Below are 72,089 nucleotides of genomic sequence, written 5' to 3'. Positions count from 1 at the left end.
GGAATGTCATCCCTAGCATGACAAGGAAGGCTCTGGAGTGTGCAGGACTGCAGTCTGGAGCTCCTGAGCCCATTCCCTGTGTCTTTCCCCCCCACTGGCCAGTTGAGTGGTGGTGGAGGGTAGAAGCTGAGCGCGGGGGATTCCCCACCCCCATGGGGGACTGGTAGCCCTTCTTGTGAAATCCTTGGTGATATGGCGGTGGAATCTGGGGAAGGTGGGGTTTGGAGATGGGAGTGACCGCTGCAGGGTATAATGCCATACAGTCCAGTCTCCAAAGCAGCCATTTTCTCCAGGGGAAATGATCTCTGGAAGTAATTCCAGGAGATATCCAGGCCACATCTAGAACTTTTTCATATATGAGTATAAAATGTATGTACATTATGGTCTTAATAATGAAGTTGATTATATACCCTTTATTTAAAGGGTTTTATGGCTTTAAGGCTGGTGTAGTAACAAGTGTAAGTGATTTGAATGAGGATTTAACCATGACAATAAAAGTAAGGAGATGCAGATTTCTAGCATTATCAACTGAGCCAACCACAAGATTGAGTGCTCCCAGCCTCTGACAAACAAAAGGAAACAAAAGGACGTTGTGTCAAGTATTCTTATTGAGACTTTACCTGTAATTGGACTTTGAGTGAGATTGTACATAATTTCTGAATTGTTGACACATCAATTGTTGAATTTGATTATTGTTTTGCTAATTGCACTGTGCACTTTAAGGAAAAGGTCTTAAAGGTGAGTCTATGGCTCTTTAATTAAAGTAGGATATTTTTGTATAGACAATCTGGCAGGGTGTATTTTGACTTTGTAACTTTTTGCTTGTTTTCTGCGGTTTGTTCCTATCTGGAATAATTTACAAGCAGGCTAAGAAGTTGGAGGTTTGCCGTGTGCAGGGTGAGTCACCGTAAAAAATATGATTTTTGTATATATGTATGTAAAGATCATTATTCTAGATTATGTTGTTATTTGTTACACAGCAACTTGTGAAATGTGACTCTGATGAAGGGATTGAAATGCATGGCAGTATGTGCATAGGTCATGTTTTAATCCACAGAAGGAGTGAAGGTTGTGTCAGGTTCCTAGCATCACCTGTCATACACAACAAGACCCTGTGCAATGTTTATGCTCTAATGCTAGGGGGGGTATAACTAAAGGCTGAAGCTGTTTCTTGACTGTGATGTGACAGTATGCAAGGGTGGGGCTGTCTCTACTGTTATCTGGATGTTCTCCTAAACTCCTCTATCCTTAGCCTGGGAAGAGATGCTTGCATGGACACTCACGACCTTGAGACTTCTCATACATTCGCTCTGCTTTTTCCTGCCTAGTTGCTTCCGCTTGAACTTAGCTGACGGTTACCTTAAGGGGGTGGGGATTTGGGAATTCACCCGCGCTTAGAATCCTATATCTGTCTCGTGCTTGTAGAGAAACGTCATTCCTGGCAAGGATGGAGTAAGATCCTGGCACTGGTCACTTTAACTCATGCAGGGGACATAGTCCTCACTGCTAAGTTATTTAACTCACGCAGTGAAGTCTTTTTGAGAGTTACCTGGCAGAGCCTTACCGATTGCTATTGTGGAGAGAATATCTTCTGTATGTTTTGTATTATTTTGTTTGTGGTCATATATCTGCCTGTACATCTACATTTATGTATTAGACATTTAAGCACTGTTACAAGTAAGCTTTGTTATGTGTTTCATAAATTCATTATTTTGTACTCCCATCTAGAGCTTGGCAACCCTTCTCATAATTAACTTATGAAATGATGGAACTTAGGGAATTCTTTGATTGGAATTAATGTGAAACCATATTATTAAATCATAACGAACATATGGCATTTACTATGACAAGATCAGAGGCATGGTGCCGAGCAGGGCCTTTGCGTGGCTGGCCCCACCTACCATATTGTACCACTGCTTGCTGACTGTCCTTCCTTCCTTCCCACCCACCCCCCCCTCTGTTGGGAGCAAAGGCCAGAAATTGAAAAGATTTACTTTGAAAAGTAAAAACAGGTCCTTGCCATCAGAAAGTCCACACCGTGTTTCTGTATGAGTTCTGGGCATGCCTCCTGATCCAGTGACTGAAGGGCCCAGTCATACCCAAATGTGGACAAATGACTCCCCCCTGCTCTGGCAACAGGAGAAAACACACGGGGGATATCATGCAGCGATATCTCTTCTGGTCACTCTCTCTGTTACATGAGGAATTTCCCCCAATCCTTTGTTAAAAATCATAGAGTTTTGGAGAATTCCTAGAGCATTACACAGTGATATCACTTCCAGGCCTTCTCAGATATAACATCACTGCACCACGCGATACGCCCTCTCTCCCTGCTCTGCCACCAAATTATCCCAGGATTGCCAGGCACAGGTCAGCCAACCTTCATTACGAGAAAATAGTGAGTAAAATTCAAACCAGCCTTCAGTCTTCCCTGCTGACTAAAACCCGTCTGAGGATCCACTTCAGCAGCTACCATTGGCAGTTTTGATGCGCCTGATCATTTCTACAGATTTCTTAAAATTTCATTTCATTTCATTTGGACGTTTATTTGCTTACTTCATTAATACCCTGGCTGTCTCCCCGGTGAGGACCCAAAGCAGCTTACGTTGTTCCCCTGTCTTCCATTTTGTCTTCACAACAACCCTGAGAGGTAGGTTAGGCTGAACATAGTTCAAGAGCACCAAACACGCTTCCGTGGCAGAGTGGAGATTTGAACCTGGGACTCCCAAATCCTGGTCTAATACTCTAACCACCACGTCACACCAGACATGTAGCGTGTATGAACCAAACAACAGGTCCTTGTACCTTTAGGAATTTCCAACACTCCTGAGGCAAAGCAATGCAAATTTTAAGGTTTCTTGTCCTTTTGTCCCCATTAAAGCAGTTTTGCCTCCAGAAAGAAAGAGTGTGCTCCACATTTCTCATGACAGTGTACTGCATTTGTGTATTTTTGAATGATCTCTGGGTAACAATTGCAGCCTAGAGATTGTTTTCACAGTTGGTGCCTTTTCTCTGCCTTCCAAATTAGCTACATACGAACCAGATGGCAACTGATTTGACATTTCGGTTTGATTTGTACCAATCCGAACAGACATGCCTTGGTTAGTAAACAGACCCCAATTGAGCAACAGAATTTGTTTCATTTAATTTTAAGTGGATTGCCTGAAAATTGCTGCAAAAATCTATTAACTGCTCTCAAAATCAGCAAGCTTCATTAGCAGTGCCTGTTGTAAAAGAGATCTACTTGAGAGATCTACTTGAGAGCAGAATTGTTTTACCCTTTTAAAACTGTAATTTTGGGGGGGGGGTATTTCCCACAACACTTATTTATTTACTTCATTTATATCCTAACTTTCTCCGCAATGGGGAACCAAAACACCTTACATCATTCTCTGCTTCTGCATTTTATCCTCGCAACAACCCTGTGAGGTAGGTTAGGCTGAGAGCATGTGACTGGCCCAAGCCCACCCAGCAAGCATCTCTGGCAGAGTGGGGGATTCTAACCTCCTAAATCCCTAGTCTGACACTCTAACCACTACAACACAATGGCAGCATCTTTTGGCTCTTGGGTGGATAAATGCAGAATGATGGCTTGCTTACACTCTGCCAAGATGGTTGATGGGATGGGTGGGAGCCAGTGACTGTTTGTTTCAGTGACTGGGGACAGCAGAATCCCAGTTCACACAAAGGAAACTTTACGTGATGCAGAGCCTCCGGCTGACTGTGCAGGCCAGCGGACCACGTGACCAATGTGTCAGTCATTAGCTGTTAACTGGCGTCCTTGTTTTTTGGGCTGGTGTCCTTGTTATTTCCTCCTTTGGCCAGAGTGGGATGGTGGGATTTAGGATCCGTGTGTGGATAAGTGTTCTGGCGAGCTCACAACGTCTTGTCCTAGACACTATAATTTTAAAAGCCGAACCATAGCCAGAAGCCTTTGTTGTACGTTTTTATTGGGGCATGAGATGAAGGGCAACAGCCAAAGGGTTTTTTGCCCTTTGGCACTACGGCTGTGTCTTTGGTCATGCCAGTCAAAGAACCCAAGATTAGCATATTTATTTGTTTGCCGTTTATTGGTTTGTTTGAATGAATGAAATCATGCCCTCAAGCCATAGCTAACTTATGGCAACCCCTGATGGGGTTTTCATGGCAAGAGACTAAGGGCCAAGCTACAAGTGACGAATGACACAGGTTGGACACTTGTCAGCTTCCCTCAAGTTCTGATGGGAAATGTAGGCATCCTGGTCTTGCAGCTCGGCTCTCCGACTGCTGTCCAATGGACTTTTCAACTGTCACTTGCCCAACATTCCGCCAAGCTGCCTACATTTCCCGCCAAAACTTGAGGGAAGCTGACAAGTGTCCAACCTGTGTCATTCGTCACATGTAGTTTGGCCCTAAGAGAAGTGTTTTGCCATTGCCTGCCTCTGCAACCTTGGTCTTCGTTAAAGGTCCATCCAGTTACTAACCAAGGCCGACCTTGCTTAGTTTCTGAGATCTGACAAGATCAGGCTGTCCTGGGCCATCCAGGCCAGGGCATTGGTTTGTTTACACAGGTTTTTTTCTGTAATAAGCCACTTTGGAGAAAACTGCAAATAAATAAACACATTTATTTCCGTTCTTGTGAAGGACAGAACTAGACGGAAGTGGCTTCGTACATCAATATTTTATTTTGGCCTTTATATACATGATCTTTAAAAATAATCCTGGTATATTCAGCCTGGCGAGAGAGCTGTGAATAAGGTAGACACTGTCATATTACATTTTGAACACTTTTTTTGACCTTAACAAAAATAATATTTCTGCACCTATGTCACGTTGTGTTGGGCCAACCAAGCAACTTGATCTTCAGGAGCTTTGAAAATAGGATTAATAATTCTGGGTTGGAAAATTCTTGGAGATTTGAGGGCAGAGAGTTTGCAGAGATACGATCCCACACAGTACACCCTACAAAACAGCCGATGGGAACCGATCTCTGTGGTCTGGAGATCAGTTGTAATTCTGGGAGATCTCTGGGCCACACCTGAAGGTTGGCAACTGTATTTGAAGATCTCTTCTTACAGTCATACAGGATGTCTGTTCTGTTTCTCATGTGAGATATTGTGTTACTGACTCCTAGAATATTCACTGCAGCCTCATCTGAGTGTTAGATTTGTGAAAGATGGAACACCCTTATATTAATGTTGGCATTTGCAGTGAAACTGCATTTGCAATAAATTAGTACAAATTAGTATCCAAGGGGGAAAACTAAAGAAAGCCAACACCATAGCAGGGAAATAATGTCAAGGAATAGAGCATAGTTCTAACTAAGTTTGGCAGATGTTTTAGGAATAATCTTACTATATAAAAGGCTAACTGTGTTCCAGACAACTCACTTCCTACCCTGGTGAACCTCCAGAGGGCACTGCCATGGAAGGAAGCCCAGAAGGGGCAATGTCCATCTCCTGCCTTTACCCAGCTAGGATCAGGCATGGAGCAAGTGGCAATGCATGCCCCCACCTTCGCCCAGCTGGGATCTGGCACAGAGCAGGCGGCAATGCCCACCCCCGCCTTCACCCAGCTGGGATCTGGCACAGAGCAGGCGGCAATGCCCACCCCCGCCTTCACCCAGCTGGGATCAGGTGCGGAATAGGCAGCAATGCCCACCCCCCTTCATCCAGCCCGAATCAGACTCAGAGCAGGAGGCAATGCCTGCCTCCCGATTTCACCCAGCTGGTATCAAGAGTGGAGCAGGTGGCAATGCATGCCTGCTGCCTTCATCCAGCTGCGATCAGGAGTGAAGCAGATGGCAATGTCCAACCCCTCTTCACCCGGCCGGGATGAGGTGTGGAGCAGTTGGCAATGCCCTCCCTCCCTTCATCTGCCCTGGATCAGGAGCAGAACAGGTGGCAATACCTGCCCCCCTTCATCCTGATGGAATCTGGTGTGGAGCAGGTTAATGCCTGCCCCACCTTTACCTAGCTGGAATCAGTACTGGAGCAGGTGGAAATGCCTGCCCCCCTTCACCTGGCCGGGATCAGGAGTGGAACAGGTGGCAATGTCTGCCCCCCAACTTCACCCAGCCATGATCAGTCATGGAGGAGGAGGCAATGCCCGCCTGCCCACTCCTTTCTAGAGCACATTCTATTTTTTCCCACAACGGGGTTTGTTACCAGTGTTAGTATATTTCTGTTTCACCTTTTTTCATTTTCTTGTGTGCAATCTTGCTGACATCTCAGCAAAAACAGCTATGTCTATTTTTCTTTCTTTCTGTCCTGCTTTTACTCCCCCGCCCCTGTACATCTCTAAAGTTTGGATAGTTTCACAAACAATTATTTTTACAGAGATCATCTGCTGAAAAGGACACAATAGTTCTTAGGCAGTTGGTGGATGCTAAGATTTTCTCCAGAAAAATATCATTCTAGTGTGAACATTTTCTTCTTCTTATTGTCTTGCCTTTGCAGTATCTTTTAACATAATAAGAATTGGCATTTTTGCATCATTCTGAGTGTTCATGTACATCATCTCATTATCTTGTACATCTTAAAACAACCACCCTGCAAAGGAGGTCATCATGCAAGCCAATGTGGTATAGAGGGTGTTGGACTAGGAGCTGGAAGACTTGAATTCAAATCCAAGCAATGCTGCAAAGCTTGCTGAGTATACTGCTGCTATTGCCTTTAAAAACATCTGAGAAGATCCCTTCCTGGAATCACTGATGGTGGTCCCTTAGTATCAATTGTTATACCACCTGCTTGAGTCCCAAGAGAATGGGGTCCTTTGGACATACACTATGATGTTCTTTTCAAAAAAGACCTCTGAAAATCTCAGAGAAGATTAGGAGGATTACTTCTAGGAGGATGACTCCTCCTAGAAGAGGAGTAAGTGACAGGTATCCACTCACACTGTTTCAAAGAGTCTTTTTATTAACATGTGTTTCTGTGTTCTTGCAACACAGGCAGGGTATAAATGTTTTGAATAAGTAAATAAATAACAGACTCAAGGTCATGTGAAGTCTTTGCAAGACTGGGCAGGAATTTATACTGTCTCTCTTTCCTCCCTGCAGTTTCTGAGGGTTCATACTAGACATGGACATGAACCAAAAAAATTTAACAAACCAGCGGTTTGCGGTTTGGTGCCGATGACGATCCTGAGATCGCGAACCGCAACGAACATTTTCCATTACCGAACTGATTCGTGGTTCGTTGGGTGCAGAATGGCCCCCGTGGCACTTAGAGAGCCCATATTCCCGGGGAGTGTTTTGCAAGCTCTCCTACAGCCATCACCCAAGTTTGGACAAGATTGCAAAAGGGATCTTGGAGTTATACCCTCTCCAATCCAAGGCCCCCAGGAAACTCCCACAAAAATCCAAGCTCAATTATACTTTCAGTCTCTCTCCCCAAAGGCTAGCAATGTTTTAGTTTCCACCCCTAATTGCCTATTCTCTCTCCTCCCCTTCTTTCCCTCCTCTTCTGTATTTGACCAGTCTCTGTATCATGCATCTGACGAAGAGAACTTGATTCTCGAAAGCTTATGCTACAATAAAATTGGTTAGTCTTAAAGGTGCTACTGGACTCTTTTTGATTTTGCTACCACAGACTAACACGGCTAACTCCTCTGCATCTATCTCTAGTTCAGACTCTCCCAGGAATAAAATGGGGGAGGGGGCTCAGTGAGCTGCAGACGGAAAGGAAGGCAGCACCACGCTGCAAAATCCATGGCTGGCTGGATACATGCCATTTATGTCACCAACTTCAGTTCTCCTATAATAGGCAATTATAAATGTGTGTCTTTGAGCCAGTGCAGTGTAGCAGGTAGCAAGATGGACTGCGGAGACCTGGATTCAATTGTCTACTCAGGCATAAAAATCACTGGTTAGTCATGGACCACTCACCCTCTCAGCTTACCTTACCTCTAGGGTTGCAGCTCTGGGTTGGGAATTTCCTGGAGATTTGTGGGTGGAGCCTAGAAAGGGCAGGGGTTGGGAAGGGGTTGAACCTCAGCAAGGAATAGAGTCCACCTACCAAAGCAGCCATTTTCTCCAGAAGAACTGATCTCTGTCATCTGGAGATCAGTAGTAATTCCAGGAGATCCCCAGCCACCTCTTGTTGGTTGGCAGCGCTACTGCCAGCCAATTTGGTGTAGTGGTTAAGAGCGGTGGGATTCTAATCTGGAGAATTGTGTTTTGATTCCCCACTCCTCCACTTGAAGCCAGCTACGTGACCTTGGGTCAGTCACAGCTCTCTCAGAGCTCTCTCAGCCCCACCCACCCCACAGGGCGATTATTGTGGGGATAATAATAGACTTTGTAAATCACTTTGAGTGGGCGTTAAGTTGTCCTAAAGAGCGGTATATAAATCAAATGTTGTTGTTGTTATTATTATTACCACCTCATTGGATTGTTGTGAGGATAGAATAATGGAGAGGAAAACGATACAAACTGCCCCATGAAACTTGGAGGAAGTGTGAGAGAATAATGTGATATTTTATCACAATAATCATGTTTCCTTTAGGGGCATCATTGAGATTGGGTAGGTGTCCTCCTCCCCAACTATACATCTGAAACCATGGGATTAATTTTTTAGAGCACCCATACTCCTGGCAACTCTTTGGTTCTACATAGTGAACTCTTACAAACAGTGAAGTGCATAGAAATACTCCCTTTTGGCTGGCACGGACCCTGTTTTTTGGTTGTCTATGGTCAATCCTTTTCTCTGTCTCATCCATATTTTGCTTGGCGATGGGGGGGGGAGATTTGAGGAGACTTCTTTTTTGAAATCTCAGCTCTGTTAAGGGGGCCGGGGCAAGCCGCTCTCTTTTGCTAGCTCTGTTAAGGGGGCCACTCTCTTTTGCTAGCGAGGACCGACTGGCATGAGATTTGATGTTTTTTAGGGCTCCAATCCTTAAGTGAACTCTGTAAGTAAGGATGTGTCTGAATGTCCAAGAGGGTTAAGAATCACTCTAGAAATAAATGAGAAGTCAGTGGGTTTGGGGGAAAGGAACAAAGTTCTCACAAACTCTCTCCTTCCCTTCTAAGGCTAGAGAAAGATGATGGATGTCTCCTTTAGCTTTCTAGGAAATAAATAGGTGCAAGCATTGGTTCAAAAATCTTGTGTTCTCCCAACAGGTGCATTAATGCACATGGAGAATGCACATGAAATGTAGACTTTGCATCTAATTCCACATTCACCATACACGTGGTTCCTGTCAACTCCTGTCTCTTTTATGGAGGTGGAGAGGAAGTCACGCCGTCCTTGCATAAAGAAGGGAAACTATTCTCTCTGTTGTTTCCCCTGATTGACAAGGAAATCACTTGCCAACTGGAGCCAAAAGAGTAATATATCAAAATAAAAATACATTTGTTTTGCATTTTTTAGCATCAAATGCAGAGAGACAGAGATCACATACAGATGTGTAATTTTCTACAAATTTATAATTTATAAAGTGCTATCCTTTTTACAGAAGATGAAGTTTTGATTCTCAAAAATAATTCATCTGGCAGAAGAAGCAACAAGTTCTCTAAATGTTTCTAATTACCATATGAAGAAATAATGGCACCATCAACTGGTTAATACTCATTTTTAAAAAGTCCAGTGTCATCCAGTGTCATCCTAAAGACTTAATGTTTATTTCAAGGGACCACTGGAGTTTTGTTTTATTTTGCTGTAACAAATTTACCCTTTTTCATTTAACATTCTGTTGCAGACAGATTCAGGGATTTACTTCTGAGTTGAGCTGCGCAAGATTGTCCCCTAAGTGTAGTGCTGCTGCTTATCTCCTAATAACCCTCCTTCTTAGGGCCAAGCTACAAGTGACGAATTACACTTGCATGGCAAGTGAACAGATTCACGTCTATTCCTCCCTGTTCACTTGCGCTCCACTTGCACTCCACTATACCACGTAGTGATCGAGTGGAGTGCAAGTGAACAGGGAGGAATACATGTGAGTCTGTTCACTTGCCATGCAAGTGTAATTCGTCACTTGTAGCTTGGCCTTTAGAGTCTCTGTACATGAGACTTCTTACACGAGGACACTCAAGTGAAAGGAGATGCAATGTTAGCCGGGAAGCGTGGTTTAAAAAGACAGAGCCAAAGTTTCACCTCTCTACAGAGCTGGCAAAGATAGCTACTCAGAGTGTTTGTTAATTTCTTCTTTGCCTCTTCGAAGGCTCAGACTTGTATACCACAATTCTTCCAAGGCACTCAGGGTGGCTTACAGGAGTTTCTGCTCTCTCTTTTACCCTCACAACAATCCTGTGTGATAGGTTGGCTTCTGAGTGTTGAGAGCCATAGGGTTCCAGCTGAGGGGATATTTGGACCTAGATTTTTCTCAGCCATAATCCAGCATTCTCCCCATTCCTCTCTGCTTATATCCCAACCCTAATCCCCAGTCATTGGTGCATCTCCATTGCTGGATTTGTTGGCCTGTATTTTATGCTCTTCTCAAAATATGCACAAAGGCACACCGCCCCCCATCTCCAAGGAGCTAAAAACATAGCAGTTGTACTGGAATCCATAGCAATGTGCCATCTGGCCACCAATTACAGAGCAGCATGCCAGTGACATATCCCTATGGCAGCTATAGCCAACCAATGCATGCTGACATGCCCCCTGATATTGCCTTGCTCGCACCACCTGCAGAACACACCAGCCTCTCAGACCTTGAGTGGATTTGTCATTGACCAATAGCACTTCAATCTGGTACAGACTGAACTTTAATGCATTGGACATCATCCGTCATTGGCCTTTACTTTCTCTAAGTATTTGTTCAGGACCCATCCAACTTAGCATCTAGGGAGAAGTAGAGCTTGGTGTCATCTGCACATTGGGGGCTCCTCACTGGGAATCCCTGGTCAGACTCCCCCCATGATTTCATGTAGATGTTAAAAAGCAGGAAGGACAAGATGGATTGAAGAGACAAGAAATAAACATCCTTTACAAGGAGGATTTGATTTGCATATAAATTGGTTGTTGTGGGGATGTTCTCATTCTGTTTTTCAATTTCTTAATATTGCAAAAGAAAGAGGGGCTTAGAAACGTTTCGGCAGAGCAACGGCTGCTGTTTATTCATAGGTGCACAGTGGAAAATATTTTTGAAATTGTCTGGGACTATTTGAATGTGCAACTATTTTGTGTCAATTTATCATGGTAAGTAATGAGAACTGGTCCCAACAATATTGGCTGATTCAGATGTGAGCAGGAGATTGGAGTGGCATTCAGGGTCTCAGCAGGCTTTCTATGATGAGTCAGAGTCCGAGGAGGGTGGAATCGGATAGAATATGGCCATTTTCACACTGCTTACCAGCCACGGAACATTGCTGTCATTGCGAAATGACAGCGTCTTCCTGGCACAATTTTGCACACGAACCCTGAGATGCCTTTGACAACAAATTAGCAGGCAGGAGAACCTTGACATTTCGTTTAACACTGCTCAAAGAAAGTAAACAATGTCGAAGAGAGACTGATGGCCACTTTAGATGTGCAGGTTAACCCAGACCCAACTCTGGCTTTCTGCAACCATACAGCAGTTGTAAAGTAAGTGGCAGTTAAAAAATAAAGGAGAACCCAAACGGTCTCAGAATGCCTCTGTAGGGGGAGGAGGGGCTCTTCCCTCCCCACTCAAGCCATTTCCCCATGTTACCATGGGGGGAGTTTTTTCTCCCTGTTTTTACTGCTCCACACGCACAGAATAATCCATGTGGAGCAGGAAAAACGGGGGGAAATCTCCCTCCCCTGCTATTGTGACACAGGGGAATGGCCTGAGGGAGAAGAGAAGAGTCCCTCCTCCCCCCGTGGAGGTATTCTGATGCTGTTTGGACTCTCCTTTATATTTAACAGCCATTCCCCAAAAGTGCTGTGCACTTTTGCAGGGAACTCGAATTGGGTCCAGGGAACCCAGATCCACATCTAGCTTAGCCCTGAAATGACTTGCCTACACCATTTTGTTTTGTTTTTTTAGAAAATTTTTATTAGGTGAGAATATTAATATACAACTTTCAAATAGCATCTCATTATCCTTTCCCTCACCCTTTCCCTCCCCCCCTTTTCCGAGACTTCCAACAGCTTTCCAACCCTATAGCCTAATCTTGTCCCAATCTGTCCCCTTTTTCTATAACTCCTTATCTCATGTTTACTTACTCTTTTATTCAAGTAAGCCCTATCTATTAACTTCAAAAATATTGTTATAAACTTAAAATCTATTATCTATTACTTTATATTAGCTCCACATATATTTAAATTTAAACTAACTAACAGTCGGATAAAATATCTACTTTAGTAATTCTAACAATATCTATTAACTCTAAGTCCACTTACATTTGGGCTAACAATTAGCTAATACTTCACTTCATATGGTAAAGACTCTATCTCTTCTAATAACAAATCCATTCTAATAATTTTCAAATTGCCATAATTCCCCCTTTACATCCCACTTCTTTTCTAAATATGTTTTCAATCTTCCCCAGTCCATAAAAAATTCCGCTGGATTCTGATCTCTCAGCTTCCTTGTCATTTTATCCATTTCCGCCATGTACAGCAACTTATGCATTGCCTACACCATTTTGTTAAGTTTCTCAATAAGTTGATAAAAACAAAATGTGAACCAGCTGAGCTTTACAAAGGCTCAGTGTGGTCTCTTCCTCCAGAAAATAAAGAAAACCACTGTTTCAGAAAATAGACCAGAAGATTGTTTTCTAAGTTCCTGATTGGTGCGGTGGAGAGTGCCCTCAAGTCAGAGTTGACTTATGGTGACCCCCCCCCCCCCCCCGCAGTGGGGATTTCATGGCAAGAGACTAACAGAAGTGGTTTGCCATTGCCTGCCTCTGCAACTCTGGGTTTTTTTGGAGGCCTCCCATCCATTTACTAACCAAGGCCGGCCCTGCTTAGCTTCGGAGATCTGACAAGATCAGGCTCCCCTGGACTATCCAGATCAGGGCAAGTTCCTGATTAGACAACTAGAATTATGCTTAGCATTTATATTGCACTTTTGCATATCCCTAGTCCTTTGTTTACATTGTTCCAGAAACAATTCAGAATCCCAATGCTGAGTGCTCCATTCCTGACATACTGTTCTGTCAGTAAACAGTGTGAACGGAGGCCACCATGAAATTGGCAGTGCTCTGCTGAAAGTGGAATGATTGGATGGTTGGCCTATCATACTCTTCTACTTTTAAAAGTCTCCCTCAATGTCTGTTAAAGTTTTTGTCACAAGCAAGATATAGTCTTCGATGAGCAGTTAACACAATAACCATATTTTAGTTCAACCTTGCTTGGCAATGTTGCCAAGAGATTCTGGAGAGAAGCAGTTTTCAAGGTTCAAGAAGGTTATCGATTGAAGAATGTCAAAGCAGGCGTGCTGGATCAGACTGAGGGGTCATCCTGCTCATGTAGTGGCCATCTGGAAGCCCTTAGAAAGCCACCCACTGTAGTTGCTCTCCAGCACTGATATTCTCAGGGTTTCTGCCCATGAACATGGTGTTTCAGTTGAGAATGATGAAGTGGTTTTCCATAAATTTGTTTAACTCCCCATTACAGTCTGTTAAACGATCAGGCATCCCTACATCCTGTGGTGCTGCATTCCCAGTGCTTCTTAAAAAAGAGGTGCCATTACTCATGTTTTCCCCTTTCAGCTCAAGTCCTGAATTCCCAAGAGGTGCTAGAGCTCCATAAAGATGTGCAGGAACTCTGAAAAGAAGAGGTCTAGCATGTCCTCTCCACCAAGCCCTATGTATTCCACATGTTAAGGACTCTTTGGGTCAAGAATAGAGATGGGCACAAACAGTAACATGAACAAAAAAGCCACAAACAGCCCATTCTGCGTTCGTGAACAAGCTGTTCATGAAGCCCCATTCTAAACGAACAGGTGGTCGTTGCAAGCCTCGTTCGTTGCCGTTTGTTGCTGTTCGTCAAGCCAGACAGTCTGGCACCTGCAATCAATTCCCTTGGCAACTTAGGCAGAGATTGTCTGAACTCTGTCTGAACTCCTGCTGTTGCCCTGGAAACCCCAATCTAAGCCCAATTTAGCTTGATAGGCTGGTCTTCCTTTCAAGTGTGGAGCTCCAAATTTGTTACAACAAGGGAGCAAAGAGCAGGGGGGAGGGGGGCTCCAAGCTCTGGTTTTGCAGACAGTGGAGAGGGAGAGACAGCTGCTGTTGGCATTTTGATAGAGAGAGTACATTGGAGCTTGAATTTTCTTTGTGTGTGGTGGAACAGGGATCTACCCCTTCAAGTTCCAGGGCTGCTGCCAGGTTCTGGGGCGAAGCTATTATTTATTATTGGTACCTTTCCTGCTGCCTGCTCAGGTCATGTTTCTTGGAGTGGTGCAGCAGGGCTCTTGACCAAACTTGGATGATGGCTGGAGAAGAGCCTGCTGGCCCCATGAACAGCCAACCACGAACATGTTCATGAACAGGGCCGTATTCGTGGTGGTTTGTGTGTCCCTGTTCGTGGATGGCAATGAACAATGAACATCATGTTCATTTTTTCCCTGTTCATACTCATCTATAATCAAGAAGTGCTTCCTTATGTTTGTCCTGAATCTACCGCCCATCAGGATCACTGGGAGCCCCCAGGTACTAATATAATGGAAGAAGAACAACATTTCTCTCAAGAGCCATTTGCTCCACCCCATGAACTGTCTTATAAACCTCTGCTATGGACCCCTCTTCTTGTGGTCTCTAAACTGAACCCCAAAGTCCTCAGCCTTTTCTCATAGGGATGTTGCTCCAATCTCTTGTTCATTTTCTGTGCCCTTTTCCTGCATCTTCCCTGGTGCTACAATAGCCTTTTTGAGATGCTGCAATCAGAACTGTGTGCCATATTCCAAAATGCAGTTGTGCCACAGATCCATGCGAAGGAAGGAAGGAAGGAAGGAAGGAAGGAAGGAAGGAAGGAAGGAAGGAAGGAAGGAAGGAAGGAAGGAAGGAAGGAAGGAAGGAAGGAAGGAAGGAAGGAAGGAAGGAAGGAAGGAAGGAAGGAAGTTGGGCTGAGAATGGTGACCCTGGGGCAGGCTGATCTGAGGCTCAGCTTGAGTGTCGGTCATGCCATTCAAATGGGGGTATGTTTGTCTGGGGAGCATATTCACACCACCCAGTTCTCAGCAATCCTAATTTGCACTGAGTTCACCCTCAGCTTGACAGTCCTCTCTGAATGAAGTCTAATTTAATCATTTCTGACATCAAAGCATATAAGTTTTTTTTTAGAGAGATAAATGAGCCAGGGCTGAGATTTATGAAACTGCAGCCTCATGCTGGACTTCTAAATCATTTTTTAGATGCCTACATTTGTTGTGCAGCTGTCACAAACGCTAAGCAGTGCTCCATTTATAGAGGCATTGTGGCTTGCTCAGCACTTATAAAAATTAACCTTCTGCCTTCATCCTCATCAAGAAAAATGGGAAGCTTTTAATATCCTAAACAGGGCTTTTTTTCTGGGAAAAGAGGTGGTGGAACTCAGTGGGTTGCCAGTACAGGGGGGAACTCTTGGCAGGAGGTAGTGCCCCTGGTACCACGTGTGCGCGTGCAAAGTGCGTGCACGCTCCCAGGATTGCACAATGATGTCACTTTGGGTCAGCTGGAACAAGGGAGGAGTTTTAAAGTTTAAATTGCCCTAGGTGAAAATGGTCACATGGCTGGTGGCTCCACCCCCTGATCTCCAGACGGAGGGGAGTTTAGATTGCCCTCCGCACCACTTCAGCATGGAGGGCAATCTAAACCCTCCTCTGGAGATCAGGGGGCGGGGCCACCAGCCATGTGACCATTTTCAAGAGGTGCTGGAACTCCATTCCACTGCGTTCCAGCTGAAAAAATGCCTTGATCCTAAATAGCAGAATAACACATAGCAGGGGGTGGACAGAGGCTCACAATGGGAACTACTTTTTCCAATGATGTTGCGGAAGGCTTCGGCTGAGACTGGAAATAAATGTACCTATGTATGCATTCATTTTTAAAAAATAAAGATGATGTTCAAGATAGAATACAATGAGGAAAGTAAAACATAGGCCATTTTCACACTGTTTACCGGCCACCCTAACCCTAACCCTAAATCCCGCTGTCGTTCCCGGAGCTCGGCACGATGTTCCATGGCTGGTAAGCAGTGTGAAAATGGCCATAGTCATTCAAAGCGTAAAGAGTCCAGTAGCACCTTTAAGACTAATCAACTCTTTGTAGCATAAGCTTTTGAGAACTGCAGCTCTCTTCGTCAGATGCAAGCTTTTAGTTTTCTTTACAGAAGAGCTCCACAATCTGCAGGAAAGGAAGAAAGAATATATTCCGCTTTCTTTCAAAAAGTAAAAGTTGTTTACAAAATCCACACAATACCCAGTGAACAGCCTATAAAAATGACATTAATCGATGAGAAAAATAAAACCATCGCCAATAAAGGTCCCAATAAAAAATTGACAAAGAAACATCCACAATTTTTCACTCAAGCAAGCCTTTATTGGCATATATAAAAATATAAGATTTTAAATACAGAAATGAGTCCATACAGAATGAGATTAAAATTACAGATAACAGCAGGGCAGCAGGGCAGCAAAATCAGCATAGAATATTACTTGTCAGGGCGTATAGCCACGGCACGGTAGAGAAACCTTGCTACTATTTCAGTTACGATGGTGTCCTCCTGAGTAGACACACCAGCGTGTCGCTCCTGCTTTTATCCAGCTTTAAGATAAGTGTCTGTGCTGAACTTTGTATTTTGATAAAGCCGCGGTTTGTTTGGATTTTGCACCTTCAAGGACACTTTCCCAGGGAACTTAGTACTATTTCAGTTATTTCCTCATCTGGGGGAAGAAGACAGAAGAACCGCATCATCCGCATATAATAACAAAGGGATAGAAATGGAGCCAAGTCTAGTACTGTGACCATCAACCAGTGACAAAAACGGGGCGAGATCATTTTAAAAAAGATTAAACAAATGGGGGGCTAAAATGCACCCCTGCTTAACCTCCTTCTTAATAAAGATCCTGGGTGAGAGTCTCCCAACGGACGAACGCCTGACCTGGCAAGACGTTGATGAATAAAGTCTTTTGATAAGAGATAATAACCTCCACAATGTTGCCTAATGCCAGTTAAAAGGGATGTTGTACATACCTTACAATGAAAAGCTCAAAGTCTTGAAAGTTTGGACACCTTTTCTGCAATATAGTTTCAGGTGAGTAGCTGCGTTGCTCTGCAGTAGACGCTCCTTCAGGGAGCTTGACCATCAAAAGCCAATGTTCTGGAAATATGACTGGTCTTTAGGGTACTGCAGGGTTCATATCTTGCTCTTCTTCCAGAGGATGGTTGGAAAACTTCTGAGCTTTGGTCACCACCAGTGACACCTGATGGAACTCTTGCACCACCGGCAAAGCTTGAGGTCCAGAGCGTAGCTGGTATCCCAACTAACCAAGGGAAGGATGATCCTTCAATACGTGGGCCTTGTGTCTTGAAAGGATTTCCAGAGCTAAAAGTAGAACCTTGCATGGAGACTTCAGAAGACAGTCAATCTACGCAGCTATGGCCGTTTCCACACTACTCACCTTCATCCGGAACGCTGCGGAATGTTGCGAAAAAAACGCGGAAGAGAGCGTCTTCTCACGTGAGTTTTGTGCGATGTCGCGCAAAACTCGCACGAGAAGACGCTCTCTTCCGCTGGTTTTTCATGACATTCTGCAGCGTTCCGGATAAAGGTGAGTAGTGTGGAAACGGCTTATGTCTTCAGACCTTTTCCAGACATGCTGTTGCTTGGTTTGGCATCGGGTCCAAGTTGCATCCACACACTTTTAAGAACGATGGGTGTTCTGGGGCACTTCTAAGACGCTGTGAGCAAATTTGCATGCAACAGACAGATGACATCAAGAAGTTATGAGGGGTTGGGGGTCGCCCCTCCAGTTTCATGCTGCTCCCTCTTTTGCTGCACGGCCCAGGGACAAATATAAGGAAAGAAAAGGTAGCATTCTTGGGCATATCTACTTCCTTTCAATGGTGGTGATGGATTTGCTCGCAGTAAGGCATCCAGAAAGACCTGTGGATTCTTTCAAACTCCATCACGGCTGCCCTGCATTTGATTGATCTAGGAGCTCATTAATTACCACGATGCTCTTTGCAATTGCCTCCTGCAGAAAATGATGAACAAAGTCATTCTCGAAAGCAATCAATTTGAAATCTAATTTGTTGGCGAAATGAACCATACAAACAAAACGCCGCTTGCTGTTTGACTCAAATGAGATGTGCTTAACGAGGCTATCATTGTCTGCAGTACTCATCATGCCGAGGTCATGGCTACATAAAATGCCGTAAATCCGAACCAACGTTCACCAAGGAGGCGCATAATATTATATTCTGAGTAGGGTAAAGCATAAAGCAGACAGCAACCCTGTGGAAACGTCCTTAAACATGCGATCATTTACTGATTTGGGAGCAGTAGAATGTAGAAAACTGAGTGATTCTGCTGAAACATAGTAAGTGAAAAATGTTCACATCTCTGTTTTGTGGTGTGGTGGTGGTGGAGAGTGCCCTCAAGCCATAGCTGACTTATGGCAATCCTGGTGGGGTTTTCATGGCAAGAGACTAACAGAAGTGGTTTGCCATTGCCTGCGTCCACAGCCCTGGTCTTTTTTGGAGGTTTTCCGTCCAATTACGAACCAAGGCCAACCCTGCTTAGCTTCTGAGATCTGACAAGATCAGGCTCACCTGGGCTATCCAGGCCAGGGTGTTTTGTGGTGTACCTTACATTATAATCAAAGCTGAAACCAACGACCCAGGATGCTATTGTACCAGACCGGACTAGCAGAATCAAGTTATACAAGCCAGAACGGCATGTATCCAAGCTAACTGGCAGCTGAAACTTCTCATTAAAGCACCATTAAAGGATTCATTGGTTTGTGAGGGGGCTGAACATTCTCAGTCAGGACCCCAAGATTTTCATTTCAGACCAGTTGGAACTCAGTCTTAAGTCAAGGCTGGAAGTCTGGCATCAATTCAAGCACAGAGCTAGGAAGTCGCATAAAACTGCCTCATATGGAATGAGATTGCTGGTCTATCAAGGTCAGTCTTGTGTCTACTCTGACGGGCAGAGGTTCTCCAAGGTCTCGGGCAGAGGTCTTTCAGATCATCTATCACCTGACCCTTTCAGCTGGAGATGTTGAGGATTGGACTTGGGACCGTCTGCATGCAAAGCAGAGGCTTTGCCACTGAGCCGCAATTCCTCCCCAATTGATACGGACAATAATGGCCAGCGTCACTCATGAGACAAAGTGGCATACGGAAAAGCCAGGCCAGCGTCGAAGTCTTTGGGGAACGCGGCGGACAAACCACGCATGCTGAAGACTGCTGCAAACTGGGCCTGTGCAGTCAGCACGCAGCCTTTATCTGAGAACTAAGGGATCCCAAGAACCAATTACAACTAAGATCGAGAGTAGACATTATTGGGTTTCAGTTAAAGCACGTTAACAAAACAAACTGCATGCAGAAAGCTCTCGTCCAAGTTAGAGAACCAATAACTGTTTATTCGTCTAAAGAAATATATTTACATACGTTTTGTGGAAAGAACGAGTAACTGATGTAATTAGCTAGGATGACTTTAGATTGAAAGTAGGCCATTTCTCTCAGGAGGAGACACCATGCTGCCTCTCCTGGTGCATGCAGGGAAGAAGAGAGAGAGGAGGAGGAGAGAAGGGAAGGAAGGAAGTTCCCTTGGCAGGAAGGAGACTGATAGCAGCCTATCTATCTAACTGACTCTATGGTTGTTGCTGTCCTTCTTCTCTGCTGGCAGTTCTGAAGGTCTGAGCAAGGGATGTCGCCAGTCCCTTCTTCCAACAGACATCAGGGCACTAAGTAGCAAGTCTCAACTCAAACTCGTGCACTGATTTCCCACCCACCCCATTTTAATATATGCCACTTTAAAAATAGAAGGCCCTGGCAGAAAAGTAATGGGATGGAGTTGGCAAGAAGGATTAATTAGAAGAGCAATCAGTGTACTTAAGCAAATGGACAAGAGCTTGCTGAACAATTGGCTCCCTGTTTGCAACTCACAAGGAGGACCTGAGCCAAATCAGTGGGTGTTTGAGCATGGATACAAATTTATCTCTGATCCGCTGGTGCCAATATGGAGCAGAAATGCAGCCTAGAGGTTCCTTCTAATGAGCACACACTTGTATATAGTAGAAAAGAGCAGAGCTTTTTTTCAGCTGGAACGTGGTGGAAACGGAGTTCCAGAACCTCTTGAAAATGGTCACATGGCTTGTGGCCCCGCCCCCTGATCTCCAGACAGAGGGGAGCTTAGATTGCCCTCCGTGCTGCTCCAGCGGAGCGGAGGGCAATCTAAACTCCCCTCTGTCTGGAGATCAGGGGGTGGGGCCACCAGCCATGTGACCATTTTCTCTGAGGGCAACCCACTGAGCTCCCCCACCTCTTTTCCCAGAAAAAAAGCCCTGGAAAAGAGTAATGGGCCAGTAGCACCTATAAGACTAACAACATTTTTGGTAGGGTATGAGCTTTCATGAGCCAAGGCTTGCTTCTTCAGATATGTTTATGATTGCCAGAATCCTCGTAAAGACCTATGGCTATGACCACATACTCTGTGCATCTTGAAATACTTAGCTAGTGGACTTTCGAAGTTCTTCACTTTAAAATGTGGTTATTTAGTTATAGCAAAGGCATGCAAACAGTAGTCTTACTGTTTTGAAGAAGCAGCATCTTTGGATTATGGTTTGGTAATATTTTTGGGCCCAGTACAAACTTGTTAAACACCCCCCATCAACACCTAAGGATGCCAACTCCAGGTAGGGACATTCCTGGATATTTGGGGATAGAACCTGAGGAGGGCAGGGTTTGAGAAGGGAAGGGACCTCAGTGAGGTATTGACTCTACCCTCTAAAGCAGCCATTTCTTCAGGGAAACTGATTCCTGTCATCTGGGATCACACGTAATTCAAAGAGGTCTCCAGGTCCCACCTGGGGACTGGCAACCCTGTCAACATCATAATCTCTTATACCATACATACAATATTATGAACTATGAAAAAGTTTGTTGTAGTTATGAAATTACTGTTACATATTCTCCATTTCTTTTAAAAAGTCTGGTTTTGCTATCTTTATTTAACAGTAACACCCAGCCTGAGATTCTTGCAGGTTTGCTAAATATTTTGTAACTTTTTTGTCAATAAAAAAGAGTTATCCTATCAATGTCTTTTCTTAAAAATTCCAATGGGCCAACACAACTACAAAGATGAGGACAATTAATTCAAAGCTTTGTTTTCCTGATCTTTTAACAACAACAGCAACATTCAATTTATATAGCGCCCTTCAGGATTCAGAGCAGTTTACACCATATGTTATTATTATCCTCACAACAATCACTTTGTGAGGTGGGTGGGGCTGAGAAAGCTCTGAGAGAGCTGAGACGGCCCCAACATCACAAGCAGGCCTCAAGCGAAGGAATCAAACCCGGTTCTCCAGATTAGAGTCTTACTTCTCTTAACCACTACACCAAACTGACTTTTTCTTAGGAAATCCTGAGTAGAGATGGGCACGAACCCAAATGCGAACCAAAAAAACCCACGAACCAGCTCAGTTTGTGATTCACAAACCAGTGGTTCATGGAAGCTTGTTTCCATTCAAGCTTGTTTCCATGAACTTGTCTACTGGTTCGTTTGGTTCGTATTAAAGGGGCAGTTTAAATGGCCATTCCCCCAGGGAAATGACCATATAAACTTTTCCTGCCACTTGCAAGCAGTAGGTCCCTTTAAACTATCAGCTGACAGGCAGCAGGGGGGATTCAAAGGGACCTGCCCCTTGCAAGGCAGGAAAGGGCCCTTTAAACTGTCAAATGACCCTTTCCCTGCTGCTGCTAAGTGGCCAGAAAGGGGCATTTAAACCCCATGAACCACGAACCACGAACTGGTTCGTGAACTTGCCCCAGTTTGTGCCAGTTCGTGGCTCGTGGTTCGTGAAAACCCACGAGCCACGGATCTCATGGTTTGATTTTTTTTGTGGTTCGTGCCCATCTCTAATCCTGAACTAGCCCCACAAAGTCAGTTTCTCTTGCACGTTCACATGCAGTAGACAAGATGGCAAGGCAACTTAAGCATTCTTGCCCGTTACTTTTTTTTTTTTGAGTGCTTGCTTGCTGCAGATTTTGACGAATGCTCGCTTGCTGAAGCTTCTTCCAGTTTCTGCTGCAGTCACTGGCATTGTGCAAAGAACTTGTAGGGCTATGCACATTTCACTGAAAATTAATTGCCACAGACTTGGTCTCTATATTGAAATCATTTTCATCTTGATTTTGTATTTCTGCTTCTCTAGTTATGGTTTTTTGTCTGAACGCAGAAAAGCCTTGTCTGATTTGAAAAACTGGACAATAGATTAGTGGGTATATCCTTTAGCTTCTTTTTATTCCCTTTCTCTTTCCTCATTATATTTTTGGCTGCCTGATTTGTGTTTATAGCCACCATCAGCAGGGAGTGTGTATGTTTGTGACCATGAGTGAATTCATATAGTCTGGGCCTGCCTTCTTGTGCAAAGGAACACTGGAGTTGGTAATTCTTGATTTGATAGATCGGGGAAGTCCAGCAATTCAAATTGTTGCTTGAGACTGCTGCTGTACTACTGCTCCTAACCATTATTGGCATAGTGGTTAAAGAGCAGCAGGACTCTAATCTGGAGAGCCAGGTTTGATTCCCCACTCCTCCGCTTGAAGCCAGCTGGGTGATCTTGGGTCAGTCGCAACTCTCTCAGAGCTCTCTCAGTCCTACGCACCTCACAGGGTGATTGTCATGAGGATAATAATAACACACTTTGTAAACTGCTCTGAGTGGGTGTTAAGTTGTCCTGAAGGATGGTATATAAATTGAATGCTGTTGTTGTTGCTGCTGTTGCTGTTGTTACTGTTATTATTATAAATTTCACAAGATCTGGACAAATGGTACATAGATACTGGGAAATAAGTTTCTATAAATATCCTTAGGCATGATCTACAGTTTATTGTAATTTTTTTTCTCATGGTAATGGGAATTGCAGCCTAGGTTGGGGCCCCCCAGACCTCTGGGCCCCAGCAAAGTTCCCCTTAATCCCCATGTGGGGGCCCTGCCCTGGTGAGCTGCTGCCACCACTCTGAATATCTATTTGTTTATTTATTTATAGTCCATCTTTCTCACTGAGACTCAAGATGGATTACACAGACTACATGGGCAATGGCTGGGACATTCAATAAATAATACAATGGGAATTTGAAACAAGCAGAAATCTGATATAAAGCTGAAACAAAACATAAGCAAATTGACACGGCCTTTTAAATGATTTGGAGAAACTATCCAACAGGAGCATAATTACAGCAAAAGGCAGTACCCAGTAGTAGAGCCAACAGTATACACCATAGTGACCTTGATGGACCAAGGGTCTGATCCATTACAAGGCAGCTCCATGTGTCATGTGTGTCAAATCTATTTTCTCCTGCAAATATGGCTACTTATTTTGGTGAAGAGTTGCAGGGAACACTTTGATCAGCAATGTCCCATGGGCTTATCATTTCTGCCACATTCCAGCAGCTGCACAGCTATCTTTAACACAATGACAAACCCAATGTCTCCTATGCACGAGCTAGAAAAAGCGGCACTTATGTATGAAGTTAATGTGGTGGGAGCTTAAGGAATCCTGCAAATGGTTCCACATGATTACTCGGAAGTGATGAGTTAGAATGATAGGAAGGTGTTAGTAAGAATGATGACAATTGTGAGCACAGGAAAAGGCACTTCAGGGGCCAAGGGAGTGCGGCGACTGATAGCAGACAGCCCAGTCTTAATCTCTCCCATCTCCCATCCTTAGATCACCAGACAGCTCGTCTCCTGGCCTCTGACTCGTGATGACCTTGTCATTCTTCCCACCTCGCTTGGCAAAACAGGCTAAAACAAGAAATCTCCGTTTTTTGGCTTTCTCAACGGACAGAAAGCTCTTGATATTTCTGAATTCAGTTCTTTGCAAAGAATTGCAGGTGAATCCCACAGAGACATTTATATTTCCCACCATTCTCCCCCTCCCCAATTTTCTACATTAAGATCTTTTCCCTTGTATGTAATGATTGCAAAATTGTGTCTGCTGTAGGTGAGGAAAAAAACCTATAACTTCTGAGTAGGACACTGTAATTTACAGTCATCGAGTTTCATCTGATGGATCTCTTTCACTGCGGGTGGTGCTGTTAGGAGATCAGAGCTGTTGAATCAAATAATACTGCAACCAAACCACTGAGGGACAGCTTACAGAATGAGGATGTTCACAGCTGTAACATTGTTCACTATCTGCATCCAGAGGAGTTAGCCGTGTTAGTCTGTAGTTGCAAAATAGTTTCACTATCTATATAGTTGCAAAGTAGTTTCACTATCTATATAGCAATTTTGAAGTGTTGCAAGTAGTGGTGTGCATAATGGAAAAAAATGAGCCAAAATTACACACAGAACTTGCTGCTTTGGCTCATTAAAGCAGCTTCTGGAATGTTGAACCAAGTCTGGGAAAAGAGGATGTAATGACTCCCCACTGCCGAAAAGTTTGTGTGTTTTGTTTCGGTACTTACCATGCAGAGACTGCGCAGGCAAGCCAGGCAGTTGGGGGCTGTCTGCGAGCATCTTGTTTTCTTTAATGGCAAGTCCGTCTGCACGTGTGACCAATTGGCTCCAAGGGGGAGAGACCGAGCCCTTAGTGTTGACTCTTTTGGCAGGAAGGGGATGTGCGTGGAGCGCATGAGAGCATTTTTTTCCAGCACTTCTTGGGCAATCAGGTTATGGCATTGGCATTGGGTGGCTTGTAGGGATCAAAGGTTTGCTTTGCACGGAGGAGGAAAGCAGCAGACAGCATGGTGCCATCAGTGCCAACTTGATCTGTGATCTGTGAGCTTTGAGACTAAACATCTAGAGATGCAATTGTATCTCCTGTTTCTGTTTGTCATCTTTGCAGGATACTTGGTGGTGGAGAGTGCCCTCAAGTCCTAGCTGATTTATAGCAACTCCTGGTGGGGTTTTTATGGCAAGAGACTAATGGAGGTGGTTTGCCATTGCCTGCCTCAGCAACCCTGGTCTTCATTGGAGGTCTCCCATCCAATTACTAATCAAGACTGACCCTGCTTAGCTTCTGAGATCTGATGAGATCAGGCTCTCCTGGGCTATCCAGGTCAGGATACTTACCATGGCACATATCCATCCATTGATACACAGGAAATACGTGGCATTTCCCCACATTCCTCTCTGCTCCACAGCTTTTCCCATTCCCGGGAACGATAATTTCTGGGGTTTGAGGACCACATGGATAAATAGCTATGTGAGTCAGGGACTGGTGTGAGGCTGGCCAAGGGAATGATATCGCCCCTTCTCCTCAGTGGAGCTGCATTTATGGCAGAAAAAGACCTCCAGTAGTGGTGTGTGTCAGGGGGAAAGATCATTGCAGGTAGTCCTAAAATAGGTAAGGGCAAGGAAAACTGCCCTTTGTATGCTAACTGTCCATCGCAATTCTGTTGGCATTTGCAGTGACAATGAGAATCATTGCTGTGTGTGAGAAGTAGAAAAGGGTTGCCCAATCTTGTTGAGGCTGTGGGCACTTCCAGAATGTTGAGAACAAGGAATGAGCACCACTACAAAATGGCTGTCATGGTCACCCGGACTATTCAGAAAATGGCTGCCGTTGGGTACTGGGATCAATCGAATGTTGGCAAGCCAAGTATCCTCCTATTATGAAGTCAACTATTTCTGGGTTCTCCTGCTCCAATGAGTTGGAGGAAAGTCAGCATTTGCTCTTCAGGAAGAGATGTTGTAGGGAAGAAGCAAATGGACCCCCCGAAACCCACGGGCAGGCACCATGGTGTTTGCAGGTACCACGTTGAGGATCACTCTTGTAGAACACAGATGGAATATGTGTGAGTCTCCTAAGCCTCTTCATCAACATCCTTCAATAACATGTTTCTTGCTATGCATATCACACTAACCTTCCCACATTTTAAGCTGCAACTCTATGCATGTTTACTAGAAAGTCCAATAACCCAAACTCCCTCCCCCAAATATTTATTTATTTTATTATTTATTTATATCATATTTGTATTCCGCCCTCCCCGCGAGCAGGCTCAGGGCGGATAGCAACATTAAAAGCATTTAAAACATTCCATATTAAAACATTAAAAACATCATACAAAAATATCATACAAAAATAGCAGCACTCTTTTTCCTGATGGCGGCAATGCAATTAATAACAAATAATACAACAATACAACTGAATATAGCAGCAGCTTAAAAACAGTGGTGGGCAGCTTTCACAGGGAGGGGGGTAGATGTTTCATCCTTCAGCCAGTGGAGGCCCAACCTCAGCCATGAGCCTGGCAGAACAACTCTGTCTTACAGGCCTGGCGGAAAGATAGTAGATCCTGCCGGGCCCTGGTCTCGGTAGTCAGAGCATTCCACCAGGTAGGAGCCAGGACTGAGAAAGCTCTTGCTCTAGCCGAGGCCAGGTGGGCCTCCTTGGAGCCAGGGACTGATAACAATTGCTTTCCTCCCGATCAGAGGGTCCTCTGGGGAATATACGGGGAGAGATGGTCCCTCAGGTACCCTGGCCCCAGTCCGCGCAGGGCCTTATAGGTCAATACCAAGACCTTGAACCTGATCCGATACTCCACTGGCAACCAATGCAGCTTGCACAATATTGGTGTAATATGCGCCCTATTTGGTGCTTTCATAATGATGCACACTGCTGCATTTTGCACCAGCTGTAATCTTCAGGTCAGGCTCAAGGGTAGGCCCACAGGCTCAAGGGTAGTAAACAAGTAAACATGTGTGGGATTACAGCCGTATTCAACTCATAACCTTGGACTTAATGAGAATAACGTAAATGAAAATATACTGTAAACAAAACAATGGATTTGTGGTTAAATATAAACAGGGATAAGGAAGAGAAAAAAGATATTATTGCGAGGAAATACTGGATACAAATTTTTGTTACAGAAATTTAGCTAAGAGAACTACAAAAAAGGAATTAGATTCAGCGGTATACTACTCATTCTAGGAGATGAGGATTGGGGGCAGACTCAGTTTCTAAGCAATAAATGCCTTGAAATGATGTCTTGCATGGTCTGTTTTATAATTGTGTGGATTGCAAGGATAAATAGTTCTGTTTAACTTGGCTGTATGCAAGGGCATCAGAGGCAAAGAGACACACACCACAGTTGCCCATTCCAATAAAAAGCTATTAATGCCTTTCCTAAAATATACAAAACCAAGTTCTGTGCTTTACCTCAACTTTAGTTAATTTAAAGTTTATGATGCTTGTAATATGGGAATACATACGAAATTCCAACTCTTATGTGTGTCCTTGAGTAAAGCATCACAAGGGCCAATGAAGTGTGACAATTAATTGTCATAAATAATGCTCGAGGAAAGAACAGAGCCTTTTTCCTGAGCAAAGCAAAGCAGCCTTTATCCAGTTAGCAAGTCTTCCATGAAGCTCAGAGGCCTCTTAGCATAGCCTTTCCCCTTCAGCTCTATTCTGAATCTAGGGTTGCCAGCCATCAGGTGGTGTCTGGAGCAGCTCCCCTTTTTTACTATACAGTTTCCAGCAATTCCTAGAGAGGCTTTTCCCTTGAAGTGATGTTACATTTTGCCAATTGCCAGCCTCCCCATGTTCCTGCCCCTGGTCTCCCACTAGTTGTCTGGCCATTCCTGGCAACCCTAAGTCCTGGAGATCTCCAGGAATCACAACTGATCTCTAGGTTACAGAGATTAGTTCCCCTGGAAAAAATGGCTGTGTGGGAGGGTGGATGACGAGTAGGCATTATGAAATCCCTGAGCCAAAAGTTTACATTAAAATTGCTGTTTCAGGCCATTAGTTACCGTGATTTTCTGGAATGGTACCCAAATCTGGGATGCTTAGGAATTTTGAAACATGCTTCCTGAAAAATCTATGGGTTTTGTTTGTCTGTTTGGATGTTTACCATCAGCAATGCAGCAGCATCCTGTTTTTCTCAGATTCTACTGATTTTCCAGGCTCAAGGAAGGCAGTTCCTGCCTGGCTGATGCAAGCCAAGTACAGGGTCTGACAGAGTTAGGGTTGCCAGCTCCAGGTTTGGAGATACCTGGAGATTTTGGGGTTGGAGCCTGGAGAGGGTGGGTTTTGGGGAGGGTAATAATCCCAGTGGGGTATAATTCTGTAGAGTCCACCCTTCAAAACAGCCATTTTCTCCAGAGGAACTGATCTCTGTGGCCTGGAGATCAGTTGTAATTCCAGGAGATCTCCAGCTAACATCTGGAGGCTGGCCACCCTAGGCAGAGTTGCTGTTCAGGCTTGCTCCTTCTCTTCTTGTCCCTCCTTTGTGGAGGCAGAGTCCTTTTTTCCTCTGCAAAGACGATGGCTGGGGACACCTTGTTCAGGGGCCTGTAGAATAGGACCTCTAGGTCCAATTCACTTGAAACTTGGGAATCAGCAACACTAATTCCTCTGCAATTATGGTGTCATTTGACCAAAAAACAACCACTTTACTCCCGCTCCCCCAAGTGTCCCTCATAAAGAATAATGGCAGACAGGACAGGGCAGCGAGGTGGGGGGGGGGGAGATTCTGCAAAGAAACCTTTCCTCACTTTGTGAACAGAAACAAACAACAGACCACAATAAGGAAGGATAGCAAATGCAGGGTTTCACTAAAAAGGTTTTTAATAATAATAACAACAACAACCAGTCAGTCACTTTAAGAGTAGGAGAATGAAATCAGTGCAGATTTTTTTTTTAAAAAATGCCAGTGGCCAGCTGACACTCTCCTGCTAGCCTGCCACTTGACTGCCATTTTACCAATCTGTTGGGAGAACTGCAGCTGTGCAGGGATGCATCTACTTTGGCAGCCTTGGATCAATCTGCTTGAAATTTATGGGTTACTTAGATTAGAATGAGGACTGTGTTCTGTGCAAATTTGGTGCCCTTATCTTTATAAACAGCTGCTCCAGACAGTTTAATATATTCCCCACGGATAATCATGGTCCTGAATAGACATGGGCACAAACCGCATTATGAACCAAAAAACCCCACGAGCCGCCTGATCATCTGTTCGCGATCCGGCGGTTCATGAGGGTCCATGGCCAATGAACCAGCATTCGTTGGAGGCCCGGTTTGTTGCATTCGCCTGCAGTTCGTGAAGCCAGACGGTCAGGCATCATCAGTCAATTCCCTTGGAAATGGAGCTGGGGGAATGCCTGAACTCTGTCTGCACTCCTTCTGTCGCCCTGGAAACCCAAATCGAAGCCCAGCTTACCTTGTTTGGCAGGTCTTCCTTCCAACCATGGAGCTGCAAATTGGTTACAATTGGTTACATGAGAGAAGACACCCGGGTGAGGGAGGGGGAAGGGGGGGTGTTCTGTAGCCATGGGCACTCCAATCTCATCCCTCCCGAGGAAGCCTGTTCCACTGAGGGACTGCTCTATCAGGAAGTTCTTTCTAGCTGAAAACTCTTTTGATTTAATTTCAACCTGTTGATTTTGGTCCGACCTTCTGGGGCAGCGGAAAACAACTCTGCACCATCCTCTATATGACAGCCCTTCAGTTTCTTGAAGATAGTTATCTTATCACCACTCAGTCATCTCCTCTCCAGGCTAAACATACCGAGCTCCTTCAATCTTTCCTCATAGGACTTGGTCTCCAGACCCCTCACCAGACACCTCTGGACACATTCCAGCTTCTCCACATCCTTCTGAAATTGTGGTGCCCAAAATTGAACAGAATACTCTAGGTGAGGTCTAAGCAGAGCAGAGTAGAGCTATACTGTCACTTTGCATGATCTGAACACTATGCTTCTGTTGATACAGTCCAAATTCGCATAGGTAATATAAATAGATAATATAGATAAATAGACAATATAAATAGTTAAGTAGAAAAATAGGTAATATAAAACTCTAGATGCAGTCTGTTCTCTCATCCATATGGGTAACTCCAGGGATGAAGCATCTCTTCTGCACGGTGACCCTGTTGCATGAGTTTCCAATTCACATATTCTGCTCTGCCCAGTATGCATAGGCTGTCACTGTCCGAGCAAGCATCTGAACCAGATCAAACATGCGACTCAGTTTCCTTGGATTGGGGCCCAGTTATGTAAAATTTGTAAGTTTCCTGGGGCGGGCAGGAGAAAGGAGTTAACCACTTTGACTTCATTTTTAGAACGGGAGCTGCACCACCTAATTTAGAAGAAGCAGACAATGGAGTCCCAGCAAATAACTGTTTTGTCGTTGCCTTCTGCATTGCCTGTCATTTATTCGACTACCTCTGTATGCATTTAATAGTTTTTAAAGCTGGCAATACCACTGGAATGTTTGAATTATAGAAGGGATATACAGAAAATAAAACACGGAGAAAACTTTCTTCAGACAGATATCAGCCTTTGGGGACTGATATTCCAGGCTTCTTCTGCAGAGCTTTGGTCTCTTGACCTCAGATCCTTTTCCTACACCTGATGCTTAGTTGTCAAAGCACAAACTCTGATCAGTTTTATTTATGGAGGAAACTGAAAAGAAAACCATCCCTTTCCAAAAAAGGGAAGAAATTTCTTTGTATCCCATCTCATGCAGATCTGATTAATTGCCAAGTCAGACTAGACTGTAACTACAGTATTTGTTTTCTGCTCAGAAGAAATAAAAAGAGATGCCTTTTTGATCATGACGACATAAACCACAGTTTGCTGTATATGATATATACTCACTTAGAACATTAATGCTGGGTGCAGTGCAGTCAAATTTAGGCTCTTTTGGCTGCTGTAGAGGGCCCCAGTGTGGTGTAGAGGCTAGAGTGTTGGGCTAGGTGCTGGGAGACCCAGGTTCAAATTCTCATTCTGCCCTAAAGCTTTTTGGGTGATCTTGGGTCAGACACACATTCTCAGCCTAGCCTTCCTCACAGGTCTATTGTGAAGATAAAATGGAGGAGGGAAGAATGCTGTAAGGTGCTTTGGATCCTCATTCGGGAGAAAATAAAGTACATAAAAAGCAAATAAATAAATAAAAATGTGGGTGATGGGCCTGTTGGCTCCAGGATGAAAAATTGGCCTCTACTTTGGGGACCTTATTCTTTATAACCATAGAGTTTCAGGTAGATTTTCCAGAGAGCCAGTTTGGTGTAGTGGTTAAGAGCTCAGGACTCCAATCTGGAGAGCCGGGTTTGATTCCTCACTCCTCCGCTTGAAGCCAGCTGAGTGACCTTGGGCTAGTCACAGTTCTCTGGAGCTCTCTCAGCCCCACCCACCTCACAGGGTGATTGTTGTGGGGATAATAGTGACATACTTTGTAAACCACTCTGAGTGGGCATTAAGTCATCCTGAAGGGAAGTATATAAATCAAATGTTGTTGTTGTTGTTGTTGTTATGGGTTGAGAAATCCCTGTAAACTTGGGGATAGAGGCTTGGGAGATGAGGGTTTGAGGAGGGGTTCTACCTCAGAGGGGTGTAACAATCATACACATGAAGCTGACATATGGTGAATCAGACCATCGGCCCATCAAGACCAGCATTGTTTATTCAGACTCCAGGGACTCAGAGCTAAACTACACGAGACGAATTACATGAGGATACTCAACTGAAGGGAGACACAATGTTAGCTGGGAAGCAGAGTTTGAATTTCACTTCTCTGCACAGAGCCCGCAAAGATCGCTCCTCAGAGGGTTTGTTAATTTCACCTCTCTACAGAGACAGCAAAGATGGCTTCTCAGAGGGTTTGTTAATTTCCTCTTTGCCTCCCCAAAGGCTCTGTCAATTATTAACAAACTCTCTGAGAAGCAATCTTTGCCGGCTTTGTAGAGAGAGGTGAAATTCAAACTATGCTTTCCGGCTAACATTGCATCTCCTTCACTCATGTAATTTGTCTCGTATGGTTTAGCTCTGAGGCTGGCAACTCTAGTTTGGGGTCAATTTGCATGCTTCATCCTTTATCTGGGCATCATTTGAAATTGAGTCACATAGCAAGGCATTGCACAGAGTGAACTGTTAACGTGCAGCATTAACTGGGTGAATGTCCTCTACCACACAAATGCCCCCAAAGGCATTTGTCAGGGATGAAGTTGCCTGTCCGCTCTGGATCAAGCCATTGAATTTGGGGTGGTATAGTTTTTTTAAAGCATTATTTGGAACCTGGGTCAAATGTTTCCCTGTTGCTGCTGTGACTGTCAATATAGGACTTCCACATGGCAGTTTTCCTACAGTTTCCTTGTCCCAGTCCCCCAGCAGTGGCACAGTCCACCCCCTCGGTGGACCACCAGGGCTTCATAGAATCTTTTACACATACATTGTTCTCAAGTCAAGCAAGCCTTTATTGGCATATATAAAATATAAAATTTTTAAATACAGAGACTCCGTACAAAATGAGATTAGAATACAGATAGGAGCAGGGTAACAGTGCGGCAAAACCAGTACAGAATATTACTTGTCAGGACGTATAGCCATGGCACTGTAGAGAAACTTAGCTACTATTTCAGTTATTTCCCCATCTGGGTTGTCAAGCAGGAACTGAACCTTAAAATCATCAGAAAACTCTGAAAGTTGGGCTAATATAGGATGCAGAAGATCCCGGCATGGCGCCAGATAAAAAGGGCACTGGAGAAGAACATGGGAAACAGTTTCAACACAGTCCATCAAACAAGGACAACACCTGCTATAATACGGAATCCCATGAAATCTGCCAGATAAAATGGTTGAAGGAAGAACATTAAATCTGGCCAGAGAAAAGGTTCTACGTAAATTGGGAGCCAGGAGTTGGTAAAGGTATACTGCTGGGAAACTTACATTAGGGAAAATCCCCAAGTTTAGGGGAGAACAAGTTCTATTAGCAGAACTATAGAGAGTTTGTAACTCTAATCCCCAAAGACTGTATTTTATTTTTGAGAAGGCCCCAGACTCAGATAGCAGGGATAAAGATTCTATAGATAAGTTCAAGGAACTTATTTTAGCTTCAATACAGGCTGACCAACTAGAGTTGGCAAATTCCGATAATAAATGGTATGTATAACTGAGGAGATCAGAATTAAAATGGAGTTTCAACCAATATTTAATACTGTCTTGGTGGCCAACAAATTCTGACCACACTCTAAGCATAAGGCAGCATATGGAACACACATAGGAACCCCCATGATCTTACGCAGAAAGTTAGACTGAACACGTTCAACTGAATTGTCAATAGCATCAATCCAGAGCGGGGCCCCGTATAATAACCGAGCTCCAATTTTAGCATTGAAGGCTTTAAGAGCAGCAGGCACATATTGGTTACCTCGATCAGAAAAATAAAAGTGGGATATTGCTGCAGCATTAACTTTGGCTGTATTGATTGCCATCCTATGGTGGAAGGTCCACATAGCATTAGATTGGAAATAGACACCCAGGTATTTAAAGTGCTTAACTTGTTCAAGTCTATTACCATTGACATAGATCCAGAGGAGTTAGCCGTGTTAGTCTGTAGTAGCAAAATCAAAAAGAGTCCAGTAGCACCTTTAAGACTAACCAACTTTATTGCAGCATAAGCTTTCGAGAATCACAGTTCTCTGACGAACAGAACTGTGATTCTCGAAAGCTTATGCTACAATAAAGTTGGTTAGTCTTAAAGGTGCTACTGGACTCTTTTTGATTTTATTACCATTGACAATCCAGTTATGCGTTTCCCACATATTGTTGTAATGTAGTATCACTATATTCAGATGCCGATTGAAAAAATTCCCCCAAAGAGTGAGGAAACGGCTGTCCCCAAGAAAGGGGATGCTGTGTGGGCAGGACCAGGAAAATCCAAATTTTCCTAATGACACAGCAGCCACCCAGGTTTGGGAAAGACTAGGAAAAAGCCAGGGCAACATCAGGGTCTCACCACACGAGACAAAACACACTTGACTTACACGGGTAATTGGAGTATATTTTGTAATTCGAGTGTATTTGTGTGTAATTCAAGTGTAATTCAAGTGTATTTTGTCTCGTGTGGTTTGACCCTCAGAGGCAATACAGGACATGCACACGCACTCGCACACGCACTCGCACTCGCACACGCACACCCCCCACTTCTCAATAGCATCGTACCCTGGGAAAATAATAAAATCTGTGCAGAGCTCGCTTGAGATGATCTGATCCTTCATTGTCACTGATCTCTCATACCATTTTAATAATGATTGATTGATTGATCTCTCATGCCTGTATGTGAGTGATTCCACACACATTGGATACTGCACTTCCTCTTTATAGATCATTTGGAACGGATTTTTTTGTGCGGAACAAAAAATCCACCTCAAATGATTGATAAAGTGCATTGAAAGTGCATTATCCAACGTGTACAGAATCACTTTGTGTTTGCTTAATTCTACAGGAGGGACACCTTGAGCTTCTGTCCCTCCCAGCTGGTGGAGTACAGGGGCTGACAGAATTGGCTATGAGATGGTCCTCTGTTTGAATTTTGCCTTTACCTGGTGGCCGTAGACAGGCTTCTCTTCCAGACACAATATGAGTAAACAGTTCTGACAAGATTGTTGTAAGGTAGACATTACTCTAAAGTTTAACTCACAGCTGTGGGGAGACCCAATATGCATGAATCCACTCATTCACATGTAAAGCAGTTTGTGTTTGTGTTTATAAAACCAGAGCAGGCGATTACACAACCCTCTGTGCTATGCACTCTGTTTGCAAGTGAAAATGTCATTTTCCTCTACCTGCCCCCCCCCATGTACCATAATGATATTAAAGTATTTTCAGTGGACAAAATGAAAAAGATCCAAGCAGCAGTAAACTTCTGTGCACATCTCTCTTAACTTACACATAGTTATTTTCTTAATAATCACTCTTGTGTTATGTTGTGTTTTTTTTATTTAATTTGCTCTCAGTGCAATCCTACTCAGTGTTACACCCTTATGCATTCGTTGAAGTCTTCAAAGGGTGTAATTTTGCTTAGGGTTGCAAAGTATATCATTCATTGTAGCTCACAAACGTCAGTAACTCTTGATGCTCTTTCTAAAAATGTCCCCAGTCAAAGTGGTCGGGCTTATCTGCAACTCAACTAGCTTGAAATCCATTTGCCACATGTCTAAATGTCCCATCTTAGCCTTTTACAAGAACACATTAACTCTGAGGGCCAATGAAAGCAGATAAGAGAGAAGTAAATGGTGTTTAGCATGAATTTATCAGCTATCAGCCACTTGCCATCATAAAGCATAGAGGAAACACAGTTTCCTCTATGTTATCACGGTTGCGCACAATTATTCAGGAAACTTTTTAAATTTATCATTCTGTGTTTATTTACTTACTTCATTCATACCCCATTTTTCTCCCCACAGTGGCTTATAACCAGGGCTTTTTTTGTGGGAAAAGAGGTGGTGGAACTCAGTGGTGGAACTCAGGACCGCACAATGACATCACTTTGTGTCACCTGGAACAAGGGGGGAGTTTTAAAAAGTTTAAATCACCCTAATCGAAAATGGTCACATGGACAGTGGCCCCATCCCCTGATCTCCTAACCCTGGTGTTTGTTGGAGGTCTCCCATCCAATTACTAACCAAGACCAACCCTGCTTAGCTTTTGCAATCTGACAAGATCAGGCTTACCTGGGCTATCCAGGCTATGGAGCAGCTTAAACAGCTGCTTATGGAAGTCAGAAAGGAAGAGGCAGAGCTCTTTTTCTTAGGGTTGCCAGTTCTGAGTTGGGAAGATCTTGGAAATTTTGGGAGTGTAGCCTGGGAAGGGCAGGATTTGGGGAGGGGAAGGACTTCTGTGGGGTAGAATGCCATAGAGGCCACCGTTCAAAGCAGCCATTTTCTTGAGGGGAACTGATCTCTGTTGCCTTGAGTTCAGTTGCAATTTTGAACAATCTTCAGGCCCCACCTGGAGGCTGGCAACCAATTCTTTCTTCACAAGCCTTTGGCAGTCAGGGGCCTCTTTGGGTACCAGTCTTCACCCTAGAGAACTCATTAATTTATGAGTGGAAAATACATGTTGGAACTTTTGTATTTAGGCCTTAACTTTAGGTGCATTATGTGAATGAATATGATACATAGCCCCAGGGCTTTTTTCCTAGGAAAAGAGGTGGTGGAACTCAGTGGGTTGCCCTCGGAGAAAATGGTCACATGCCTGGTAGCTCTGCCCCCTGATCTCCAGACAGAGGGGAGTTGAGATTGCTCTCTGTGCTGCTCGTCTGGCGATCAGGGCCACCAGCCATGTGACCATTTTCAAGAGGTTCCGGAACTCCGTTCCACCGCGTTCCAGCTGGAAAAAAGCCCTGCATAGCCCAGAACAAGTTTAGGAGTTAGAGAACCAGAATACTTGGTACAGCTCTGAGAAATACATAACCTTTATGACTGGCTTTCATGCTGAGCTCTCTGAGTTTGGTTAATTTTTATCAAGGTTGTAGTATTTAAATAGGAGTATACCCACTTCCCCTTTGCATTACCCAGACAGATTTTCTTCTTTCTGTTCCAGCTCTAATCTCAGCTCTGATGCTCATGTACCGGATTCCTCATTCTTGACATCTGAGATCTGTAGTTCTTATTTCTGGCAACATACTTCAAAGTTAACATATCCCAGGGATTGTGCTGCTTTGCATTCAGGAGGAATGCAGTGACAAGCTAGCAGAATTATGATGAGATTCAGAAATGTGGACATAGAAATGGAATTTCTACGTTAGAACATAGAATGGAATTTCAGAAGACTTGTAAGAGATGTGTGGGAAGAACATACTGGCAGAAAACCCTTCCAGAGAAGTAAGGGCCATGGCTAATCACAGGTTTCCAAGTTCTTTGACTGCCTTTGCAGGATCACACCCCAGATAGAATTAGGCAAACAGTCTGAGGCCAACAGATCTGGCCCTGTATCTTAGCAAAATTTTCTCAAGGTAGTTAGCATCGCCAAGCACATATGCCACTGCTGTGGGAGCAAGCCAAGCCCTAGCCTTGGCCCTAGCTGAGTCAGTGAGCCCTGGACCCCATGAAGGTCAAGGGGATGGTAATGGATATAAGCCACAGCTATCACTGCCTTCCATGTCAGTGGTAGCTAGAAATAAATTGAGACCCCATGCTCCTGGGGAAGCTCAGCTTGGACCGGGTTGGTGGCAGCAGCATGAGGCTGGGGGCATTAAGAAATGTGATCCCTGCCGCTTGCTATGGTCTATGCACTTTGCGAAACTGAATGCAGGCTTAGTTGTATTACTCTTCCTCTCCCACTAATTCTTCAGGTAGCTTATCTACCTTTTGATTTTTTCCAAAAGCACCTCAGATACATTAATGCGTCACTTCATTAATGAAAAAAGGAAACTTATTCTTGGAAAGCTGCCTTGAACCATGTGGAAAGGCAGAGTATACCTGTCTTAAGAAAAATAAAAATAAAAGTGGAAAACTTTTCCAGATGTTGGTAACATCATAAGCACTGGCCAATCAACACCATGCACACCAAGCTTCTGCTGCAAACTTACAGAATTCCCCCCTCTAGAGTTCAGTCATGGAGAAGAAGCGGTAGGAGTAAAGGTGAACACATGATAGGGCCATTTTTACCTCTCCCTCACTTTACCTTTTGAGTCTCCCCAATCTGCAAATATAGATTTCTCTGTCTGAGGTCCATTCTGCAGAAAAAGCACAACTGAACACTAGATGGCAGAATTCCCATTGCAATTGGACTTGGTCTCTCCTGCTGTGTTGTTCTCTCTCTCTCTCTCTCTCTCTCTCTCTCTCTCTCTCTCTCTCACTCACACACACACACACACTGACACACTGTTTATGTGCATAGCTATAAATGTAGGCCTTTGAAGCCATTTCCAATATGTACAGCAATTTTAGGAGGAAGGGTTTCACTGCATTTTAACCTTTCCTATTATTTCCTCCTACTGTGAGCTATTACATCCTCCTACTCTTTTATTAGTGCTGCAAATCAACTTTGGAGGAAAAAAAGAACATTTGAAGTGCGTTTTTTACAACCAGCCTCTGCTATTTGGTATAGGACTTACTATGGACTTATTGCAGCTCCCCCCACACCAACCCCCACAACTACCAGTACCTGTCCTGGATCTCACTGACTGGAATGGCCTATATATCAGCGCAGACATTTACTCCATTAGGACGGTGCCATTGAAAAAATTCTTAGTGGAAGAAAAATTTCTGCTATGAGACCAGATTTAACTTTTCTGACTTCCTAAGAGTGGAAAAACAAAACTTGGATGAACATTAGAATTTCTCTCTCCTGGTATTAGGGTTGCCAGCTCCAGGCTGGGAAATTCCTGGAGATTTGTGGGGGTGGAGCCTGCGGAGGGCAGGATTTGGGAAGGGGAGGGACTTCAGCAGGGTTTAATGCCTAACAATGAAATCCTAAGCAGAGTTACTCCTGTCTAAGCCCATTGACATCAATAAGCTTAGAATGGTGTGGCGCTACTTAGGATTTCACTGATAGAGTTAGAATTCCCAGGTGCCCGCCAGTGGCAGGTGAACTCCTGGGGATTTGCCCACTTGTCCAGAGGTGGCAGGCTCCTGGAGGTTACCTGCTACTGGCAGGCACCTCAGGAATGTGTACTATGCGTGCACTGTCAACAGGCATGGCAATGTCACTTCTGGAAGTGATGTCGTGCCAGCTGCGGGAGCGTTCCTGTGCTTCGTTGGGGGCCGGAATCAGCCCCATGCACAGCACGAGAGTGCTCACGTGGCCGGTGCAGTGATGTCACTTCTAGAAGTGACATCACCGTGTCAGCCCTGGAGCGTGCACATGCGAAAAGGATCCTCGTGCCAAGAACAAGGTAAGTGCCTGTCTCCATGGCTCCAAAATGGAGGGATGAGAAGGAGATGTTGTTTGGAACAATGCGAGGAAAAGAAGAGGTGAGAGGGAGGAAGTCAGGAGGAGGAAATCCTGAGAATAGCAATCTACATATCAAAGGACAGTCAGAGCAGTAAACAGAGTGCCCTGACCTCTCTGTCTTTCTAGCTCTTTGATTTGTCCCCCTCTGAAACTTGAGGAAAGGGACAGCGCTCAGTGCTCCTCTTCTAACATAGCACACTCTCCAAACAGAAAACGGACACATATGAGGGTTGCCGATTCCAGGTTAGGAAATTTCTGGCCATTTTGAGGGCAGATCATGGGTAGGGTGGGGACTGGAGGGACCTCAGCAGGCTATAATGTCATAGACTCCACCTGTGATGACTAGAGATGGGCATGAACCAGAAAAAAACCAAACCATGTGGTTCATGGTTCATCAAATTTCATGAACCACGAACTTTCACGAACCTGCCCCTGGTTCGTGAACCAGTTCATTTGGTTCGTGAAAACGTCACATCCAGGTCAAAAAACCATCACTTCCAGGTCAGCAGAAGGCCACTTCCAGGTCATCAGAAGTTCACTTCTGGGTCAGCAGAAGGTCTGCAGGAAGTCCATCCCCTGTTGCCTAGGAAACCAATTGATTGGCACCAAGCTGTCTGCAGTGATGACCCAAAAAATGAACCAAACGAACCAGCCTAAAGTTGTGGTGGTTCATCAGAAATAGGATCTGACGAACCGTGGTTCGCGAACCACGAACCAGTCTGGTTTGTGTTTGATTTTGGTTCGTATTTCGGTTCATGCCCATCTCTAGTGATGACTGCTATTTTCTCCAGAGTCAGCAATCCTAATGCAAACCATATTGGCTTCTATACTGGTGCAGGTGTAGCTAATGAAATGCACATCTTGGGCTTGGATTGTAGTTATTTGAAATATGTTGCCTTATTGGTAATTTTCCTATCTCTTGAAGTTTTTGCAAGCGGAAAATTAAAATCTGAGATATATTGATTGGAAGAATCAATGGCACAGTGATGTGTTTATAATAACTGTTGTGATTATAGAAAAAGCTGCATATAATTTATAGAAAAGCAAATTGTACCTTAGAGACATTAGCTTATTTTCAAATGAAAGTCCTTTACATTAGGATGTCAGTTTAATACAAATCAAATGCTTTCATTATGGATGAAAAACAAAACTGGTTTTGCTTCCATAGTTTATGTGATTTCCTTTGACACAGAAAACTTTTGCTGTTTCTTAAGATCCGTTGTACACATCACACAGAACCAAGCAATACAACTTTTCTTAGACTGCACCATTTCAGGGCATGGATGAAAAATGGCACATTTAAAAAAATATTTATTAATAATAATTGTACAGCATGGAGTCAATATTACTAACTGCTTGATCCAGAAACTGACAATAACAAAATAAGCAACATGTACAACCTACTGAATCCCTTCAGACTCTCATCATTGCTAAATAAACATTGGACAGGCATTTAGAGAATTCCCAGACCTCAAAAAACATCAGATCTCGAAAGTATGGATTTGCTGGAACCACTTCTTGTTCAGCAAGATAATCCACCACGGGGACCTGAAATTCTCGGGAAGACCTTTGATGTGTTTCCAAATTTGGCCTAGTTGAGCTACTTATAATTCTGCTTCAAATGAAATGCTCCCACAAGCTATTATGCCACATTTGTCGTATCGTGCCCTGTTTCTCCTTCCATTTTTTCGCAATTGCAATTCTAGCAATGGCTAGGAGAGTTGTAATTAATGCGGCTTTTATTCTGGAGCAATTCAACATCAGAAGTAAGATAGCAAAATCGTTTCAGGTAAGGCGGGCAAATTACATCCTGTAATTTCTTTATTTCCACTAAAATTTGTCCCCCAAATAGTTGGATAATTGGGCAGTGCCACCAGCAATACAAAAGATCACCCACCTGAACATTTAGGGCTAACAGTTGGATGGATTCTATGAAGCCTGGTTGGGGGTAAGTACATCTGTTTAGAACCTTAAATTTTAATGAATTAAATGAATTAAAACTTATGCTGAAAAATTTTTATTTATAATTTGGAGCATAGAAATGGCACGTATCAATTTTTTCCGAGATTAGGTGGTTGGACAAGGTAGCACAGATATGTTTTAAAATAAAGTTAGATAATAAATAAATATATTTGTTAGTAGATCAACAGTTTCACACAGAGTTCTTTTAGAACGCTTAGATGTATGTCATCGGGATTTACAGACGTACGAGTCTTCAGTTTGCCAGTAGTCCTAGAACTTCAGCTCTCATCATTTCAATTTCACTCAGTTCTTCAGACATCCTCCCTAAAAGCAGCAGCTCTGACGTAGGTATGTGCCCCAATTTTCCTACGGTGAAAACAGGTGCAAAGAATTCATTCAGTTTCTTTGCCATCCTGTTCGTGACTCTTTTGTTCCTTTGTCATACAAAGGCCTAAATGCCTCCCTAGCCAGTTTCCTACGCCTGATATATTTGGAAAAATGCTTTTTGTTTGTCTTAATGTTTTTGGTCATCCACACCTCAAATTTTTGGTTTTGCTTACCAAAAGGAAACAAAAGGAATATACCACTATGTTGACTACCTATAATAGATAATAACAACAATCTAACTTATAATAACAATACAACAAGGTTATAATTAGAAAGTTACACAATTCTCCTTGGTGTACACATTCATTACATATAAACATTCCTAAGTACATTCTTAATACAATGTGATGGAGAGTGCCCTCAAGTCATAGCTGGCTTATGGCAAACCCTGGAGGGATTTTCCTGGCAAGAGACTATCAGAGGTGGTTTGCCATTGCCTGCCTCTGCAACCCTGATCTTCTTTGGAGGTCTCCCGTCCAACTACTAACCATGGCTGACCCAACTTAGCTTCTGAGTTCTGATGAGTTTAGGCTCACCTGGACTATCCAGGTCAGGGCTCATAATACAATACTTGATAACCATTTCCAAAACATGAGTACAAGTGGGGAAAACCACACTCTCCCAAATGAAGGCTGGAAGGGCTCCAAAACACACTTTTACAATGAATCCCAAACCACAAAACCTTGAGTTATTGTAAACACAAACACTAAAGTCACTGCCAAGATATCCTAAGTCACACACAGGGAACTGTAGATTGTAAACGGCTGTACAAAATTCCCAAAGTCTGTCCACAAATCCTTAAATTGATTTTTAGGCACCACCTTGGTAGCCACTGTCGAGAGGTCATGGGCTGCAATGGACTGCAGATAGCTGTGTTGAATTCCAGCAGCTGTACATGACGGGGAGCCAGCTTGGAAACACCTCATTTCTGACAAAATCTTTATCAAGTTCTGTAGCTCTATTGCAGATACCACTTCATCAAAGAAACATCCTTTACGACAATATCAACGCAAATAGCATACCACCATCTATTATGAACATAGTCGACTCGTATGCTGTTTGCCTTGAAACTGTTGCTAGTTGACCTTGGGCCACTCATTCTCTTTCAGCACAACATATCTCACAGGGTGGTTGCAAGGAAAAAGTGGAGGGGAAGAACCGCTCTGTAAATGGCTCTGAAGGGTGGATTTTGTGAACTTGGCAGGAAAAATGCTTGATGCTCATTATCACCCATGAGCCAAGTGTCCAACTGGACTGCCTGCCTGCTGCTTGCCCTCCAATAGCTGTCAAACAGCTTTGCAGCATTTGGGGTAGCTACTTCGTGGTGGAGAAGTCTCATTTATTTGCCTTGCAGGGGCTTTTGCCAGGGCCATGGATGGTTGGGGCAGGTAATTAAATGAGATGATTAAATGGCAATTAAAGGAATTCAGTAGCTACACCTCCCATAAGGCCATGCAAAAACACATTGATGCAAAATAATGTCTGTGGACTTAAGACCAAATTCATAGAATCATGGAATCATAGGGCTGGAAGAGACCTCTAGGGTCATCTGGTCTAACCCCCTGCAAAATGCAGGAAATTCACACATACCCCCCTGACTGCTCCGGTGACCTCTGCTCCATGCCCAGAAGATGGCAAAACACCTCCAGGATCCTTGGCCAAACTAGTCTAGAGAAAATTGCTTCTTGACACCAAAGTTGCGATTGGCATTACCCTGGGTGTGTAAGAAGGGGCCACGAAAACTAAGCACTGATGTAACCCTTCCTGCCCTCCCTCTTGTGATCTGCCCAGGTTCACAGAATCAGCATTGCTGTCAGATGGCCATCTAGCCTCTGCTTAAATACCTCCAAGGAAGGAGAGCCCACCACCTTCCTAGGAAGTCTGTTCCACTGAGGGACCGCTCTGACTGTCAGGAAGTTCTTAGTAAATGGTAAGACTTTTTTAAAAAATGCAGTGTTTATAGTCACTGGTGGACTGACTGATTTGTTCACTCTTTGTATTCATGTCTGGTTGCCAAGTGGCAGGCAGCCACAGCAAGCCTGCAGAGGAGTGGGGCTGATATCTGACTCAGAATGTGCTTGTGTGCAATTCTGCTGACCGCACTGCACTGTTCTGTACCCTTTGAGTAAACAAAATATAACCCAACCCACAAGTTCAAACTGTTTGCCAAAAAATCGGCTCCCTGTTCACTACCAGCAAGCTGACTGTGAGTTGAACTGGCAGGTGTTTGAGCATCCCTACATAGATACATACGCACATGCCATCAAGTTGCAGCTGACTTATAGAGACCCCAGCAAGAGGCTTTTTAAGCAAGTGAGAAGCAGACGTGGTTTGCCCTTGCCTTCCGCTGCACAGTCTTCCTTGGTGATCCCCCGTCCGTGTACTGACCCTGCTTTGCTTCTGAGATCTGATGGGATCGGGCTATACCATGCCAGCTTGCCTCCTCTCGAGCATTCATAGTCATAGTTAAAGAGACACAATGAATGGAAGAACAGTGTTCTTGGGCAGTTCACTTTAGGAGGATGACAACCAGTAGATTTTTGCACTATGTAACTGGCAAGCGCAGTACTTCTTGTCATGAATGGTACCTGGTCTTTATTCAGCTTTTTAGAGAAGCCAAAGTGATTTACAGATAATATCTCTATAATCTGTACAGCAACCCTTCAACATAGGTATTATCCCCAGATTGCTGATGGGTGTATGTGTGCTAGGTGTCATGGCCCAGTCTGAGAGTGAGGTCTCCTCTGGAGGAGAGGAGCCTTGTGTAGCCAGCCAGGACTCCTCAGGAGAAGAGGAGCCCTGTGTAGCCAGCCCTAGCCCTGCTTCAGCAGAAGCCAGCAATCAGGAGCAACAGCTGCTGTCTGATCAGAGCTTGCAGCCAGCAGCTGAGGCACCAGCACCCTCTAGCTCCAACACCACAGGGGAAGCTCAGCCAGGGACTTCTACAGGTGCAGCGCAGCCAAGAGCCTCCACCCCCCCCAGGTTCACCCACGCCCAAGGAACGCCACAGGCAGCGCCAGAGACTGGAACTGCAGGAGAGACGGCGCAGTGCTCGCCTCTTGAGCCAACGCCAGCTGCTGGAGAGTGACGATGAGTAGCGTCAGGATGGAGCCCCAGCAGCTGGCTGAAAACCACGCCTGGCTATAAGAGCCAGTCTGGAGGAACTGCCGGGCGTGGAAGCAATGTGTCTATTGCCTGCAACTGCTCCATGTTCTGTGAATCTCGCCTGTGCCTGCTTTTGGACCTGACGCTATCGGTGACTGACCTTGGACTGTTCCTGGCCTCGCTCTTGGACTCTGGACTCACTCCTGGCTTTATCTCGTGCTCTGACCACCGGTTTGACTTGGCTTTCGCTCTTGGAACTCCCCTTTGACTTTGGCCTTAAGGTTTGGACTTGAACCACCCTGCTTGGGCTAGCCCAGCCCATGACACTAAGGCTCAATGGATGGCTTGCCTAAGACCACCTAGTGGGGTTGTGGCTGAGCAAGCATTTGGATTGGGGCCCTTGCCTGCTGGCTGCCGCAGGACACAATGCTACGTGGGATTCGTTGGTTTTGCACATAAATTACCATCCCTTGAAATTGTTCCTTTCTCTTAGCACAGCACACACCCACATGATGTATCTATGCACATTGCCTCTCCTTGTGGTAGACTCATTCGTCCTGCGCAGAGAGACCTCGGAAACAAGACCAGAGCTACAGTTTCCTAATTCATCCTGTGATCTCCAGTAAAGTCAACTGAGAAGGACTTGGCTCCTGCCGTTGCGACGGATCCTTTCAAAATGTTCTGCTTCATTTTCTGTTCATTATGTAAATGAAATCATGTTGGCATGAACAGAGGTGTGATGCCCTTTTCATTCAGCAACTCCCTCTCCCCTTCCCACGCCACCCGGCTCACCTCCAGCAACCGTATCCAAACCTCTTCCATAATAGCTATTAGCAGCAGTTCCATTTTCAGCTCCCTCATTTCAACCTTCCCAAGGACTTTGCAGCTACGAACTCAGAAAACATCAAGCCGTACTCTTACAGCTTTTGCACAAGGCTTCCCTTGCTGGATTCGGAACTTGCCCAAGGAAACAGAGATCTAGTCGATACATTAAATCTCTTAAAGGCAAAAGAAACTCTGGGTACAGTTCCTTCAATTCATCTCAAGAATAGCTGTTTCAAAAAAACAAGGAATCATATTCAGAGTTCCTACGACATCCGGACTTGCTTGAACATGTTGGATGAAGGAGAAGAAAGTTTGAAGGAGGGGCTGTGGCTCAGCAGAAGAACCTCTGCTTTACATACAGAAAGCCCCAGGTTCAATTCCCTGGCATCTCCAGTTAAAAGAACGGGGTACTAGTGTTGTGAAAGATCTCTTCCGGAGACTCTGGAAAGCCACTTACTACGTCTGAGTAAGCAATACCGACCTTGATGGATTAGTGGTCTGATTTATGTTATTATTTATTATTATTGTTATTTGTGTCATTTATAGTTTGCCTTTCTTGCTGAGACTCAAGATGGATTACACAGTGTGAGATTAGTACAGTCAATATCAAGGACATTTCCATAAATAATGCCCCATAGTGTAAATAAATACAAGTTTACAAAGACATAGCATTAGCAAAGATCCAATACAGAGTTGAAGAAATGCTGAAACAGAACATAAGTAATTCTAGGGCTGACATTAGATGACATGAAGCACAGATAGCTCATAGGAGCACATATTTAAGGCAACATTGTGGTGAAGTCTAGGGTTCTTAACTCATTAGCGAAGCATCTGAGAGCCCCTCCCTACAATACAAAAGCCTTTTTGAATAATTCGGTTTTGCATCGTTTGTAGAAAGCTAGGAGAATGGGGGATCTCCTGACCTCCTCAGGCAGGCTGTTCCACAGGGAAGGGACCACCACAGAGAAAGTCCATATATGGGCTGGTGTTGTTGATTTCGCCCATGTGTAGCCTGGCACCTGCAGAAGACCCTGTTCAGATGAGTGAAACTGCCATGGAGGAACACAGGGAGGGAGGCAGTCCTGTAGGTATGCTGGACCAAGGCTGTGAAGAGCTTTGTATGTGATAACCAATATCTTGAACTGAGCATGTCAGCCAATGTGATAGGTAGTCAATGTGTGTTCATGCATGAAGAATGAAGAGTTGTCAAGAGACAGGATGGCTAAAGAGCACAAGACAGAATTACTTAGGCAAAGCACTAGTTGGGGCAGGATCAGCAAGGCCAGGGAGGCTTATCCAATGTCTGTACGGATCTCTGCATATTCCTGTGATGTGTGAGTGTTGGTAGAGTGTGCTATTTATGGGCCAGAGATCTGTTGCATCAGAAAGTAACTATTGTGAGTCATTCTGTGTATTGCCAAGAGGCAATGGTTCTTCTCCTCAAAGGGATATGGAGACAATGGATACAAAAATGGTGAAGAAACATAGATTTTATAAAGTAGCTTAAGTAATCTACAGAAGAAAACCACATCTACAGAAGAATCAGGGCAAGAAAATAATATGCTTACATCCCTTGGGCTGTTGAGGACCCCTATGGATGGTCCCCTGGAACTGGCCGACTTGCCCCAGCTTCAGTTTTTGCTGGGGTTCCGATCTCAGGACTGTTATGGAGGCTTTATATACTCTGCTCATTGCGCATCCAGGATTGTGGCTTTTGTCTTCACTATGTCTGTTGTGTGTTTATTTTATGGGGGTGATCAGGAGACGTTTAGAGAAGCTCGGGCGAGTGGTGAGCTGCGCCATGCGGCAGAAAGATAGCACAGTGTCCACGTGGAGTGGATCACTGTTTCAGTTTGTCACCTGAGATTAATCCTGACTCTGCTGATATGCTGAGAGGGGAGGAATTATGGGGGGCTGCAATGGATTGCCCATCACATAAACTGCTGGGAAAGGTTCATAAATGTCCTGTGCAATAAAAGTAAGATTAATAGAATGGTTTAGTTTATATGTCAGTGTTCTATTATTCCTCTCTAATATTTGAAAATCATGCAGATTTCCAGGTTGTAAATTGTTTTTCAATTAACAAGTGGGCTCTATAATTTTGTTCAGATTCTTTAATGTTGCAGTGGCATGTGTTCAGATGAGTTAATCATACTGGCTTTTAATGGAAAGCACATTGCCATCTATAAAGGCTTGATCAAGCCTTTCCCATTTTATTGTCTCAACTCCAGAGACAACCATTAAGTTATTGTTTTTGGGCAGAAGATGCGATCCTGCCCCAGGGTATGTTCCACAATATAACTGGACTGCCCTGTCATATGCTCAGTGTCTGTGGGCTCTTGGACCCATCTGTGCACCCTCAGATCATGCCTGAGCCTTCTTCTTGCCCCAATATGCTCGTTGCTCAGCTGCTACTCTCTACAGACGTCCTCTTATCTCCTAGATGGGTCAATATCACTCTTTTCCCAGAGCTGCTTCCCCTTTTCCTCACTGCCTATATAGTTAGTTCTGTATGTATGCTATGTGTGTTCCCTGTGTGTTTGCCTTGCTATTTGCCTTAATAAAAACCATTCCTGTTGAACATCTGCCTGGGTCTTTCAAAGAGGTCTCTGAGGGAACAATCCTGGTATACATTAGAGAAGAGATCCCAGCTGCCCCTTCTTTCTGTATCTCCTTGTGTGCTAATTCCCCTAACTCACAAGGAGACCCCCTTGTGAATATTAAAACTGCCTTCCACACAGAATGGTTGGCATTCAGGCCACGAAGAGGAAATAAGAATGAGTTCAGAAGGCGTTCATCTTGAAAGGCCAGCACAGAGATCCAACGCTAACAATTCCTGGAACTCATCAGGAGACCTGTTCTCGCTAGTCACCACCACCATGTGGGTGCTATCTTGGTATAAATTATAAATCTGATTCACACATACACCAAGATGATTTTCCATCACTGATGAAAGCTCCCGCACCACTCCAGTGATGCTTTATGTGCTTATCTGCAACATTTATAGCTGCACTTTCAATAGAATTTCCCCCCATGAAAATGAAAGATACCATGCAACCCAAATCAATGAGCCAATGAGAAGAAACAGCTTCATATAATAATTGCCGCTGCAACAATAAAGAAAAATCAAGGGCACAATTTGGCAGGAAGTATTTGGGATATTTGTTAGTTAATGCAGGAAAGTTTCACAGTCAGGAAAGCATGGAATCACATCTGGTGAAATGTTGTTCAAGCTACTAAACTGCAACAGATAAAACTCACTTTTATTGAAGCTGATTCACATTCACTTGTCTATTGGAAGTAGCAGAAGAAAACAAACCTCATCTAAATAACAGCATTTCCTGCTTCTAGTAGCCAGCTAATCGAGCTGCACGTGTGTAGGATTATGACAGCATGGGAGTGCCTCTGGAATGCCTGCTCAGGAGAGCTCTGCAAAACCGTCTTGCCTTATGCAAGACCATGAGGAGAGAGAGAACAAAGGCACAGACAGAGGAGACAGAGAGAAACTTCTAGGCAGACAACAAGAAGCATCATACATCGACACAGTCTGGTTCTAGTGCAAAGGGGGAAATAGCTCTCCCCACTGTCCCAGCATTCCAACAGGAAGGTCTCCAGGACAGGCCCCAACAAAATGTACACAAGTTGCTTCAATGGAAATTGTGTAGGAAACTGTCCTGCTGGATTTTGCTACAATTAGTTCAAAAAAGACCTTAGTAAACAAAACAAAAGGAATGAGCTTGAGGCAGCCGGCAGCCGGCAAGGAGATTCAGTCCCTGTGTCTTTAGTAGGCACAGAACCTAGCTTCCCCAGGGATATCTCTTTGAAGAATTGGTGACATTACAAAAAAGGCCGTGCTCTATTTCCAAGCAGATCTCCTGCTGAGGGGAGGGAATGAGGTTGTTTTGTATGAGTGATCTCTCTCTGTTGAGATACACAGGGTTGAAACCACATTGGACTTTGGATCCAGCCATTTGCTTTGGACCCATAAGATTCTTGACAAGTTAATGTAGACATGTCAGAATAAGCGTAATGCATTTAATATTCCTGGCCCCAAGAAAGAGCCAGATCGTGGAGTTTCATATCTCTTTTCTTGCACAGATCAGTACTACTGAGGATTTTAATGGAGTCCTTTACTGGATCGATACATCATTGGTCTCGAACTATGGTGCATCCCCCCAATTGTGTGGATTTTACATATGACTGCGCAGTTATTTTCAAGAACCACAATAGAAATACCTAAGTGTGTCTTTTTATGTATACAAATACTTGCTCATTGTTGCAGAGACACACTAAAATTTTAGACTTTTTCCAGGGTATGTGGATTTGCTGTTGCTAAAAATAATTCTGACACAAAAATATTCCATAAGAAGATGACTGTCCATGAGTACTTTGCATGGCTGTTGGGTTCTATCTACAGAACAAAAAAAGATTTCTCAACATAAGTGCAAGAGGAAACCTTGAACAGTTGCTCTGATGTTATATACTGGTTACCGTCAATGTTGTGTAGTGGATAGAATATTGGACTAGGATCTGAAAGACCTGTGTTCTAATCCCCATACTGCCAGGAAACTTACTGGTTGGACTTGGGCCTGTTAATCTCTGCTAGGCAACCTACCTCACAGGGCTGTTGTGAGAATAAAATGGGGAAGTGAAGCTTGGAGGAGCCACAGGTGCCCTTCTTCTGGCCAGCAGCTGGCTTGGAATTGCTGGAAGGAGGACAACAGCACTGGCAAAAAGAGGATGGCAAAGCCACCTCCTGAGTTGAGGGTAGGAGAGGAGGGTGCCGGGCAAGCAGGTGGCGGGATCTGGCCAGAAAGACATGCTGTGTGATGTGGGTGGCTGGTCATAGCCACTGTGATGGGAGGCAAGGGAGAACCTGGGGGCCAAAGGAAAGAGGGGATAGGGCCAGGAACCAGGGGTGGGTCTGGGTGCTAGGGAGACATTTAAATGCCACAGTGAGGCAGAGCCTGGGGTGGACAAAAGAGAAGTGGGAGGAGAAACTTGCATCTGGTAGAAGGGGGTGAAGATAATTGCCCTCAGCTGCAGGAAAGGGAGCACAGCTTGTAAGCAGGGTCCTAATAAAGAACTTTTGGCTGTTCTCTCTATGAGCAGGACCACAAGTGATGCCTGACACTAGGTTGGACACTTGTCAGCTTCCCTCAAGTTTTGATGGGAAATGTAGGCGTCCTGGTCTCGCAGCTTCGCTCTCTGACTGCTGTCCAATGGACTTTTCAACTGTCACTTGTCCAACATTCCGCCAAGCTGCCTACATTTCCCATCAAAACTTGAGGGAAGCTGGCAAGTGTCCAACCTGTGTCAGGCGTCACTTGTGGTCCCGCTCTATGTTGAACAAGTTCTTGGAAGGCAGAGGGCAGCAAGGGGTCCTGACCCCCCCCCCAGTCTGTTACATGCCCCTACCCTACACGTGGCTCAGGCCTCTGCACTGATGCCCACAGGAAGGAAGAACTCCGTAACCACCCTGAGTTTCTTGGAGAAAAGGCAACATCAAAGGAGATAGCTAAAGAGAGTAATCCAAGCAGGTCTTCTCAGAACCCTATTCAAGTCTTAATTCTAGGGAAGTGCTCTCAGACTTGCGCTATAAATTTCTAAAACATAACTCTCTCGCCTCTGCTACAAATTACTAAGGGCAGAAAAACACGTTTCAAAGTCCTTGTGGCTTCCACAAGGACTTAGATCACACCTTGCTGGGATTTTTGTGCTTCCCAGGTGTGAATGGGCTGGATTCAGATTAAGGTCATGGTTAGGGACGCGAGTCCCCCGCCGGTGTGGGGGATCCCCCACTCCACCCCCGTTTACCTAGCCGGTGGGGGGAACATGCCTCCTGGGGCGCACCCCTGGACAGCATGACGTGCTCCCAGGCAGTGTGGTGTGCTTCCGGGTGGCATGGCACACTCTTGCGTGCCACAGCAGCCCTATTGGAAGTCGTCATACTTGCCCTCATGATATTAAGGCTTATGAATATGGCAATATCATAAGTCCTTCTGCTCATGTGTTCAAAACACAGACAAGCTGTCTGGCTAGGCAGGAGATGGGAAAGTACTGGAATGTGAGAAGAGAAGTAAGACTAACTTAGCCCCACACCCCGGATTTTGTGCATAACCATAGAACAATGGAGGTCTCCAGAAGTACTTGAATGAATCCATTCACACACTTTGCCAATTCTACCCTTTACCCACTCTCCTATTATAGCTTCGCCCATCCAGCCATCGTGGGTCATCAAAGAGTCTTTTTACACCTATAGCTCCTTTCAGGGAGCCCTAATCAAACCTTCCTAGTTCATTGTCCCACCTTGAAGACAGTCCACTACCCTTATTGTCTCACCCTGGAGACAGTTTCCCCATCCTTTGTCCCACCCTGGGAAGAACCATTAAGGCATTGTTTCAGGGCAGAGACTCTCAGTCCTGCCTCAGGGCCTGTTACACAGTATATCTGACTGTCCTGCCATATACTCGGTGTGTGTGTTCTGGACCCTCCACACACCCTCAGATGGCATGTCTGAGCCCTTCTCCCTCTTGCCATGAAGTACTGCTAATCGAAGCTGCTCTCCCTTGGACACCTTCAATCTTCTGGACTTGGTAACTATAAAGACAACTCTGCAAGTCTCTCCAACTTTCCTCCCTGTTTTTTTCTAGTTAGCTCTGTGTGTGCGCTGTGTGTTTTGTGTGCAATTGAGCTGTAGTATTTTAAATAAAGACCCCTTTTTGATTGAATATCTGCCTGCTTATTGAAAGGGTTCTCTAGAGGAATGGAGCCTCGTAGACTTTGGTGCACAAGATCTCATAGTTACCGGCCTCTCGCATAACTGTCTTCCTTGCTTACTAATTCCCCCACAAATTCTCTTATTCGCATGGAGGCCAATTCCAGTAACACTATTCAGATTTAGGCTGAATCGGGCCCAAATCGGATCCTGCAACAGGGATCGAATTGGGCTGCTGTGTAGCACAGGAGCTCTGCTGTGCTCTGCAGCGGCCCAGTTTGGGCCCAATTTGGCCTGAATCAGGCCACTGAGTAGCACGAGAGAGCTGCTATGCTCCCTAGCAGCCTGATTCGCCCCCAAATCGGGCTGAATCAGGCCTGAATCGGTCCGATTGCCGCACAGATTGTGGCAACTGTGACGTCATCATGCAAGTGGGGAGCATAAGTGCGCTGTGCATGTGAGAAAGAGAAAACATCAAGGGAGGAGCTGGGCCCCACATCTCCTGCCGGGGGGCCAGGGAGACCTGGCAACCCTAGTCATGGTGCACACAGGGAAGGAGAGAGAAGAGAAGGGTGGAAAGGGAGGGGAGGGAAGGGAAAGGAAGGGAAGAACCTTCACCCCTCCCCTCGTAATTCTTCTGAACTGAAAAGGCTCCAGGAATTGCTGTTTGCTTGGTTAGGAAATTTATATGCAGGCATTTTTTCATCTCTGAAAATGAGCCCTTAGTGTGTCAGATTTGCCACCAAGTAGTTTGGAACTCAGAAGCTCTTTTGATCTCAGGGCTAGGTTCTGGCAACAAAAGGAGTTTTTATTAATCACATTAATGCATGAAAAGTGGCATCACTGCCTTCCTCTTGAACTAAACTGGAATGTTTTTGTCCGTGTTCCAGTGAGTGCCACATCAGGAAAAGAGATGCTAACTCGGCCTGCTCCTGTTGTGCTAGCATTCTACTCCTTGCAAAGTGTTTATTTTTATTCATGCAAACATTAAAAATGTAAACCCCTCCCACCAATCTGCAGTCTTGATTGCCAGTTTAGTTTGTTCTACCACTGCTAGACTCTCTCCTCACCTTATTACAGTGCTGTGTGGACCAAGTGCGGGATGGTGACCTTGCACACACAACTGACACATTAACAAGCAGAGAATGCAATAAGATTTAACCTTCACGCTGGTTTTTGTCTTACCAGGCTTTCTTGCTCCTCCCTGCCGACCCCTTCTTCGTGTGCTATGAATACATATTAGCATTGATTTGCCTTGCCATCTCCTTATTAGAGCCTTTGAGAAATTACATAGCAAATGTATAATTATCACCTTTGCCATGCTACTTCAGCGGGTTTATTATTGGCATAGAGAAATAACGTGTCATTTATAAATATTTGCATTCTGACGGTATCTGCCTGCTATACAATCCTGACAAGTTAATATATTGAACTACAACAAAATAATTAGAACTTGTAGCGGAAGTCAGAGGAACTCTGAAAATGCAAAATAAAACAGAATGGCCATGTGTTCGTTTTTTCAAGTCAACATTTGTATTCTGGACAGGGGGAAATCCTTGGTCAAACAGGGGTGCCTCTTACCAAACATTTTCACTTGATTGGGACCACCAAGTGAGCTGTGTCCCTTGGGCCTGTGGTTTAAGGGACCTTGACTTCATATTTTTCAACTATCAGATCATACCTTGTCTTACTGGCTATGATGTTAACCCAAAAAATAATGTAAGCAGACTCTTTGCACCTGACTTTGGCTACAGCTGCTCCATTTGTGGGGAAAGTTGTCCTTTGTGATGTGCCAAAAACAGGAGAAAATGAACATTTATTATTGTGTGAATATTATTATAACAGTTTTGGCAAGATAATTGAACAAGGGCAAATATGTGGCATGCAGCTAGTTAGAGTTGCGCACAAACTGAAATATAAAGCAAAGTTCGTGATGAACCAGGCTGGTTCATGGTTCGCGAACCGGCAGTTCATCAGAGCCCATTTCTGATGAACTGCCATGAACTTTAGGGCGGTTTGTTTGGTTCATTTTTCAGTTCGTCACTGCAGACAGCTTGGCGCCGATCAATCAGTTTCCTAGGCAATGAGGGATGGGCTTCTGCTGACCCGGAAGTGACCTTCTGCTGACCCGGAAGTGGTGATTTGCTGGTCAGGAAGTGATGTTTCCATGAACCAAATGAACCGGTTCATGAACCAGGTTCATGAAAGTTCGTGGTTCGTGAAATGTGACAAACCACGAACCGCATGGTTTGGGGTTTTTTTTGGTTCATGCCCATCTCTACCGCTAGTCTTTCTCATAGTTTTTTTAAAAAAAAAATATTTGTAAATCCTACAAAGTGCAAAATTTTAAACAATTCAGTGTATATTGGCTAACACTGAATTTGTTTCTGTAAAGCCTGTTGTAGTTTCTCAAAGTATGGAGTACTGTCTACAAAGGATTACATACCCGCCCCCCTTTCTACTTCAGGTCTTACTAGGGTTGGCAACTCTGGGTTGGGAAATTTGTGGACATTTGTGGATTGAGCCTGGTAATTGTGGGGTCTAGGAAGGACATGGACATCAGCAGTGTATAATGTTGTAGAGACCACCCTCAAAACCAGCTACTTCCTCCAGGAGAACTGAGCTCTGTAGTCTGGAGATCAGTTGTAATTTCAGAAGACCTCCAGGCCCCCCTAGAGGCATGCAGCCCTAAATGTTACAGCCAAAGTGTAGTCTCATGAATCTTCTCCATCATGTATCTCTCTTTCTGACATATACACTGCTTCCTTGGATGATTGATTGGTGGATTTAAAGCTTTTTGGGGACCTGCCTTTCTTAAGGTAGTCTCAACAAATCTTACAAAGTACCTTGAAGCCTTCCTTCTGTCTCAGGAGTCCTCCTTTAATGGAAAAAGGATTTCCTGTGAAAGAAAAAGCCACTTAAGTTGGAGGATGGTTCCTTAGGCTGGAGGAAGGCTGAGCAGAGTGGCAGGATGCAGAAGCCCTCCCTGGAGCCCATTCCATAGTGTGTAGGGTTGTCAGCTTGGGAGTCCAAGGGATGGGGACATGGAAGCACCATCGGCAATAGTGTGATGTAAAACCATAGAGTTTCTGGCAATTCCTAGAGAGGACCGATGTCACTTATAGCCTTTCCTGAGAAGTGATGTCAATCTATCGACCCATCAGTGATTTCTTTGGTTTATTTTTCTCCAAATAGAAGCTTGCTGGCAGGAGGTCACTCACCATAACGGGAGGCTTGTTTTTTTGATATAATTTTCCCTCTTGAACTTTTTTTTTCTTCACAGGTAACAGGCACAAGAACATTGTAACCTGCCCACCCTTGTGAAAGCAGCTGTGCTTCAGGTTGCCAAGTGCCTGGAGAAAAAAATCCCCTTTTCTGTAATAGAGGGTTACCAATCTCCACACCATGAAAAGCTTCAGCCACACATCATCATCATCTTAAATCTTATATTTTCCACTTACGTGGGATTGGAGCTGATTAAGCCTCTATTAAGCCCCTGAAGCTGTATTTCTATAAAAAGAACCTTACTTTGAATTACAAGTGGGTCTGAACATGAGAAGTGTCTCCACTGAGCCCCCCTACCTGTGAGAGGAAATCTGACTTTCAAGGTTGTTGCCTTAACCATCTGGGGTGGTTTAAAGAATTTGTCTCTTTTCCACAGTTCAAATTCTCAATCTGTTCTTCATCTTGACCTTCTCTAATGACATTTTTCAGGTCCAAAATGAAAGAGCAAGTCTGAAAAAGAAATGCGGATGAGCCGTCAGCTGATACTCAACATGGAATGAACATGGGGGTGTCAGCAAAAATGAAGGGATACAAACCCCTGACCTTGCTTGACCTTCCCTTTCAGCTGAGTCAGCAGTAGCACAGTCCCTTTATTTGAACAACCACTGGTGGTGATTTGAGCATGAGGAGAACAAATGGGCCAAGTAGATGATTCAATGAAATGTGTGGTTGAAACAGAAATAATCTAGTCATCTGTTACTTATATAAGTATACGTTGTTGTGTATACACACACACAAATGAAATGCCCAACCAGTTGTGGGAGTGTGGATGGAAATCTGAACACATAAGTGGTTGTAAGTGAAACAAGGGGAGAAGGGCACTGCCATTTTTCTTCCCAGCTGACCTTTTCACTCCACCTTTCCTTCCCCCGCCCCTATTTGCCCCTTGGGAGTTTTGTCAGTGCAGGCTGCCTCGTGCACTAAGCTCTCCCATCCTTCAGGCTCCTGCTTTCATCTTTCACTCTTCTTCAGTTGCAACCTTGTGAGATGTTTAGAGTCCCAAAGTACCTAACTGCTTAGAATACAAAAAGGATCTGGGATGAGCTTTCACAGTGCTTCTGCATTCTGTAACTGGGAAGGGAGGCACACAACTGCTAGGGCTCGCTTCTTCATGAGAAGGGGCTGTGGCTCAGTGGAAGAGCTTCTGCTCAGCATGCAGAAGGTCCCAGGTTCAATCCCCGGCATCTCCAGTTCAAAGGACCAGGCAGGAGGTGATGTGAAAGAGGCCCTGGAGAGCCACCGCCAGTCTGAGTATACAGCACTGACCTTGATGGACCAATGGTCTCGTTTAGTATAATGCAGCTTCATGTGCATTCCCGCGTGTTTTTTAATTTTTATTTTTTCTTCATTTAGGTCCCCAGTGGGGACCTAAAGCAGCTTCCAGCATTCTCCTCTCCTCCATTTTTCCCTTATAACAACCCTTTGAGGTAAGTTAGGCTGAGCGTATGTGACTGGTCCAAGATCACCCAGCAAGCTACCATGGCAGAGCCGGGAATCGAACTTGAGTTACTCAGATCTTAGTCTGTCACTCTAGCCAGTACACCACAATGGTAGACACTGGTGTGTGTGTGTGTCTGCCCAAATGGGCCAGTTGTTGTCTGTCTTTACATGCCTACATTCCTTTTTAATTCTTTCCTTTTAGGCTCGTTGAACCTGACAGCATGACGTATTCATTTCTAAACAGGCAAATAGGTCTGAACTGACACTCAGGATTGGTCAAGTGTCTTCTGATGTCACAAATGCACATATGCCTCCCTCCAGTATAGCAAAGCTGATTTCCTGTTCCTGTGAAGAGGAAGAGGGCTTCTGTTCAAGGGCAAGGTTGTAAATTCTTCAAACATCATCTATTATTTCTCCATCTTCAGCCTCCATCTCCATCTGATGGTGCCTCTTTTGCCCATGGGAGCAAGCAAAGTGATGCCAGAGGAGAAGGCAACAGAAAGATTGTCTCAAAGATGTATTTAGTATTGTTGTTGATGCCCCAGTCAATAATAAACTTATGTTCCTAGTATGCTTCTGGATGCTACCCTCTTCAAAATGCGATGAACCTAATGCCCAAAGGAGTGAGGCACCTGAGCCAGTTTGGTGTAGTGTGGTTAAGAGCGGCAGGACTCTAATCTGGAGAACCGGGTTTGATTCCCCACTCCTCCGCTTGAAGCCAGCTGGGTGACCTTGGGTCAGTCACACAACTTCTAGGAGCTCTCTCAGCCCCACCCACCTCACAGGATGTTTGTTGTTGTGGGGATAATAACAACATACTTTGTAAACCGCTCTGAGTGGGCATTGTTGTCCTGAAGGGCAGTATATAAATTGAATGTTGTTGTTGTTGTTACTACTACAACTTACTGTGGCTGAATCTAAAGAAATGTGGTGGGATATAAATATTTTAAATTTAATCTGGCAGAGAGCGTTTAGTAAATTAAAAGATTTTTTCCAAGCAGGGGCTTGGTCCTTCACCTTCTTTAGGCCTTCCTTTGTCCTTAAAAAACGCAGACCTTGTCTAGAATGTTGTGATACCACAGCGGTGAAGATCATATGCATTGTGTTTATTAACAGAAGGCAGATTTGCAAGCCATCTATTTTCTGAGATGTACAGCTTAATGTGCATCGATCTCGTAAACATCAGCATATAATTTATTGTGGGTCCCACCCTGGTTTATTGCTCAATAACCTGCACCAGTGATTTTGTTCTAATAAAGTTGCCGCCTGCTCTTTCTCAGGTCCCGCAGCTGGATTTTTCACCCTTCGCCACCTGACCACTCACTGTGTCACTACTAATGTTCGTCATTATGGACCACGGTTCCCTTGCCTTTGAAGCTGTCCCTGCATGCAGAATATTGATCCATCAATCCGGTATCTTCTAACTCGTTCAGGCAGTCGCTTGTTTTTGCTGTTCCTGCTGTCTGTGGCTGTTTGCAAAAATTCTTCTCAGATTGTTAAAAAAATATAAGCTACCGCTGTTAGCTATCAGTGGACATCTTGTAGTATATAAAAATGCCCGAGTAGTTGGATTCCCAGAGCTGTGATTAAAATTTGGCATCAGACAAATCAGATTCTGCACTAAACGAAGCTGAATTTTGTGACCTTGTGTGCCTTAGGCAAACTCACAACAATTTGTATTATTTCTTCTGTTTGCATTATCAGTTGGTTACTATTTAGCATAATTATTCTGGTTCTGCTACTCTTGGGGAAGGGTGAAGTGCTTTGAAAGGCATTGAAGATCACCCCTGCAAACAACTGGGAATATTATTTAGCCCTATCTAGACTGCATAGACCTTCTGACACCATGCTTAGCCACAATGCCATACCCAGGGCTTTTTTTCTGGGAAAAGAGGTGGTGGAACTCAGTGGGTTGCTCTCGGAGAAAATGGTCACATGGCTGGTGGCCCCGCCCCCTGATCTCCAGACAGAGGGGAGTTTAGATTGCCCTCCGCGCTGCTGAGTGGTGTGGAGGGCAATCTCAACTCCCCTCTGTCTGGAGATCAGGGGGCGGGGCCACCAGCCATGTGACCATTTTCAAGAGGTTCCAGAACTCCATTCCACCACGTTCCTGCTGAAAAAAAGCCCTGGCTATACCAATATGCTGTTCATTTTGGTCTTGCGTGCCAGCTGAAAATTCAAATGCTTTTGTATACGACAAATCCACTAGATGTCACCATCTATGGAGTTTAGAGTACTAACACAGTTCTGCAAGAAGAATCATTGTCACGTCAGTGCATAGCATGGAGTGCTGAACCCTGATTTGCAGAAGAACTTACTCTAAAAGAGACATTGATTTCAGTTGATTACACGAGGGATGAATTTGGTAAATCAACCATGAGCAGTAAGAAATGTGTCTCTATGGGGAATAACGCTCAGCTGAAAAAACGTGATTGCTTAATTTGTAAAGATGTAGAAAGATAATGGATGGCAGGAATACAGTATATATGAAATACTATATGCCTTTTCTAACATTGATTAAACAGCTCACTTTTTAAAAATTGGCTTGAGCCAGAATGTGGCCTGAATGTCAACTCGTTGGATCTTCCAGAGATCGATGTTATGACTTAGCTGATTTACCAGCTTTGATCTGATGAATGGCTAGAGAATAATAATGAGTTTTCAGACAGAAGAAGAACAGAAAAAACGACACCAGGAAATATAGCATGATAGAGAAAGATAGATGTGCGTTCTGAAATCAAGCTGATAATATTTATGAAAATTACTGTTTTGGGTTGCAGAGTAAGATTTGGGTCCAATAGCACATTAAAGACAAACTAGTTTCTAAGGATGAGCTTTTGAGAATCAAATCTCACTTCATCAGATACAAGGAATGGAAAAAGGAAGGCGTCTTTATAATCCCGCTACTGCAGACCAACATGGCTACCCACCTGAAACTGATCTGGGCTGTTACCATGATTTTTCAGAATGGTAACACGAAACTAGGATTCTTGGTCATTATGAAAAACACTGCCCAAAAACATCTGTGTTGTTTTTCATGTTTATGTCCTTAGCAGCAGAACTCTAATTTTTCTTTGATTCTCTTAAGTTTCCTAGGCAGTGGCATTTCTCCCTTCCAGTCAGATCTTTGCAAGGGATTGGAAGCTAAATTCTCCTAGCCAATCACCTTTGGAGATAAGCCCCAGAGAAAGAATTTCTGTAGAGGGGTCTGTGCCAAAGAGTGAGTGTTCAGTTCAGACTACTCCATACGGAGCTCCAAATTTATGCAAACCACTTTCCACCGGATGTTCTTCAGCATCAGGAAAATATCTGGAGGGGAAGCAAGAGTCCCCCTCTCTAAACATGCACCCCCTTGTCAGCAAAATCAGCTTCAATGGCGTTTTAACAATGTTCTTGGAATGGATTCTAATCAAACAGATGAACCCAGAGACAACTCATAAACAAACATATCATGTAGTTTAGCCCTTAGACTTCCCCTTATCCCAGCCCCCTGCTGCCTCCTCTACTTCCATATACAACACAAATTCCTTAAATAGCTGTAGTACTAATTATTAATTAAGAAGTAGTACTAATTATTAATTAAGGCACCCCTACACTCGATGGCCAGCATGAAATTATATGTCTCATAACAATATCACATGTAATCACACACATGCACTTGCTTTATTTTTTAGAATGGATAGATATGGATAGATAGAATGGGAGGGATGTTTTCTTCCGTACTTTGTGAAAGGAAGCAATAGAACACAACAGGGAAGGATGGCAAATGCAGAGTTTTCAGTGGAAAGGTTTTTTTTTTTTTAAATTGTCAGTCAGGCACTGTAAGATTATATTAAAAATAATGCAGATTATATTAAAAATAATGCAGACAGAAATTGTTTTTCTAATTCTGCTGACTGGCGCCATTTCCCCCCTAGGAATCAGTGGAGACAAGTGTGTCTGTGCTAAAAATTCATCTGCTTTCAGGGTCTGTAAAATCAAATCCCTTGGCCCATTCTTAGGGCAAACTTAGGGGGGGGGTCTTTAGATTAGAAGGAGGTCTGTATTGTGGGCAAACTTGGTGCCATTATCTTTAAAAACAGCATTCAGACTCTAAAATTGGTTCTCAATTTAAAATAACGGCCCCAAAATTCCAGAATTGATTAAAACACACAAATCCCAAACAGATAATATCCTACCTCCCAAACCAGCAATTATGGTAAAGGTTTCCCCCCTGAATGCTGTATCCCAAATTATAACACTTTTTGCTCAGAGCAAACCCCTAGAAAAATATGCTGAGTAGAACTGAAATAGATAGATAATGAAAATATTTCAAGCAAATGTGTAACAAATGAAATCATTATCTTTGTAAGAAAGATGAGGAATTCCTCTTCAAAGATGGCAGATACTGCTTGCATGTACTTTCCAAGAATGGACATACTTAGCCAATCGGTTGGTAGCACAAGTGACCCAAAGTTGACCCAAAGGTTTTAATCTGATTATCCCTAATAACAGTATTTTATGTTTCTGGGTAGTTGAGTGATATAGACAGGGGTCATTTCATAGAAAAAGAGCTGCAGAAACTCATTAGAACAACTCATTAGCACAACTCATTTGCCTATGCCATGCCCCCTTGCCATCACCAGAAGTGTGTCATTAGCATAACTGATTTGAATATGCCACACCCCCTGACATCACCTATCCTAGCTGTTTTGGACCCAATCCTGGCCATTCAGGGCCAAAATTGGGCCCAAAATGCAGGGCCGGATCGACGGGGGCAGGGGGGATAGTCTACCCCCAGTGTCGCCAAAGATGGGGCGCCGGGCGCAGTTGCCAGCCCCAGGAGCGCGCTGCCAGCCCCGGGAGCACGCCTGGGGAAAGGCGAACGGCGCGGGAGGCCTCCCAGCCACCCGCGCTGCCTTTTGCCTTTCCCCAGGACAAGGGGTGAGTGGCAAGCCAGCTGCCTCTTGTCTTGCAGGGCAGGTGAACGGCACGGGCAGCCTCCAAGCCACTCGCGCTGCCGCCAGCTCTGCAGCGCGCTGGGACAGCCGGTTTGCTGTGGGGGCGGCGGGGCACCCCAGCGTGATGATGTGACGGGATTGATGTCATCACGCAGCGCCAGGAGCATGCGCACGCTATGTGCATGCGCGTAGAGCCTGACTACAGTTGCCCTGGGCGCTGGCAACTGTAGATCCAGCCCTGCCAAAATGGCAAAAAGGGGCTGAAAATGGCTGAAAAGGGGCCCAAAATGGTCAGAATTGGGCCACTGCTGAGCAGGAGAGTGATCCACCACCCATCAGAGGCCCAATCACCCATCAGAGGCCCAGGACCAGTCCTGGCTGTTTTGGGCCCCTTTTTGGCTAAAAATCAGGTGGGCAGGGCCACCTGACGTGACCTTTTTGGAGAACTACTGGAACTGTGTTCCTGCGCGTTCCCCCTCAAAATGAGCCTGGGATATAGATATCACAGAAAATCACCTAATTGCAAATACAAATCCTGACAACTACCACCTTCATTGTTATTTGGAGACGGGTCTAGAAAATGGAGGTAATTTCTGCCAGTTTCTTAGAATCACTTCCTTCTTCATGGCCTGACGTTGAGGTAGAAGTCATAGGTCCATCAGAGGAACCCAAAAGCTGACTTCTCACTTGATATATACATTACTATCTACTGGAGGGGGTGCATAAGACGATTGCCCAGGGACCCGAAGTACCTAAATGCACCACTGCACAGAATGTAGAAAGATCTTCAATAGGTTTCCACGGTTCCTCCGCATTCCATACTCTTCTTCTTATAATACCTCAAGCCAAATGTTTCCATCCTCATTCTTATTCATCAGTACTTCAGTTGTTGCAAATTCCAGATTATATTTTTAAAGGTCAAAATGTGCATGATCCCTGAAGTATTCTGGCTTGGAGAGAATTAACAGCCCCAGAGACACCAATGTATTTGTGCCTATTGCACTGACTTAATTGAGATCTGTAAACACCTTGTCTTTTTTGCCAGTGAAATGACAGATAGCCACATTGGTCCACCAGAAAGAATTTAAAAAGCAACAGTAGTGTAATACTAAGAACAAAAAAATTGCTAACAACAACAAAAACCTCACATAGTCATGAGAAAGCTTTCAAGTTAGATCAGAACTCTTTTTCAGATGGGATAATAAGCTAAAAAAAATGGCAAGGAAGAGCAGATCAGATGTTTGTTCAGTGGTGGAGAGTGCTGTCAAGTCATATCTCACTTACGACGACCCCTGGTGGGGCTTTCATGGCAAGAGACTGACAGTGCAATCCTATGGAGAGTTCACCATTGCCTGCCTCTGAAACCCTGGTCTTTGTTGGAGGTCTCCTATCCAATTACTAACAATTACTAACAATGGTTGACCCTGCTGATGAGATTGCTGTTAGCCTGGCCTATGCAGGTCAGGGTACAAGTTTGTTTAGGTACCCCCACCCCAAATCTATTGGGGGAAAATAGACAGCTGGTGCACTCTTTTTAAGAATATAAAAGCCAGGAGTTTGGACTATGTGTTCCAGTTAGTGCAGAAGAGAATGACTGGGACCAGGGCTTTCTTTCTGGGAAAAGAGGTGGTGGAACTCAGTGGGTTGCCCTCGGAGAAAATGGTCACATGGCTGGTGGCCCCGCCCCCTGATCTCCAGCCAGAGGGGAGTTTAAATTGCCCTCCACGCCACCAGGCAATCTAAACTCTCCTCTGTCTGGAGATCAGGGGGCGGGGCCACCAGCCATGTGACCATTTTCAAGAGGTTCCGGTACTCCATTCCACCACGTTCCAGCTGAAAAAAAGCCCTGACAGGGACTATGGCAATGGGACTTTTAGCAATTCGTTTTGTGCAATGGAGAGATCCGTCCCACCAGACAGGTAAAACCAGAACTTGGTGTGACAGGTGTTGATAGGAAAAAATCCTGAAATGGAAGAGGCAACGAATACCACCTGGAGAAAGATCTCACTTGAAAACGTTAAGAAAGGAAAGAGTTTGGTAACATCGTTAAATTGTATGGGGAAGTATACGGAAGAGAAATTCAACAAATGGCATGGTAATAATAATCTATACTAGATGTAACAATCCAGAAGTTACAGCAATCTCCTTTAAAGAGATGCTGCGATGGAGGAAGAATATGGACAGCCACAGCTGGAAGGGCGTGCACATAATATATATGTATATGCATATATATAATACCAAGACCCAGGGCTTTTTTTCAGCTGGAACATGGTGGAACGGAGTTCTGGACCCTCTTGAAAATGGTCACATGGCTGGTGGCCACACCCCCCTGATCTCCAGATAGAGGGGAGTTTAGATTGCCCTCCATGCTGCTCCAGTGGCACAGAGGGCAATCTAAACTCCCCTCTGTCTGGAAATCAGGGGACGGGGCTACCAGGCATGTGACAATTTTTGCCGAGGGCGATTTAAACTTTTAAAAACTCCCTCCTTGTTCCAGCTGACCCAAAGTGACGTCATTGGCCCTGGGAGCATGGTTGCACTTTGCGTGCGCACATGTAGTACCAGGGGCACCACCTCCCGCCAAAAGTTGCCCTCTGTGCTGGCAACCCACTGAGTTCCACCACCTCTTTTCCCAGAATAAAAGCCCTGCCAAGACCTGGTACATTACTCTAGCCAGGGCTTTGAAATAGTTAATGTGTCTTTTTATTTGCTCAGCATTATACGATCTTTGTACAATATACGAGGGAATTGTCAACAGCATGGCACATCATGATATGCAATATCTGAGGATCTAAAGTGTTTCAGAAGCGGGTGCATGAATGCAAGTTGTTCAGAAGAACATCTACAGAGAACTGAAGCCTCCCGCAGCAGTCATTTTAACTTTATTCACAGTAAGAATTGCATGGTGTTGTTCAGTAAAAAAATGCACAAGTTGTTAAATGAAATGTGTTTGTTCCGCACTTCAGTGTGCTACGGCATAATTTGCTAAAGCTTGCAGCTGCGAAAATTACAAGACGAGGAGGCACCATATTTTGTGCGAACACCCGGAGTGCTACACAAAGCACCATTTTGACCCGTGTTTTGAAACATCTCATCGGCTCTACCTTGAAAGCCTTAATCCTGGCTTATTTCAGAGCCGAGAAAGTCCTTCTTGCAAAGTACTGTTTTTTATGTCTGTCCTGGAGGCGAGAACGCAGGCAGCAACTTCCAAAGGTCTGTCGAAGTCACGGCCCTCAGGCTGCCTGAGAACACATCTGACAGACCCGTCCTGAATAACGTCAGCAGAAACACAAGAAACACAACACTTGTATTTGCAAAATATTTCCAAGTCCTACAAACATCCACAGGTTTCTGGTATTTTTTTTAAAATTTATTTGTTCAATAATAATAGAAAGTGCATAGAACCTTATACAAAATAGATTAGAGCTGCTTAGGAAATTTGAGCACAATAGATAACAAAACTCAATATGATACATTAACTTTCTCCTTCAAATTAATCTGTTATAAAAAAAGAAAAAAATGGATTATAATATAATATTTTCGGGAATTTTTTTGGACGGAGGGAGATTCAATCCAAGGTGGGATTTTAGACATTATATATTCCACATTGTGTTCAACCTCACAATATGTGATATATTAGTTTATTAGGTTAACTGTTTAGTTTAGCTGTTAGTCTGTTTTAGTATTACTTATACCTTCTAAATTTAATAGTTTGACCTATATATATATATATATATATATATAAATCCATCCATTCATGCAAAATGACCATAGTAAGAATAATAATATTAAAAAAGAAACATTTAGAAACTTCTGTTCTGTGGCACAGTTATATAAATCACAATGGTTAAAAAATAACCAGGTTTCTGGTATTTCAGCATCTTCTATAACATTTCAACAGCTAAATAATTTGCTGAGTCATCTTGTCCTTCCCAAAGGACCAGGTTGGCATACGGGAAGTTACCCATGTTATCCTCAAAGCAATTCTGTGAGTTAGTTCAGGAAATAGTGACTTCTCACAACTATTCAGTGAAATTTGTGGCTGAAACTCACATTTTTTCCAGTCCAATGCCAACACAAGAGCCCTCTGCAGACATTATTGCATATATGCATCTGATGAAGAGAGCTGTGGTTCTAGAAAGCTTATGCTACAATAAAGTTGGTTAATCTTAAAGGTGCTACTGGACTGTTTACCATTTTGCGACTACAGACTAACACGGCGAACTCCTCTGGATCTATTTCAAATGAGCAACCCAGCCCATTGACTTTGCCGACTTCACACATCCCCCCAAGTCCTCATTCTCCAACCCTCCCCTTCCGTTGGTTGCCAGGCTCAGTCTGGCAACACTACATAGCAGTAGAAAAGAGTAAGAGTCCAGTAGCACCTATAAGACTAACAAAATTCGCGGTAGGGTAGGAGCTTTTGTGAGTCACAGCTCACTTCTTCAGATCACAAAAGTTCGTGACTCACGAAAGCTACCACTTTCATGAGTCACAACTCACGAGGACTCTACGCTGTCCCTTTCCTCAGGTTTCAGAGGGGGACAAACAAAAGAGTTAGAAAGGCAGAGAGGTCAGGGCATCTATTTACTGCCCTGTTTACTCTTTACTGCTCTGACTATCTTTGACATGTAGATTGCTATCCTCATGACATCCTTCTTTTTCTTGCTTTGTCACAGCCACCATCTCCTTCTCTCCATCTTTCCCTGCCATCCATGTCCTTCCTTAGATTAGATAAGTAGATAGGATCAATCTCGCCTCCTTTCCTATCAGAGTGTGGAGTTCCTATAATAAAGAGCTCTTATTTCCTTTCTAAATACAAACAAGTGTATGGTTTGTTATTTTCTTTCCTGCACACACACACCAGCCAGCATAACCAGCTCACACCATCATAATCACGCTTTCACTGCAAATGATGTAGTTTGCTAAGGCCCAACTATGGAATCCTTTAATTAGGTTTCTGGGGCCAACGTATGATTTATTAATCACTTTACTTTCTTCTAGGTGGAAATATTTCTTCCTACCCAGGTGTTTGATCTTTTAGATGTTTTATGGGCTGCTAAGCTTCTATCATTTTAGGCTGCTCAATGTATACTTTATGCTGTTATGTGCTGGTGTGTTTTAATAGCATCGGCTTGTATTAGTAGCTGCATTAATGGCTTCTTTTAATGCTTTAGAACATTGTAGAATGAACAGGAAACTGAAAAATAGGAGTCTGGAGAAACAAGCAGTGACTCACGAAAGCTTATACCCTGGAAAATTATATTGGTCTTTAAGGTGCTACTGAACTCCACTACTACAGACCTACATGGCTACTTACTTGAAACAATTTTAATGTTTTAGTGGATGTTTAATGTCTTTGATTTTAATTGTTGTATTTTAATGGTTTTGCTTTGTTGGGCAAATTGTAAGGTGCCTTGAGCAGGTCTCTGGAGAGGCACCATATTTTATAAAGAAATGGACATTGGGATTCTCCCCCCCAAAGGGAAGTTAATGGTTTCTCTTAAGGAACCCTTCCTTCTAAGGCGCTGGGGCCTATGCTTACTGCATTGGCTACTTTCTGTGGAAGACAGCTTAGAGGTTCAGAATAGGGTTTGGATGCAAGAGCACGAAAATTAGCACAGAGACAGAAATACTAGTAAATAGAGGTGGGCACGAACCAAAATACAAACCAAAGTTCATCACGAACTGGGCCTTTTTTGATTCGTGGACCAGCAGTTTGTCGGGGGGCATTTCTGACAAACCACGATGAACCACGATGATTTTTAGGCTGGTTCATTTTTCGGTTCATCACTGCAGACAGCCAGGTGCCAATCAATCAGTTTCCTAGGCAATGTGTGTGTGTGGGGGGGGGCTTTCTGCAGACTTCTGCTGCCCCGGAAGTGACACATTCATGAACCAAACAAACCGGTTAGCGAAACGAGCAAATTCTTGTAGGTTTGTAGTTTGTGGATCATGAAACATGACAAACCATGAACTGCAAATAACCACCATTTTCCTAGTTCATGCCCATCTCTCTTAGTAAACTTAACTCTTTGTTTCTGATTGTATTTGGGAAATTCACCAATATTTGCCTGAGATGATCCTGCTAGTGGGGCTGGCCCTGTTCTTAACTGCAGAGAGCGCGCGAGCGAGTGAGCGAGAAAGAGAGAGCGGGGGGGGTATAATGTGGTGGATGAGGCTGGCCATTATTGGGGGTACATACTCTAAACTTACAACGGTGTTAACACACACTGTTGACTCTATGCCTGTGCAGAGGAGAAAATGTTCAACTTTTCAAAGCGAGAAAGCCTGCACCCATTCTATAGCCATGAAAGTTCCAAAGGTTCTTAAGCATCTGGTCACCCTAAGTACGACATGCCCGTATGAAGCACCTGATGAAATACTTCATAAAAGAACTAGAAGTCATGGCAAACTGTAAACTTCAGAGGCAAAGATTATTTCTCAAATGGAAGCAATTGAGCCAACTCCACAGCCTTTGGGAAAGGATAACTGAAAAACTATGTAATGTATTTGAAAGGCCTGGTTCTGAGACTGCACTAATAACGATTCCCCCAATCATTTTCCAGCTTACTTTTCATAAAAAGAGGTTGTAAAGTACAGCCAAGATCAGAAGAGGCACAAAGCAGGTGTACTACTTGAACGAGGCGATTTTCTGTCTGTTGTTTTCATTTATCACACAATAACGGAATCCAGTGTCCTGCTGCGCCACTCTACAGTTATAAATGCTGGCATTGTTGATGGTGCTCCGGAGAGCACTGGTACTTGAGTGGAGGCACAGGGGCAGGGGAAGCAGAGAAACTTTTTTCCTAATTAAGCTCTTGAGTTGTGGGGGGGGGGGGAAATCTGCCTTCAGTATTATAAGAAATGCTTCCAAATGCATTGTATGGAGAAGCAGTAAAAGAAAAGAAAAAGAGCACGAAGGAATCTAAGGTAGTGGCTGTAACCACTTGTACTGCAGGAATCCCATTGACTTCAGTAGGTCTTCTCTGCTGTAAATGGGGTTGCTGTAGTACAAGTAGTTACGGCCGTTTCTAAACTATTCTTGTTGTGTCTGCACCAAGCCTCAGCTCCTCCAGATGGTATGCCGATTCATCTGCATGATTTCAGAAAGGGTAGCAGCCCCCTCAACCCCCCCTCCCCCGGATTACAAGGACCTTAAGATTTGCCACCCACCCATGGTGTTTAAATAAATCCCCAATGGAGTTTTCGCATCTAAAAATGGATTTATACCAGCGACTAATTAATTATAATTAAATAAAAATAAGATGAGGAAGGCAGAAGAAAAATAACACCGCAAGACAGAAATCAACATTAGCAGAGATTCAATTAAAAGGGTAGACCCTAAGAGGAGGAAATATGTCAATAGAGATAATGCATAGAGAAATTAAAGAGCAATTTAAATTGTCCTTGAAGTGTTACAGTCTTCCCTGTTCTATACTGGGTTTTTATGATGAAGGACCTCCTCTTTGTCCCTTGAATGAGCTATACCTAGCAGAGGAGCGAATGGGGCTCTTTCTCTCTGTGCGTCTCCCTCCTTGCTAATTGCTTTTCTTCCTTCATGCATGAATAGTGCAGCATTCTAAGGTCCTTGGTCATAGGCTGATAGTGACGTATTGAAATATTCTGATGCTTCCTGTATTTCCATCTGCTTTGTTAATAGAGAAGGAACCGCTTGGGGTGTCTGTACAAGAGGATCCTCGAGCTGGGCACAAGTGCTGTTTCACAGGCTTTGTATAGTTGGGGGATGAGGAAGAATAGTTTTTCTCATGTAAAAGGTGGTATTGCAGAGGGAGAGCTGTACCCATACATCCTCCGATATCGAGCCATCTGTACTATAGCAAACAATTGCTTCCTGGATTGTCTTGTCCATGCAGGAAAATTCAGTGGTGAATAATTGTTATCTTGCAACGATAGCACACTATTCTAACGGTATGTGGATGCAGCACTGTGTAAGTGTACTGATGGAGAATTCCAGACATAAAGGGCAGAATCATGTCAGAGGGAAAGAGACTCTGGGGCAATTAAGGGGTGTAGAATTGGAGAAGTAAAGGACACAAAAGGAATTAAGGTAAGGGTGAAATTGGGATCTGTTTTGTGAACCAAGGCCCTTTCCACACTACTTACTTTCATCTGGAATGCTGTGGAATGTCGCGAAAAAAAACACAGAAGATAGCGACATCTCACAAAACTTGCACGAGAAGACACTATCTTCCGCGGTTTTTTCGTGACGTTCCGCAGCGTTCCGGATGAAGGTAAGTAGTGTGGAAATGGCCCATGTTAAACAGGTTTGTTAATGGAAAGGCACCCTAGACATTTTCTAAATACATGAAAATAAAATTAATTGCAAGGCTGAGGATAGCTCTAAAAGTTCATCATCATTGTTTCAGTAGCATTGCTGCTATTTAATGACTGTTTGAATTTTAAAAAATGTGGATGTCAGGCCCAGTTCTGGCTATATCATGATCATGAGTTGACCTTAAGTTCCTACTACCACACAAGGGCTTACTGGCCCCCGGAATGTCACACCACGGTGCGGGGAAAACGCGAAATATCGCGTTTTCTCGCGCGAGTTTTGCGCAACGTCGCGCAAAACTCGTGCAGAAAACGTGATATTTTGCGTTTTCCCCACACCGTGGCACCACGTTCCGGGGGCCGGTAAGCCGTCTGGAAATGGCCCAGGTTCCTAGGAGATCTAATCTAACTCCCCCCCTTCACTTCATAGTATGATTTAGATTTCTAGCTTCAATGTATTGATAAATGAGGGACTAACTGGTATTTCTTGGGGACTGGATTTGGAGCTGGAGGTACCCGTTACTGACTACGATTGCCAGGTCCCTATACCCTCCCACTGGGAGGGGGGACCTGACACTTACCTTGTGCTGGCAGTGAGGTCTTCATTGGTGTCTCCACAATGACATCACCCCCAGAAGTGATGTCATCAAAGTGCAGGAATGCTTCCGTGGCCAGTGTGATGAAGTCACTTCTGAGGTTGACATTGTTGTGCTGCTTGGGAGTTATGCACACAGCGCACACTCTTGGGGTGCCTGTCAGTGGCGGGCAACCTCTGGGAACTTGCCACCTTCTGCTGGCCACTGGCGGGTTGGCGGGCAAGGAGGCAAACCCCTGGGAGTTTGCTTGCCACTGGTGGGCGCCTGGGAACTCTATTACTGACCCCTATCAAAAAAATAATTTTGAACATCTTTAGGTCTACACGTGCACCTTCCTATTTGCAAACTTGAGGATGTCCGAGACTAGCTAGACATTACTTCTCTGCGTGGGCATGCACTCATTTTAACATGTTTCCTGCAGTCACAGGGCAGCTGCACAAACGGCTTCCTAAAAAAAAGCCTGAAGAGGCCCAGAACAGCACAGTGAGGGGAGGAAGGACTCCCATGAAAACGACATGGGGGGTATTTTGCCGATTTTTCTGTTCTACATGCACCGATTCTCCAGGCTGAGCATCAAAATTGGCAAAATACATACAAGTTTTGTATAAATATATTGACTTCTGAAATTTATGTAATTTTATAGTGACTTGTTTGCTGTTTTAGATCTTTGTATGCCATTAAAGGTACTTGATTGAAAAAAAAATTGGCAAAATAACTCCTTTCTCACAAGGTTTCCAAGTGAGAAGGGGGAGGCAGGAACCCTTCCTGCCCAGTAGTGCCATTTTGAGCCTGCTCGGGCTCTCCTTTTTCTTTAGAAGTAGTTCCCTGCAGCTGGTGTGTGAATGCAGGCAACACATCAAACAAGTGCATGCCCATGAAGAAAAGTAACATCTACAGTGGACCTCAATCTTCATTTCTAAAGGTATTAATTCCCTTCTGCAGTGCTTCATTTGTGATTTGATCTGGTGAAAGATAACATCGATTGACGTGCTATTGGTGACTGACCATCCTTCTAAACAATGGCAGTACTTTATTGGCCAGATATTCCTTGTTTCTTACGCGCTGCTAAGTTCCTTGCAGAACTCAACATGGAAATAATTTCTCTCTTGCCAAACAGCAATCTGGCAAATGGAAAACAACTTTGCTTATATAGAACAAAAGGTGTGGTGGGGTCTTCTGCTGGATGGAATTTCTGCATGCCTGGCTGTCTCGTGTCAAGATTATCCCATTACATATTTTATTGCATCAATATTGTTAAGCTATTGAGAAAACAATGTTATAAATAGGAAAGGGAGGGAAATCCTCTTTAAAAGGAATGGTGCAAAAATGGGCATGGGGAAAAAAGGTAGTAGAAAGAAAAGAAATAGATCAGGACCAGAGATGGGCACAAACCAGAAAAAAAAGAACCATGTGGTTCGTGGTTCATCAAATTTCACGAACCATGAACTTTCACGAACCTGCCCCTGGTTCACGGACCAGTTTATTTGGTTTGTGAAAGCGTCACTTCCGGGTCGGAAAATACTCACTTCCGGGCCAGCAGAAGGTCACTTCCAGGTCAACAGAAGGACTGTAGGAAGTCCATCCCCTGTTGCCTAGGAAACTGATTGATTGGCACCAGGCTGTCTGCAGTGACAAACCAGAAAATGAGCCAAACAAACCAGCCTAAAAGTTCACGGTGGTTCATCAGAAATGGGATCTGATGAACCGTGGTTCACCCTGGTTGGTGCTTAATTTTGGTTCATATTTCGGTTCGTGCCCATCTCTAATCAGGACGGGCATGATTGTGAGATGTTAGTAACTGCACC

The 72,089-nt window shown here is 44.1% G+C and overlaps 1 non-coding gene across 1 annotated transcript; it reads left to right on the top strand.

Moving 5' to 3' along the window:
• The first annotated feature begins 56,131 nt into the window (after positions 1 to 56,131).
• Positions 56,132 to 56,203, top strand: TRNAA-AGC (transfer RNA alanine (anticodon AGC)). Its single transcript has one exon. It is a non-coding gene; the product is annotated as a tRNA-Ala (tRNA).
• Positions 56,204 to 72,089: the final 15,886 nt, after the last annotated feature.

The sequence above is a fragment of the Eublepharis macularius genome, chromosome 15, assembly GCF_028583425.1.
Source record: "Eublepharis macularius isolate TG4126 chromosome 15, MPM_Emac_v1.0, whole genome shotgun sequence".
NCBI lineage: Eukaryota > Metazoa > Chordata > Lepidosauria > Squamata > Eublepharidae > Eublepharis > Eublepharis macularius.
Note: the sequence above shows the minus strand (reverse complement) of the source record. Positions and strands in the feature narration are given on the sequence as shown.